The 72,089-nt window shown below is 32.4% G+C and overlaps 2 protein-coding genes across 5 annotated transcripts in view; one reads left to right on the top strand and one right to left on the bottom strand.

The window, feature by feature from the left end:
• Positions 1–5,325, top strand: part of LOC143248976 (uncharacterized) — an 11,121-nt gene extending 5,796 nt beyond the window's left edge. For all 4 annotated transcript variants that reach the window (XM_076498055.1, XM_076498053.1, XM_076498056.1 and 1 more), the window contains exons 4-5: positions 2,613–2,764; positions 3,404–5,325. In XM_076498055.1, coding sequence (XP_076354170.1) covers positions 2,613–2,764; positions 3,404–3,730 — 479 coding nt within the window. In that variant the 3' untranslated portion in view covers positions 3,731–5,325. The remainder of the gene's footprint in view (positions 1–2,612; positions 2,765–3,403) is intronic.
• Positions 5,326–21,648: 16,323 nt separating this feature from the next.
• Positions 21,649–52,979, bottom strand: LOC143248110 (uncharacterized). Its single transcript, XM_076496543.1, has 12 exons — positions 52,884–52,979; positions 52,436–52,604; positions 43,771–43,942; positions 34,164–34,321; positions 34,075–34,115; positions 33,855–33,916; positions 28,640–28,947; positions 26,269–26,342; positions 25,641–25,674; positions 24,968–25,086; positions 22,048–22,187; positions 21,649–21,857 (listed from the first exon to the last, which is right to left on the bottom strand). The coding sequence occupies exons 1-12, from the start codon at positions 52,910–52,912 to the stop codon at positions 21,649–21,651; spliced, it is 1,515 nt and encodes a 504-aa protein (XP_076352658.1). The 5' UTR covers positions 52,913–52,979.
• Between the last annotated feature and the right edge of the window lie 19,110 nt (positions 52,980–72,089).

The following is a 72,089-nucleotide window of genomic DNA, read 5'->3' as shown; positions in this document are numbered from 1 at the left end:
CATTAATGGTTAGAACACTCATCTCGTAACCTGCAGGTCGTGGGTTTGCATCCAGTCACTAAACATGTTCCTCTGTTTAACCTTTAAAATGTGATGGTCAATTTAACTGTTCATTAGTAAAGAGCAGACAAACAGTTGTAGTTAGTAGTGTTGACTAGTTGCCTTCTCTATAGCCTGTCATTTCAAAAGTAGGAACAGCTAACTTAGATGACACTTAAAAACATGTTATTGAAGTTCAACACAGTTTTTAAGACAGTCATCAATGTTCATTTTAACCCTTTCTTTTACACTGTTTTCTGTTTCATTGTTTGAAAGTATGCATGCAGAAAATTGAAACATTCATTAAACTTCAAAAAAATCAGAAATGATCCTAATAGCACTAATCCTCATTTCAGACTTTTCTGAAAGTCAGTATCCTTTCTTAGATAAGTTTTTTATTCCAGGTGAGGCCTAGCTAATGATAAATACATTTTTTGACTTGCAATCAGTACTTCTGTAAATACACCCTAAAATTCTAGTAATTTTAGTAACAATAAAAGTACTGCTTTGTTGGTTTGAACAGCTAATTCAGCACTTTCAACTAACCTAATATTTGACACAAATATTAGCCATGTACTTGGCCATTTATACTCTTGATTCATGTTATTCTGTAATATGTTGATACAGCTGTATATACCTGAGGAAACTTTGGTAATTACATCCCTATCAATATCATAAATTTCAATAAGAAAAACAAAGAACTAAGCACTGACTCATGTTTGACTGTACTTCAGCAGTAACAATTCTGTTTTATCCCATTCAGTTGCTACTAACTTATTTTTCTCCAGCCCCCCCACTGATGCAGTTTTTGTAGCTCATTTATTGTAGTACTTTATCAATAGCTTTTTATCCAGATATCTTCAAATAAGATAATGGATGAATAAGGTATGACTTCTCTTTCATGAGCCAACTTCAGGTGACTGACTGCAAATTCGATCTTGATGCTTCAGTTTTCCTGGCAAGTCTTAATTTTACACATTTTAGTTTTTGTTTTTCTTTTGAACTGAACCCAGGACTGGACAGGCCAACTTCAGGTGACTGACAGCAAGGGTGTACTTCTTGCTTCAGTCTTCTTGGCAGGTCCTAATTTTACATATTTTACTTTTTACCTTAATTGCCCTATACCTATACTGTACCACATCTTGTCTGGCACAGATAGCTTTGTGCCAATAAACATTGAATACCTACCTACCTTCCTCTTTCATGAATCCATGTTAGCTTTCTTATTATGCTATATTTTACGAAATTATTTTCTAAAACTACTTTTTAAGTTTTATCAGAGTAGAGTTTTTCCTAGCACAGAAGTAAGACAAAGTAACCTATAGTAGCCAGGGCAGCATTTATGTGTACCTTAGGAAGTAGAAGTAACAAACTCCTCAATCATTAAGCATGCTTCTACTGTCTACTAACTTAACAGAATCAAAGACAGAGACTCGCGTACCTTATATTTTGTTTTTTATGCACACAACAAAAGGCTTAACAAACCATTTTTTGTGTGGTGTGTTTTTCAATCCTCTTTACTGTATCTTTTATGTTTTTTGTGTGGTATGTTTAAGCATTACATTTTGTGATATTTGTTTGAAACTCTTGTGCTACATGGAAATTTGTTTTCATCAGTAACACACTTTTTTCTTCCAATTAATGCTGAAGAGGAAGAGATGATTTGAGCAAAATGTTTTTAGTCTCTTCATTAAATATTCTCAATCTTGGAAAAATGACACAGAACATTCTTCAGTATTCTCACTCCCAGAGAAATATAACACATCATTCTTTAGTCTGCATAAAATTTTGTCTCTTACTTAAGGTAGATTAGTAAGAAGCGAACACCATTTAGTAATGTGTATGAGCAGGAATGTCAGTTTTAAGAAGAAAAGGTATTTACAGATGTCTTTTTGTTCTTTGCTGATGATGTAATAAGTGTGAATCTAATGTTAGCTTTTATTAAAAGTATTTTTTCATTCTCACTACCATTTCTTGTCATTATTTGTAACGTACTTGTACCTGTCATTGCGAAGGACCCACTAAATCTAAAGAAATGTACATTTCACTGTTGTGTGGTTCAGCTGTTGCATAATGTAAACTATGAATATTGGTAAATTAAGTAGACATATAGAGTTCAGAAGGTGTTTGTATGTTGATCAAGAAGACACTGATAGCTCCACACATGCAAGTCAAATCAGAATTTTGTTTATCATGTTTTCTGAGAACTGTGTTTTGGTAACAATTTCTTCTGAATAGAGGATAAAAAATGGTTTGTCTATTTGTATTACAGTGTGTGACTTGAAGATGAGGTATAAAAGCTGGAGAAGAAATTAAACCAGTAGGACAAACATTAATGATACAACTCATGTTAAAATGGAAATTGTCTTTTTTAGGTTAAGATGAATGTGGGAATAATTATCTTTATTCAAATGTAATTTTATCAGAAATAATGGATCTGTTGATATGTTCTACTTTCTTGTACTGTTAAAATGAATTAATTTTTTTTCATTAATCAAATAAGACAAAAGTACGATCTTTAAGTCTGGCTGGAGTATTAAATGATCATTGAAAGACTTTTTTTTTTAAATCAGGGTCTGAAAAATGCACATCAAAGAATCGACCAGTAACTGTAAGAACTAGAAAAGACCGTCCAAAGTCACCTTTTGCTCCTTATGGGTGGGCTGATAACTGCTCCGAAATGAGTGGTAAAAGAACATTCAATGTAAAAGCATCAACCAGAAATGTAGGTAGTATTTCAGTTTCAAAGGGTTTGCACTGTTAAATAACATTATTCTGTTTTAATTTTACTACAGATTAGATTGTAAGTTGTAAAGTAACATGATTACATTTTATTGGAACTGCTACAGTGAGCCATAATAATTGTACAAATACTTTGTACTGTTAAGTAAAGTGGATACGTTTTGTTGTAATTTCAAGGTCATGTGCTGTGATCAAATAATTTTTTAATAGTAAAACTTATCAGTTGGTTTAACTAGAAGTGGATGTATTAAAGAGTATTTAGATGGATCTTTTCTGCTAATCAGACATTTATGTAGTGTTCATGTAAAAATACTGATATTATTCAGGTAGTTAGGACTTAAATGTAATCTTTTACTGTCTTTTAATCTTACTTTTGTGTTAACACATGTACAGATTTAGTCACTGTCTGCAAAATCATATTTGTCAGGTTGAGATTTTAAAATAAAGCTACTGAAAAACCTGACCGTGTTTGTAAAACCATTTTACAGCTAATTTTATATGTTATGTTTGTTAAATTAAATGTAAAATTCTACCTTAACTTCGAAGAACATTGTTTCACACTTCATAGTTTATCTTATGGTTAATTTATATTATAGCTTATAATTATCTTACTAACTCTCAGATTCACCCATCAGCAGTAAGAGCAAAGAGACAAGTTGAATCTCTTAATTCTACCTCCATTCAGCCTCAAATCATTACCTTTTCTTCTAAAGTGGTAGAAGATACTTCAGAGCTACCAGAGAAAATCCCTGCTACATTTAAGGATCCACCTGAAAATTTTCCACAGAAATTTCATGATGTTCCCCTTGAAAAACTCTCCACTTCAAACTTTGGTTCTGCTCAATTTGTCAGAGATAAATTCCATCCAGTTGCAAGTAATTCAAGTGCTGTTTTTATAAAATTGGATTATGACCAGAAATGGTTGACTGAGTATAAAAAAAAGTTTTAATTGTGTCAAATATTGATATTTACTTTCTCATTATTTTCAGTTAATAATTCTTGAAAATATGTGAATGTAATTTTCATTAAATTATTGTGTTTTATTTTTGAATGAGTATGGTATAAAGTAAAATATATATTTTTTAGGAAGTCAAATTTACACTCTTATGTTTGGAGATTTTAGGGTGCTGAACCAATTGTGATTTTATATCAAAATAATTTAAAATTCCAAATAATTATCAATACCAAAATCAGGATAAAAAAATTTGATTTCTACTACTGTTTTACATAATGTCACATCTTCTTCATATAAGTAGTTTTCTCTATCGTAGACACACTGGAAATTTTATATTTAAATAGTAGTAGACATTGTATCTTTAAATTGGAAGAAGTAGCTAATGTTGTGCTAGTTTATTCACCATTTTTCATATATACATAAATCCTAAGATTCCAGTAAAGTGGAAATTCAACTTTTATTTCTTATCTTTACTTTAATTTGGATATTTAAGTTGAATATGATGCTAGTTGGTAGCAATTAAATACAGAGTGGAACTTTTGAAGTTGCTTTATTATATTACATAGTAATTTGTTCCTGTGGTGGGACCACTGTATCATAAGTTTTGTTTGTTGCTAAACTAGCTTAGTTCAACTGAGAATTCCTTTATTATTTTATGAACAAGAAACTTTTGGAATTCATTAAATTCGGGTAGCATTTCCATGCCATCATTCAACTTTATCGCATTATCATCATCACTGACCAAAGGTTTTGATCTGTTACACAGAAGGAAAAATGAGGTGAAAAATTGTTGAACATTAGCTAAATCATGTTTTATGTTTATGCTTCAAAAAACTTGGAATTATGAAATTATGGCCTCAAAGATTAACTAAAAATATCCATTTTTAAAATTAAAAGAATGTTTTTAATTTAAAACAAAAAGAAATCAAAATTTAGGATTGGAGCACTTTAGAAAATGTTCATTTAACAAACTTAATATGTTTTTTAAACTTCATTCCAGGTTTTGTATCATATCATTAGTGAATGTTTTGAGAGATAATTTTCATTAATATTTAAATTGAATGAATACATATTTATTAGTTATTTTTCTTGATAATGTCAAACATGTTCAGTCTAAAATTGTGCATGTAGAGTTTATAGACTGGAATAAAATAAAATTTGAATAAATCACTACACAATTTTACGAAACTTTAACAAATCTTTCAGTGTGTTACAACCTGAAGGAAGAAAGCAGTGAAACTAAAAAAGTGGCCTAGGTAATAAGTGTGGGTTTTTATGTAAAATGGTAAACATTTTTAGATTGTGATAACATTAACTAGATTGTTTAGATAAAACAAAAGTTGAAAATGGAAGACTTATATAAGTAGCTTCCTCATAAGCTTATACTGAAAAAGGTCTTCAAAAACTGTCATGTTAGCCTTCTTTACCAAAACATTTTCAGTAGTTCTATTCTCTGTTATAAGAAAATTGGTGCCAATGTATACCTTTGTTTCATCTTGAATACATTTCCCAAGACATTCATTAAAGATTGTTCACTTGTCCAGCTTTTATATGTACAAGTATAACACAAAATAAATTATTTTATAGCAGAGCTTAGATTTTCTGTTAATTATTATAATTTAAATTCTTAAAGCTGCAAGATCCATCAGGTTAGCCCAAATAAAATCTAAGAAATTGGAATTGTCAGATTGAATGGCCCATTATGTAAACATATGTTGATGCAGACCCCAATGATTGTAGCATAGCCACTCAAAGTTTGCACTACTGAAGGTGGTCATTCAACAGCAGCACCCACCATAAGGATTATGTCCAGCTTTAAACTGAATAACAGGATTAATTCACTCATAACATTCCACATATAAAAGCATAGGGTATGTTCAGATGTATAGTTGTATTGACTTTCTGTCTGTAGCCTTGCAATCTAAGCACTAGGCTATATTCAGTCTGATATTTGGTACTTAAAACAGATATACCAAGTTAAAGTATTATTAGAAATAATTGTAATTTGTTGTTATTCTTTTACATTTCACTAATAACAATAGTGACCCATGCAAGTTAACAATAAATTAGCATTAAAGCCTTCTCCCCTTTGCTTCTGTGATGCATTGATATTACTTCTGTAATTACTCGTGTCAGTCACTAGTAATAGAAATTGTATGTTCAGAAGTTACTGTTTACAGAAATACACTTCTGTAGTAGAAACTTTTAAATATCATCCATCTAAATCTGCTGTATGACAACTCTTACTTACTAATGGTAATGAAAAAAGTTAAAAAGAAAAATGCAGGTTTTTATTACATAAAAGTTGGAACATAAACCACAGAGGTCCAGTTACTTTATGGCTAAGTGATAACAAGACTTATCCAGAAATAGTAAAATAAACTGCAACAAGCTCTTGTTTATGGAATTCTGAGATAAATGAGAATTTCATACATATTATTTCCTCTTGCCCCTTTATGTGGATTTCTATACATGAGGAGACATTCTAAATAGAAGGCTCTATCACAGGAATTTTTAAAACTTCAAACTACTCAGCAGTTTTCATAGGGAGACCTTCTGTACTGATTAGCTGTAGGTTTAGTTTTTATTTATTTATTTTTTCTCTATTAATTTGAGGGGCTGTAGTATGAAGGGTCCATCAGTGTGTTGCCTCTATTGTGCCAACATTAAATATGCCACTGAGTGTTGTTGTCTATGTGAGATAAAATTTTTATTTTGTTATGGTTTTGTTAACTATACATCTATTATTACTTCTCTCCTTTAGTTCATCTTTGAATTTTTAGTTATATTAAAGTGCCAATTCATTTCATAGTTAGAGAACATTGAATTTGAATATTGTGAAACTGACAAAAGCTTCTCCTGGCAGAGAAGTAGAAATATTAATGTTGTGAAAGATTATGTAAAGTAGCTATTAACAGTGTTTTGGGAATAGTTGGTGTGTATTCACCAGTGCTAATGAATTTTTTTGTGTAATAAAGAATATTATCATTCAATGCATAGTATTTAGATTTATTCAAAGACTGTAACTGTGAAAGAATTGTCTAGCAGTAGTCCATTTTTAAATGGCAAAACATTTATGCAGTAGCTTACCAACATCCAAGGTTGGAGTTTCTTCTGTAGAACCAGTAGGAGGTCTAGATAAGTAACTGATTCTCATTTCCTTTTCCGTAAAGTATTTTGTGTTAAATTCTGCAACATTATCGGACAAGTTCTAAGTTGTCTAACTATTTCAATGCACCACATTCAGTGATAATTGTGAACTATTCTCCAATTCTGTATATTTTTAACTGTTCTACAGCCCAGACTATGGTTTGACATTTTAATTCTGTAGTACTATAGTTTCTTTTGAGGACTGCTGTGTTCTACTAGCATATGTTATGGCACCATTTTGACACAGAACTTTTTAAAAAAATAACAGCAATTAACAGTAATTTGTTCCAACTGTATCTTGTGAATTAACTCATTTAAAGTTAAGGACAGGTTTTTATTTAGTGGTTAGACCATGAGGTTACATCTCAGGTGACTAACTAATTTACATAATCTTTCACAACATGAATATCTGTATGTCACTGACAAGGGAAACCTGTACCAGTTTCTTAATGCAAACCTATTCAGGTTTAATGTGCGCTAGCTAGAAGGTAAATTAGAAATTTAATAAAACTAAAAGTTCATAGTTGAACTAAACAATAGAAAGAATAACAAATGAATAATCTGCCTATGTGGTTGCCATATATGACAGTCTGTTAAGGGAAGGAGAGGATCTTAGTAGTTTAGTGGTGTCAAGGACACTGCAGTACATTACCTTGGCTTTAAATTCTTGTATACAAGTGGCTTTAGGGTACATCCCCACTTCCAGTATCATTTGGCTGGTTCTCTAGGGCTAAGATCAGTCAATTGCTGGTGTCAAACATCCCTAAGTAGGTGCTGTGAAAGTTATGTCTGATAGTGGTGTCAGAGTATAATGTCCACAAAATTTTGGCATAGCTCTACTGTCCTATTTTGACAGTGTACCACATCTGCTTGTAGGATTCCCTAGTGGATAGTCAGCAGGTACTGATTTTGTTATTTTTTTGGTATTGGGTAATTAAAGAAATGAAGAAAAAAACAACAAAATACACACAAAAAAAAAGGTAACTAGAAAACAACCACATTTGTAAGACTGTTTCACAATAACTGTATCCAAGTTTTCCAGTACTTTGGTTTCTAATTCTTCATTTGTTGTGTGACAGATTTTTTTTAGGGTAGACTCTTCCTTATTTCATCTAGGATTGAAGGAGTTTGCTGGTTCTCCCATGTTAACCAAAAAATTACACTTGAAGATATGTTTCTTGAAACACCACAATCAATACATAGTAAACTCCTTTTGAAATCAGAGTCTATCGGGAATATTATGTGTGTGTGTATGTTACTCCCCATGCTACTCAAGTGGTATGGTATATGAGAAAACTCAACATCTCAGAGTGAGTAATTTGAGCTGGATTTTTTAGCCAAGAAGTTTGTTAATTAGTTCTCCATTTGCAAAACTGTAAAAGTGCAGTCTTCCTTTGTCAAGTCAGCTTATCTGATCTATAAGATATACCTCTATATTCCTAACTCACTTGGATGTTTTAAATACCAATGGCTTAGAAACTAAGACATATTGTCAATGTGTTCATTGTATTGGCAAAGGCTAGAATAACTATTATTATAAATTGAACCTACATTGTGTTAACTGTAATGGTTCACACCCTCCTTACTTTCATTCATGTCCTAAATGGGTGGAGAAGGTACAACATATAAGGACTGTCAACAACATTTATCCTGAGGCACAGAAGTTATCCCATTTTCCAACTCGGACATTTGCTGCTTTACTCTATTCCACTTGAATAGTAGTGATACAGATATTTGTATTCTTCCTTCAGTCTTTCTTTAACCAAATGAAAATTCTTGTGCCCTCCATGGGTAAACAAATAGGCAAGGTAACCTCTGCTTCTGTTTCTGCTCCTGCTGAGAATCCAGTAAATGCTTGGTCCACTCTCCATCAGTCAAAAGGTGTAGAACTGTTATTCATTCATGTACTTGCTTGCCGAATTTTAATTCATCTGTCAAGTGCCATCCCCAATAATTTGAGGTTGGATCAGTGGAGGCCAGTAGACATTTTCTAATAAATAAAAACTCTAGATAATCACACAGCTTTTCAGCAGGCCTGTACCCATGCCCAGCAGGTAAGATATCAAAGCCAGAAGAAATCTTAGGTTAAGTTCAAGTATTTCTTCAACCACCAGTTTCAAGGTCATTGGGAAGTTGCTGATTAACAACTTGAGAAATGCTTTTCTTGCCATTTTATTTCTTGCCTTTTTAACCATCAAATTATGGGCTTGTAGTTTCTATGACTAACAGACCATTTATTTTGGTGGAGCTTAAGTTTTCCCTACATCAGTGCATTAGTTGTATCTGATGATATTCATTACAGGATGCTGCATCATCTTTCTTCTGCCTTTCTTCCACTTTTTCTGGTTGTTTTTAATCATGTTTGATTGGAAAATAATTTTTTAGGTGCATGACATAAGGCTATTGTTATTCCTTTTCTTAGGCTTAGGTAGAATCCTAAAATTCCTTCTAATTATTCTACTTCTCTGACTAGTTGTCTTTATAAGTTTTTGGAGAGGATACTGTTCATATTTTGTTCCCTGAATTAAGCAGTCTCCTCTCACCAATTCTGTGAGGTTTCTCTAGGCAACGATCCATCTGATTTTACTTGAAACTTTCCTCGAGAGGAAGAATTATGTTTTGGTTTTCAGATGGCTTACAACACTACATGGAGGTTTGATATTGCTAGGGGTTACATGATCATTTACCCATTTTATTTTTTTACTTCTCACTTGACAGGTAATTTTAAGACTGTACAAATTCAAAATTGTCCCGGTCCTTCATACAGAAACTTAGTTCCTCAAAGACTGTCTTGAGTGTCACACTTTTCAGTATTAACCCTAGAATGTTAATATGAGGTTACTATGAACAGATACAACCTGGTGTTGATGACTAAAAATTTAACACTGGCATTTTAAGATTAAAATTAGTGCTATTACTGAACAACTTGCCACTGCAGTTGCACACTGCCTCTGTTAAAAACTTTCAGATTTCCTTTTAGCCATTGAATATGAGGTTTCTTAAGCAGCAGTTGCAGACTGCCCTCACTCACTTGTTGGGGTGGACAACAGTAAAGAGTTCACTTCCTTGTGATCTAAAACCATTTGTGTGCACTTTTTCTGGCAGAAGGTATTGCACCTGAGCTCTGTGTAGGTTGTGTTGTGATTCCTTTAATGGTTGAGATAAAGTTCTTAAGACTTCTGTAAGCTGACAGTTATTCCACACATTAAGTAGCTTCACATCAAATGTACAAGAGTACTGAATATTTTCTGCACTATCTTAGGGAGCAAATGGATGTTCTATGCTGAATATCTATTGCATTCTCACTTAATCAAAGCTGCACCATGGATCTATGATCTTCAGTTTGGCTAAGGACTCATTCTTGAAGATATCAAATCCTGTAGAATATTATGGGCTCAAGCTTTACATGGGGGCTTTTTGCACTTTCCAGTCTAAAGTACATTGAGTCTTCACTTCACCTCAGACATCTGTAACTTTTTTTGCAATGTTTCAGAGCTTCAATTCTTATCACAGTATCCAACCTGGCATTGTGTCTACATGCTTTCATCACCTGAGCTTCTTGGAAATAGATGGTCTAGTACTCCCATAACACTGCACAACAATTTTTTTTTGAAAAAGTTTTGCTTCCTGAAAAGCTTTTGCTGAATGTGACAGGTACCTGGTGAGTATGCACAAATATAGTTTTAGTTTTCCTTCATCACGTAGGAACTTTGAGAAATAGACAGTTAACTGTTTACTGGCAATAATGTATTTAATTGCATTTATGTTTCTATTAAGTTCAACATAATTAAAAGTGTTTTGCTCCTGACTTTCGTTTGTATTCAATGTCCGGTGCATCACGTTGCAGTGTCCAACAGTAGTCAGCAAGCATTGACGGATTCCAGTTGCCGATATTGTTTTTCCATTGCAGCAATGTCCTGGTGAAACCTTTCACCGTGTTTGTCACTGACAGCACCGAGATTTGTGGGGAAGAAGTCCAAGTGTGAATGGAGGAAATGAATCTTGAGTGACATGTTGCACTTCATTGTTTTGTATGCTTTGAGAAGTTTGTCTACCAGCTGAATGTAATGTGTGGCTCTGTAATTGCCAAGAAAATTGTTAACAAAGTCTTTGAAGGCTTTCCAGGCAATCTTTTCCAGCCCAACTAACAGATCTTCGAACCTCTTGTCACTCATAACATGTCTGATCTGAGGGCCAACAAAAATGCTCTCTTTGATCTTGGCCTCGGTTATTCTGGGAACATCTGTCTTAAATAACGAAAACCTTTGCCTTCTTTGTTCATAGCTTTCATGAAATTCTTCACAAGTCCCAATTTTATGTGAAGAGGATGCAAAAATATCTTTACCAGGTCAACAAGTGGTTCATGTGCCACATTTTTCTGTCCTGGAACTAACTTTTTATGGAGTGGCCAGCTCTGTCTAGAATAATGTGACTCTTTGGCACAACTGTCCCATTCACAGATGAAGCAACAGTACTTTGTATAGCCGAGCTGCAGTCCCAGTAACAGAGCAAAGACTTTCAGATCTCCACAGATATTCCAGTTGTACTTGCTGTACTGTATGTGCTTCAGCAACATTTCCATGTTCTCGTAGGTTTCTTTCATGTGTGCTGCACAGCCAACAGGTATTGAAGGGTGAATGTCATCACTGTGTAGCTTTGAGGCTAAACATTGATGAATCAATAAAGAGACGCCACTCTTGCGGGTCATGGTCACAACCCAAAGCAGAGAACAATCCTTCGATGTCAACACAGAAACATAGACTGTCAACTTGTGCAAAGAATTTGGTTTTATCATCTTGGCTGCTTCTTTCGTATCTGGTGACAGCAAACACCATTTCTGCAGTCTCGAACACAGCGATTCGGCTTTTGCTTATGACTTACATAAGTCATAAATATTGTCAATCATTTGTGTATGTTTAAACTGATATTATATTACCTTTGAAGGCATTGTGCAATTTGTGGAGTCCACAACTACCAACAATTAGAAGTTGCTTTGTACAAAACCGTTTTTTCTCTTCATCCAGTATCATTTCCATTTGGCATTAGAACTATTCTTGGAGATATGTATTAGCTACTTAATGATTAGTAGTGCAGTACATTCTTTAAAAATTGAAAATGAGTTATTGCCAGTTTTGGTGCAAATGCTATATTAACATGAGTTAAGGCATATCTAAAAAATTAAGTTGCCATTATTAAATTGAAGAGGTCTAGATCTAATAAACTAAAATTTCTACTAGGCCTATTAGACAGTAATATCTATAGATCTCATTCTATATTAAAGGCAGGTTAAACACATTGATAATGTCAATGTGTCAACTGATTCCTCACATAAACATTTTTAAGTCTATATAAAAACTATCTTGCTCTGTGTCTAGCATACAAGAAAAGCTGCTAAAATAATTCAATTTTAGTGTGAGTTATGATGAATATTCATTCCATAAGTAGGTCTGCATACAAAATTCCAATAGAAAAAAATAGTAAAATCCAATATATGATATACATTTCCAAGACAACTACAGTTTCTAGAGTGAGACCAGAATCTCAAGGTATACATTCAGATCTACATACCTACAAATGAGTGACCATGTTCACCACTATCATATGATGGGGGAATGCATTACCATAGTAATGTGACTATATGCGAGCAGAAAATTAATTAGATTTACTAGGAAAAGAAAGGTTATATCAGAAATGATTGTGAGCATCCATTTGTTTTGATATGCTTTCTTATTGAAGCTCTTGTTAAACATCAGCACAAAGTTTGAGTACCTTACTTAGTAAGCATGAGTTGTTGTTTGAAGTAGGTTGCTAATTCAAAACAAGTATATGTTTAGGCTGTAGAGCTGTCAGAAAAACATTGCCTGAAACAATTTCCTTACATTGTGAGTTATATAGTCATTTGCAGAATTTTTAAAATTTCTATCAGATTTTTTTCTGTGATGTCTGAAGTAGTTTAGGCCTTATATTAGGCTTACCCATTAAGGTCAGTTGCAAATGTGATGATAGCATGTCTGTATAAGATACTGATGTGCTACGTTTTACACAGTTTTTTTATGCGTTTGTCCAATCATGAAGTATTGTTTTCCACATTTCTAAAGTTGCATCTCTTTTCACATATTTGGCACCAAAATGAATATTTATTGTGCACACAAACCACTGGTGAGCCATTATTGGTTGAGTGTGCTTTTGCACATTATGTTCACCTTTGCTACTTAAAATTCAACAAACATAATAGCCATTTGTATCGAATGAATTGCACATACACTCTACCATTTTCACACAAGTGTAACAAAACTGCATTTACTGAACGACATAAACAATCCAGGAAGGAAATAATCATGCATGAAGTTTGCCACAGACTTGCACAAAACAAATCCAGGACTAGGCCATGCAAATATATAGATTTAGGTCTATGGGCCTTTTTGATTTAAATGAATCCTCTTCTAAAATAGACTTTTTAAAGGAATATATCATTTCTACTGATGTTTAAGGGCCTTAGGAATAGCAATTTTAAACTTAATAAATCTTAATGATACATGAGAATCCTGCATTGTATTTCTATCTACCACCATCAGCACTATTTTTGACATTTTCTCTCATGGTTTATCTTTTATGTTGTGTCCTTAGTTTGTGAGCTATAATCCTTTTTAAGTCTATTTGATTTTTAACTTCATTAACAAATATTGTGTAGCTTTGGTTTTTGCTTTTATTATCATTTTCTTTCCTAATTATCACTAGTTTATCTCAGACTCATTGCTGTTTGCCAAAAAGCTATAAATTTAAGGCAAGGAGATGAAAGAAAACACCAATTTGGTAATTGGACAGTTTATGGAATAAAGAAGGAATAAACAATTTTTTTTTGTTATTCAAAATTTAGATTGTACTTTGTTTCACAACTTGATTCAAAGTACTTTAATGTCTATATTTATGATTATTGATGCTAATTGTTATGAGTTACTGTTAGAAAAGTTTAAGGTTATTGTACCATTTTCCTTTTTTGGAATAGGATTGTTCGTGAATGTTTATAATCTAAGGAAAACTGAGTGTCGTAGGCTATTTTATAATTTTTTAACATAGCTGTTTGCATTTCTTAATCAATGGAATTTTAATGTGAGTAGAGGAGTATATGTTTAGAATTTTCTTGTAAGTTTGTAAAATAATTTGAGTGATAAAGAAATACCAGTTAGCTTAGTTAATTCTGTTTTATAAATCTTGGGTTTATTTTCCAGTGAAGTATCTATGAAAGGAGTTGGTTACTAGAATTATTTGTGAAATTAGTCCTATAACTCAACTTGTGACAGAAGTAAATCCATTTCCTTTTCATGAATGGACCAAAATTATTCTTACCAAACAACCCCATAGAATCTGCTCAGTAACAAGAACTGTTAAAATACTACAAGTTTTTAAAAGGAGTGGTAACAAAACAGTATGTGGAACATTAGACTGGAATGAAATGTGATAAGTTTAAAACTGATGCTAACAGCAGTTTAACAGGTGTTTAAAACTATCATTCACAAGCAACAGAAGAATGGGAAGAAACATGATAATTACAAGTTTAAAACTGTGTTCCCAGACTCTTATGTGAAACACCTTTTCTACTAACATTTTTCTGGAACATTAGCTCATTCATATGCAGCATAATGACCAAAATATATCCTTTTGTGTTGCTGAATGGCCATTTTGAACCATCATAAATGTACTTGAAGTCTATGATAACAGAACTGCAAGTTGTTTCCTTCTTTTTTCATGTTCTTACCCTCTTTTGAATAATTTATACCAGCTGAACTCAATAGGAACCTTCATCTGGTATTGTTTTTCTATTATTTGTAGGATAGCCACATTTTTTAATAATTCTCATCTAAATATATTTTTGTTACATATTTCAGTAAAGATTCTGTTTACATAAAATTACATGTTTGTCAAGAATTTAAAAGATGAAGATGTGAATTATTAAAATGGGTAATACAAGCCATCCACATAACACAGAAAATTTCATAAAACTTGCACAATATATATCCTACAATACAGCAGCCTGAATAGAGTTCAAGATTAATACAAATTACATACAATAATGTGTAATTCATAGATGAGATGTGGCATCTACAGCAAAATTGAGAAACAAGCTTAACATTTTATAGTTAAGTAGGAAATTAAACACTTTTAAACTAGTAAGAACCAAGTAAATAAATAATCACATTTACTTCAAAATATTATGAGTTGAAACTTTCAGCAAAGAGCAAGACATTATATGGAACAAAAAGATGACCTGTATTGTAGAAACACCAACCCCACACACACACATTTTTTTTCCATTCTTAATGATACTTGTGGGCTAGTCACCTTTTCTGCTCAATTTAGCACCTAGTTTTTTTTTTCTGGGATCTTAGTGCAACAAACTTTAAACTAAAGCCTGCTGAGAACTGGATTCAGTAGCTGAACTGAGCAATCGACAGCAACTGCTAGATCAGGGTTCCTTCAGTTCAGACCCAAGAAAAAGAATTTAACTTTAACAGCCTCTGTTTTGTTGGGATGAAAGAATAGATGGCTGGTAACTGCATTGGAAGTCTATAAACATGTCACAGTCTCTGATGATAATAGTTGACACTATTGGTCTAGGTGCAAGTTTTATAACCTGCATTTCCATATTACAAATCCAATTATAAAATATGATGTCCTTTATCATTAAAGCTAAAAAAATCCAATTTTATTGATATTTGCACATGAAATGTATTCTTATGTAATGAAATTAACAGGAGTATCCTCTAAGCTGAATTAAATGGTTTAATAGGGCTAGAAAAGGAATTCCAAACATTTTATCAATCAGACACTGACAAACATTCCAAGATTTTAAAAAAAAAAGTAATTTATTATCTGTCATCAAAAGAAAAAGTAATTTTCTTAAAAAGAACTAGCTATTTTTACATTCACAGTTCAGAATATAATGCATACTTTGGGTATATAGATACACCACTAAGTTGACAAAATACTGATTGTTATATTACAGCAAAAACTTGGATAGTTAAATGTAAATAAAAGTTCTGGTTGAAAATAGGTAGTTAATGCACATTTTAAAATACAAATACTGCACAAAATATGTTCAGTAATATTATGTCATCACTAGACTATATGTCATTATCTATGCATCATAATATTAAGTTACTGTATAGACTACATCAAAATAACACTGATCTCTAAGGAACATATAAGATGAAGGCATTCCTTACTTCTCTACTGGTCCCACATCTAAACTTGCAACTACTTTGAATACTAAAGTGCAAAAACACATTGAGCAGATGATGGTGAGACAACACTTTCAAATATACAGTAAAAAAATTGAGGATCACCACACTATAGTCACAAAAGTGGCAACCAGATGCTCATGGTGATAAAAGGGGCATATTGTAACATCAAATCTGGTGTAACATGCCATTAGATTTTCACCACGGCCAAAATTTGTATTGGCAACTATTATCACCCTTTCAGTAACCATAATATTTACAAAATACCACACAAGTTATGGTAGAGGCCTAGATTCATAACTTAAGTATACTGTCTGAGCCATTGGTTATTAAAAAAAAAAACACCCTTTGAGAAGTGTGACACCACCACCAAAAATGACTTCCCTTTAAAATAGCAACAAATATACTAAACCTACCAAGACTAGTTCCGTAACTTCATCCAGAACACACACTACTTTCCTGGAGGGGTCATTTTTGTTTATAATTCCTTTTTGTTCAGGTGTTTTAAGCATGACCTAAACTCAATAAATGGGTTTGTTTCAATTAAAAGATATGTCGAATACAACAGATGCAAGTGAAAGTAAAAACTGAAAATAAACTTGTGTATATCACAAACATGACTTTATGATTCCAGTCAGTACTATTTTTAAAACAATCTTTTCTTACAAACCTAAAAAAAATTATTCTGTAATGCTACTGTAAGTGCAGTTTCATTATTATGGATATAAAGTTTGTTATGGACATAAACTGTTTTAATTCAAAATGAAAATCAAATACCATGGTGTGCTAAAAAATTTCATGTGAGCTACATAAATGATAAATCACTTTAAATCCTTAGTGTCTGAATTTTAGAAACTACTTATGTAACTATTTTTTCTTCTGCAAGCCAACAATATTACCTTTTGGTCCACTAACACAGATTTGATCAAAGCATGATGGTATTTATATTTATTATATGATTTTATCAAGTTAACATGATCCAAGTATTTTTATCATTTCTATATTGAATGGAGAAAAATTTTTTACACATCTTTGAATTTCATGCTACAAAAACTTAATAGTGACTATACCTCAAATCTATTATGAAAACATTAAATCAAACAGCAAGTTTGTTCAGGCATGAAATGATTGGATAAAAGTATATCAATGTCCTTACTTCTACAGAACCATACAATACAGTACAACAACACAACTCACACTGTGAAAGGAAACAAAAACTTGGTCAGATGTTAATATATCATATACAAAAATCTAAACGTATACATAAAACATGAATGCTAGTTGAATTTCACTTGACAAATCACAGACAAATGTTAATATCTTTCAGAAAAAGCTAGATGTACAAAAGCAAAACTTCCAATTTCATTTAAAAACTCCCTTTCACAGACAACACTGTATTGAAAACTTAAAGTCAAACTGTTAAAAACAAAAATCAAAATCAACATGAAGATCTAGGAAAATTATTTCTTCTACCAAATTAGGTATGTTTAGATCTAATATACATAAAAAAAAGTGTAATGAGAATCAGTGTTCAAATCTCCTAACATAAAGGATAATTTAGTAAGGTTCAGCATTCTACAAATTATATCCTGACCTAACACACAGGATAATCTAATACAAATCAATATTTTATATAATTCAATTGTTTGTGTTTTGTAATATTCAATAAATATAATAATATGACAAGACTATAACATGCTATTCAAAGCATTATAAACTTAAAACATACATTTTAATATCTTCAGACAATAAACCATATTTGTAACACAGTTTTAGTCACGTATAGTATTTAATACTTTTTCCTTATTCCAGATGTTTTTTTTCATGACCCACCAAAAGGGTTTTAAAATTTTAATATTTTAGTTTTATTCATAGTTCTTGCCGTGTGGTAATGAATATAAAACTAAATCATGGCATCATTTTTGAAACCAAATAATATACTTTTTAATTTCTAATAAATGGAATATTTTATTAAAAATTAATAAAATTACTATTATAACCAAATTCTTTAAAATAAACAAGGCACTTAACTTTTACCAAAGTATTTACTGAGAATCAATTTGAAAATAGTTTTAACTTTAGTAATTCTTCAAAAAAAGCTAATAGTAGTGTTTAAGACTGAATTAAAATACCATTATTTTTTCCTTTCCTTGGCAAGAAAAAAAAATCTGGGCTTTGATCCTACTCAAGGGGTTTCTGGACTGCTGTCAAACATCCCTGTTATCATACTTAATGAATATTTTTTCAGTACTTTAATTCTTGAATAGAGAAATACTTATACTGTGCATTTTTCTTTTTTCTTCACAAAATTAAACAATATTCTCCACAATTCTATTCAAAAAAGTTTGCCAAAAGTAACTGTATAAATGGCAAAACTTTAGCTTTGAGAATACATAACCTTACAATTAATCTGGTGTATTATCCACTCCTGGCATACAAGGTGAAAATAAAAATCAGAAGCAAGCCTTCTCACACACCTTACATAGTTTTTGAATGAAAAGACAAAAAACTTATGTTTAATACATTCTCAAATTACTAAATTAGAAAGAAAAAGATAATATTTAGAAATCAGACCTAGTTTTCAATCCAGAGTACATCAGGCTGAACAAAAAAAAAGCATGTTGGTTGAGACTAATTCAGAGTTTATCATCAATGAACAAATCATAAACAACAAATGAAATATTGTCGATAATAACAAAACATTATCTTAACTGAGTATTCTTCCTTTTCAAAATAACAGTAATAAAATTTTTACACATACATATATATTGTGATGCTTGATTTTATAGCAAATCATCTCTTGTACAACAGGTCATAAAAATTATTCAAAGTTGCCTTTCAAATGGAAGCCTCCTTAATAAATTGTTAACTAGGCTATGTTTTATTCACTTGTTATAAATTACTCTGGTAAATTAAAGAGTAATTTTATCATGTGAATTAGAGTGTAATTCCTCACGAGTTAAGAGTACCTTCCTCACTTCATATAAATTGAAGTTTCTTTTTAACAAGCTTTTTAAAAACAAGATCACAGAAGCACTGTTGTTCAAATATATTCACTTCATAGAAAAACACAATTTGGCATAAAACCTACTTTTTGAAATGGAGTATTAAACAGAAATAGCTAATGTACAAAAACAAAGAAATTTATAAAGAAATGTGAATGCTAGCTAATTAAAACAGACCAAGAACAATGGTTGAACAAAGTAGTAACACGGATTAGGGCAAAATATGCAGCAGTGTACCATTTACAATCAACATAAAATGTTTATCACGTTTAGTCTCATCTTAGACCAGTCAAAACAACATTATCTAAAGATTAATTAGATCATTTGTTCAATGTAAATAAATTATAATCTAGATTTTCTAACAAACTTTCAAAAATTAAAAAAAAATAAAACTACAAACAAAATGCTTTAAATGTACTTCTTTGCTTTGATAAAAAAAAAGGAACCGAGATGAAAAAAAAATATTTATGAGTGTATTTTTCCTACTGCACATCAGACCATACTACAACAGGACAGTTCCTACTCTTAACAACAGACATGTTTTATTAGTTATCAAAAACACATGCTAAGCTCAGGAAGCAATAGGATGATGTTTCTATAAGAAGTTTGGTTCAGTTATTTCTTGAAAGGGTCAGATCTATCTTTTGCTGAACTCTTGTCTGATAACTGGAACACAGAAACATAAGTTCAATAACAAAAATTATACAAAACAAAGGAGACATTATAAGCAGCAAATATAACTGATCTTTACGGCAAACAAAACAGATATAACGTTAAACACTGAAGATGTAACCCCAATGACAACTGTTGTGTAACACATACAGATCTTAGAAGTAATTACAATACACAAAGGTAATGTGATCATGTATATAGCACCTAATACCTACAAGTACTGTATAACAAATACAAAGTTAACACCTTCAATAAGCTACTGTGTGCACACTGTTAACTTTCCTCAATCTTCTCTCCAGGGTCATCCTGTACTGAGTACATCACAAGGTTTTCAGTGAGTTATGTTCAAAATTTAATTAAACTAATTTTTGTTCATGCTTAAGCCCATGAAACTTCTTCAGTAAATGACAAAGTTTTTTCAGTAAAACTTTATCTGTTATTTTTTTAACCCTGATTCTACAAACTTGTTTGATTTAACCAACTTTGAAACCACTATAAATAATTATGAAATAAATCTAAGTTAACCTTTTGTAGTTCTAGAATGATTAATTGTAACAGTATATATCTGTTTAGTTTTAATTTGTTTTATTTACTTTAAAAGAGTGTTTAAGTAATAATCCAGCCACAAAAGTTGTTAATCAATCAGCAAACCCTGCAGCTCACATTATGATACTGAATGATGAATGTGAGCCTTACATAACCTAATGTCATTTAACTTAAGTTTCTAATTTTTATATTTTAGTTACTTTTATAAAATAAATAAAGAATATAAATGAAAAACAAGAAATAAAATACTTACTTTTGACCTCTAGTTTTTTCGTTAGTAGTTACAAATGTTTAAGCTGCCTTTGTTTATACTGATGGTACTATTAAATTTGTATTAACTTAAATAACCCACTTAAGAACACAAAATGTTTACGTCTTTATAAGCAAAGAGGACTTTAAATTAAAATTAATTTAAAGACTTTTAATTAATTTAAATTAAGACTTTGTTTTAGTAATCTCTATATTATAGAGCATAATTCATGTCCAACTCCATACTTCATAAAGGGGATGACAAATAAATTGGAGAATAAGCAAGAACTAGAGAATAAGTGTCACAATTCTTATACAAGAATAAACCAAAAATTTACTTAAATATTTCCTTTTTAGATTATGAAATTAAAACTTATACATTGTCAAAATGTGATTTATTAATATCTATGATTGGATGCAAAGTTCATTTGTGTACATTGATAATAAAGGAGTTTGATTAAATTCTGATTGTAATTCTGGTTGCAGCATGCACACTTTAACCTACACATAGCAACAGGGTAAACTGGTAATCAGTTGCTATCACAAAATACAGTAGTGGTTAGTATTCTGGGACCAGCTTGGAGCAGAATAGCCACAACATTAAATCTATTACTCTACAATATTTACAAGTAACTGCTATACTTGAGTTATAGCCATATTTTGAACACCTAACTGCCATTATCAAGTGTTTAACTGCTTGTACAGCAGTAACCTTAGTCTATTTTTTTATAAAACTATTTGTATATTTTTGGGGGAATAACAGAAACAAAAGCAACTACTTATCAGCGAGTTAATTTTATAAATAAATATATATTTTCATGTTTCATACACGAATTTCATTTCTAGTTGCTTAATGGCAGCTCAAACATGATATCTGCCAAAACAATTTCAGCAAAAATAGAGAAAGAAAGAATAATCTAAATTAATTTCTAAGGTATCAGAGAATCAAGTATTTGTGCAATTGACAATCCTATATGCATGTTACTGATATCTAAATCTAAAAACACCAGTTTCTTAATTATCAAAACAAAACATTATATAGTGGTCTACTTCAAATTTTCAGTTGGGCCTGGGATCTGTATGGTGACTTTCCTATTAACTGATGTGACCTAACATATGGAGGAGTCAACTGTATAAATATGTAATGAGTTGGGGTGAAGTTGGAAGGAGCAGATCCTCTAAATATCCCCTTAAATACTATTCCAAGTCTATGGAGTACTTCTATCATCTGGGGATAGAAATAGCACCATTCCAGCTTCACTGGTCCCCAGTGTAATCCAAAAGTAAAGAAATAGATACAATATTAACAATATACGTTATTTTTGAATTACAAAAATAAAACAAATATTGACTTACAAAGCTACTTCAATAACAATGTTAAAAAATGTTTATTACTTGTAAAATAAGCATTTATTACTTTAACTAACTGTTACACAACAAAAATTCATACCTTCTATTATGTCTTGCTTCATTTTATTAATCTCCTTTTTAATTTCTGTCAACAGTTCTTGTTTCAGTCTGTCTGTGTCTACTGGGTCAATGCCATTTGCTCTACACAAGTCTCCATCCACAAATGACTCAAACAGACTCCTATTAAACAAAATCGAAGAATATTAAACCTCTAACTTAAAGCAAAGCAAGATTTTAAGAATATCTTCAAAGTTTCATATAAATGGTTCACAAAATCTAATTTTTTTATATCATAAATAGACAACTTGGTATATTAGGATAATTTTAACTGCAGAAACTAACTTGCAACTGCATGTACAGTATGATACAGATACTCTCCGAGATTCTGATGTTTGGAAACAGTACTGTAACACCATACACACCTTAGCCAGATTCTAAAGATGGCTTGATCATCACATCAGCTATCATCCACAAAATACCACTGTTACAGTACTCATGTTGAACTGTGAAATATGCAAGTCAAGTTAATATCATATTATAATACTGAACATTTGTGATATTCTTAAGTGCTGCATATTTAAACGAGTATATTTAACTCACCTTAAATATTTAATACCTCGTTTTTTGATTACTAAACAATTGTCGTCTTTGAAGTAAATATAGAACTTGCTATAATAATACTGTCTCCAGTTTGTGTGTTTCACAGTGTTGTCCCTAACTCTGTGATAACACTTAAAATCTAATTAGGTGTGAATAAGGTAACTCTTAACTGGAGAAACTAAATTGTCCCTGCGTATACATTAAGACAATGGTACTCTGACCTGTGACTGTATTCTAAAAATGGCTGGTATGGTTTTCTTTTTCTTTGTTAACCTGAAGGTGACTTAAGGTCAAAACAATGTTCTGCACTTTACTTTAATTAAAATTTTAATACCCATACTAACCATTTTTCTTCAAGTACATTTTTCATCATCATGAATGGCTGTTACTGCATATACATTAAGAAGAGGGTACTCTGACATGTAGCAATGTATATATCAGTAAGAAGGGTATTCTGACTTCTCAATGTGCATACATTAGGAAGAGAGTATTCTGATCTGTGACCTTGCAAATGCCAACCCTCTCAATACGAGCTTGGTTGATTTAACCAACCACATGATCTCTTTATACTCGGCTAAGGTCTCTTTAGATTTAAAATTTTTAACTTTCAATATATTGTGTATTATCTTCACAAAATTTGGCAGTCTTTCAGTTAATATTATGAGTCTTTCTTAAACAAAAAAACATACCTTTCGTGAAATATTTTTAAGAAAATAAATTGAATATTTTTCCATGAATATATTGAGTATTTGTTTTGAATAGTCCACATGCAAGGAAATTTTCATGTTAAAATCAAAAATACTTTTCTTTACATTAAAAATCTCAAATTTCCTTTGTGTAATCCCTCAAACCTCCTAAATGCATTGCAAACATTTTTTTCAGTAAAACTTTATAAATTTATCTGTTTTTTTTACCCTATCTCAAAATATAAACATTTGGTAAAAATAAACCTAAATCACATTTTCTTTCTAAAACAACTTCAAAATTGTAACACGAAACTATAATCATTTATCCTAAGTAGGTCTAAGTTGGTGGCAGCATACATCTATTTATAATTAACTTTTATGTTTTATTGCTCTTTGAACAATGTCCAACTAATATATACACCATTATAAGTTGTAAATCACTTTGGAAATATGCAGATAATAGTATGCTAATGAATTACATTACCCATGACTTCTATGAGCCACTTGTATGTGTTTTATGAAACATTTTTTATTATATTATTTTTACATTTTAGTTACTTTCATAATTATACATAAAGAGTAAACATGAAAAACAATAAATAAAATACTTATCCAACTTTCTTCTTGCTGTTGATTGTTGTTAATTTTCTATACTAATGATAATAATGCACTTAATTTTTATTTCATTAAATAATGCACCAAACAATATAGACTAATAAAATGCAACAAGTAGACACATTCCCTTACCCCTCAAACTTTTCTTGACTTTATAGCTATATGACAAGTCATTACAAATTCATCCAACCTCGTTATTAATTTTCTCACAGGAACAACGTTGGTATAATGAATGAAATTGGCATTTAACTGTTCAGAACATAAAGTCACACAATGTCTTTTAATAGATAAAAATCTTAACTTTCTATTGGCTACAGACAATATATATTTAAACATAAGAGAAAAATATTAATGAATTATGAAAGAGAGGATTGACAGGTAGGTGTGACAGGAAGGATCTAATTTTCTATTTGATAACAAAATTGAAGACTATAAAAACATGGTTTGTGTATTGATGATTTTATAGAGTAATTCTTGTCTAACTTTGTACTTTAGTGGATAAAATATGGAAGATTACATGCTAAAAAATGTGTCATATGGGTAACAATCAGAGGAAATTCAGGATTTTTTTTTTTATAATATCACCTTGCAGAATTAAGAACTTAAAACTTGTACACCGTTAAGATATAGATTATTAGTTAATATTTTATGCTATTTTAATTGGTATAACAAACTAAAAGTAGTTTAATTAGTTCAATAAAATATTGAATTTATGACACTAAAATCTTATGTCATGCACAGTAAAGGATACTCATGGCAAGAAGGTTAGGATGAGGATACTCTAGTCTGTGACAATGCATACATTAGTAAGAGGGTACTGTGATCTGTGACAGCATATACATTAGTAAGAGGGTACTCTTCTTCCTCATATGTACAAAGGTCAGAGTACTTTGACCAATGACTGTGCATACTTTAGGAAAAAAAGGTACTGTGATCTATGACTGTGCATACATTAGGGAAGAGGTACTGTCACTGACAGTGAAAATATTAGGAAGAAGGTATTCTGTCCTGTGAAAATAAATACATTAAGATGACAATATTCTTAACTAAAGAGCTCACCTGCAAATTTGCTTTGGAGATTCAGAACTGCTACCTTTTCCTGGACTGAAACCATTCACAGAACTTTGCCGTTCCCAGGATCGTTTTCCCTCTGATGCTGGTGTTGTAGGTTCTCCATCCTTGTTTGAGAAGAGGTATAAAAAATGCATCATCGTAAAAGTCTGGTTAAAATCCTTTTTATTCCAGAAATTTCACAAAATACAAGTTTCAATGAAAGCCTTAGAAAACAGGCTGCTATCACTATGTTCAGGTGTTTTTTTTTGCAATAAATATTTTGTAAGACGTTTATTAGGTATGCTATATGTGTCATTAGTTACTAGCACAACTAGTAATGTGTAATTTCCTTTATGATATTTTGCTGTTCTAGAAAGAAAAAAAGAAAGCTAACCTGGACTTATTTATATTTTTCAGCCTTTTATTTAACCCTACAATAAAGTTAATGAAGAACAGGTAATAATGAATATTAATATGATGTATTTTCTAATAATATAATTGCATGTTTTGCTGTAAATGTGTTAAATTATACAATGTACATAAATAAATAGGAATCCTCCAAAAAATGGATTACACAACATTTCTGTAAAACTTACTTTCCACTGATGTAAATTAACAATTACATACGAGTAAAATAATAATCAAACCAGCTTAGGATCATGAAAATTCTTGCACTCACTTGACTGTTTCGATTATTTTCTGCCTGAGCTCTCCTGTCAAAAAAACAAAAAAGGGAAAGAGTTAATCTAGCATGAAAGTAACAATTTTGTAATAATTCAAAATTCATAAAACCAAGCAGTGAAATATACCTTGAAACTAATATCTTTATATTTTTGTATTCTGCCGAGTAAAAATTGTAACATAAGATTATTGAACTCAATAGAATTGCTAACAATTCTTACTTTGAGTTAACCATAGCCATCAACATTATTTTTACTGGGTCTATGTCTGACATTGCCAAAAAACTTGTATAGCTCAGTGTTCTTTCTGTTTTGTTTTAAAAAGTTTACTTTTACTTTATAATAAGGAAGTATTTCAAAAAAGTAATAATAAATTACACACTATGATTTAGCTCTTCTACAACTCAAGTTTAACCCCAATATTAAGTGAAAAGAAAACCATTATATTATCATCTTGTCTGAATCTATACTCTCAAACTATTACCGAAAACCATTATCATAATTCATTATATTCAAGAAAGCCTCACGCTCGTGATATATAAAAGAATTTAATAGATGTGTTATATACACACACACTTAAAAGGTTTTTGTTTTGTTATTGTCATTAGAAATGCACAGACAGCTTACCTCCTAGCTAATGTTTTTGTCATTTCATCCATCAACCCAACAGGAGCAGGCCGTGGTGGTTCATTATCTGACACCTGTAAAAACAAAAGTTCAGAAGGAATTAAATATCTCCATTATTATCTGACTCGTGTATTCCAAAGATTTATAAGTGAAGTTAAGATTACACAAATCTGAAGTAAAGAAAACTGAACATGTTTGTTATATGTTATATTCAACTTTGAATACTCCAAATATCATTTTTAATCTCTTCTAATACAGTGCTAGAGTCTGAAAACCAATAATTATTGTCATTTTAGGGGTTTCCATCCTTCTTTAACAAGTTTTGATACTTAAAACAATTGCATATCCACATAAATTTCAACTTCATTAAATGCTTAACACTCCTACGAAAAGTGGGGCCTAATAGGCCCCAGAGCAACTTGAAAGGTTATTAATATTAGGCTAATAAATTTGTATTTAAATGAAATTGCCATTTCATTTGATTTCATTTCATTAAATATCATTTAAATTTCATTTAAATACAAAATTATTAGCCTAATATTAATAACTTTTCAAGTTGCTCTGGGGCCTATTAGGCCCCACTTTTCGTAGGAGTGTTAAATCCTCTAATTTTTAATTTAAAAAAATTCTTTATGACATAGCAGGTAGGTGTAGTTCTCACAGAGATACCGGCAGTACCACCACAAATAATAAGCTTAGTAAATATACACATTTTAATACAATATCATATTTTAATCATGGATTCACTTGATTTTATTTTTATAGTTTGTTTCAAATTCACTGCAACACAATCTTCACTATTTCAAGTGATGCACTATAAGAAACACGATGAATAAGAAGGATAAAAATATATCTCTACAAAACAAAGTTTAAATGTAATGCTAACAAAAGATGAGAAGATATCATTAACAGAAACAGTAACAACCTTGTAACTCCAGAAAACACAAGTTTGTACTACTATTGTTTCAACTGAGAGCTTCTTCAAATGTTCACACAGGCTCAAAACACATCATATAAAAATTGAAGTAATTAGCTTTGGATAAGTATGTGTGAAATTCTAGGTACACAGCATTCAACACTGATATTGTAAAAGTACACGCAAGTGTTGATGTGTTATATACACATTCCTTACCCACAGTTATCATGTTCATTATATACTACAATATACACATGATATATGCAGTTTTATATATCTATATGTACACTGATAAAATGAGAGATACAACAAGGTATTATAAAAACAATCTCAACAATATTTAAAATATATTTCATACTTCCATCATCAAGAGTTTCACTCATATTGCAGATACTTTAACATGCTATTTACATAACAACTGAGAAATTTCTCTTCTGAAACAATGTTTAAACAAATAACAGTGTAAACACACCTAGCAAACCTGTTATCATTATCTGTTGAAAATTCTTACAAAACATTACAGACAGAAAACACAAAGTCTCCTCTTGCTAGAGATTACGAACCAAAATCTCCAGAGACAAAAGTTGGCATTTGAAGGCAATCCTTTGAAACACAAAATACTAATAGTGCAAAATAAACAATGATTTTGATGTCACATTAAAAAAGGTTACATACATGCATTTACTACATTTTCTATGTCTATTTTTGCATGATTTATCTGTATAGCATAAGTATGTCAACATGTTGTAACATGATAGCCAAGACTGTTTTCATCAATTCATGTTTTATCTATTACTTTTTCAGCATCTATACAAATGTCAATCATGCACATCTTATGTTTATAAACTGATATAAATGTGCGTATACAGATATATAAATATCTTACTGTATAATTACTATAAGAGCAGCTGGAAAAATATACATAAAGAGATGCAAGTATTTCTACTATTGCTTAATTATTTTCTTTGTTGAATGCAGTAATGCTGATCAGAAGCAGATGTTACAATATCATTATAATGTAGAATGCTAAGTGCCTAGCATTTCTCACATAACTAGAATGTTCCATATTCCATAATCAAGGAGCTATAAGCTATGTATTATCTGTTGTGTTTGAGATTGTAAGAATTTTGAAGATGCCTTAAAGCAAAATAGATGGTAATAAAAGAAAGGTGTTTTAAAGTTATCCTACTGTAATAGTTTATTTCAAGAAGATTTAAATTTCAGAGTAAATTTTTATACACATAAAGCAAATGAGTTTAAAACTGTATTACTACACTAATTACACTCGTAAATGAATTATCATGCCCATCATTGCAAGATGAATGAATTTAATAAAGTTATGCAAAAGAAAAGTCAATCTCTAACACATTGCTGTAGTTCTTATTATGTTACATTAGTTCTTACATAATTACATGAAGATAATTACAAAAAAATTTGAATGTTTATTAATTCTACCTTTGGCTGTGTTGTCCTTAACCTTGCTGTCTGAAGTGCAGCAGCCAGTGAAACTGGGGTAGTATTAGTGGATCCTTGTCGAGGAAGTGTCTGGGAGCCACCTATAGGAGGAGGAGGTGGTGCTAGAGGAGCTCCATGACTTGGAGGAAGAGGAGGAGGTGGTGGAGGAGCAGCTGGTTGAGCTGGCATGGGAGGTGGAGCTGGAGGTGGTGTTGATAAAGGAGCTGAGGGGGAGCGATGATGACCTGATCCACTAGGGGATGCACTAGTTGGAGGTGCTGGGTGGCTTGTACTGGAATAGCTTCCAACTGATTTATGATTGAAAAAATATTATCCAGCATTAAAAAGGAATACAGATGTGCATTGGATTATGATTGGAAAATAATTTATATATATGTATATATTATATAAATTATTTTATATGTGTATTTATATAATACATATTTTTGATTAAAAAAACATTATGCTACTTAGGGGAACATGTGGAGGATATAACTGACAAAACAGAAGATATACTACAGAGAGCTGGGACAGATGCAGTTTCTGTGGTGCATGTAGGAGTTAATGATGTAGAGAAAGGAAGGTCAGAAAAGATGATTAATAAATAACTACAAGGGGTTGAAAGAGGCATTTCAAGAAAAAGGCTGTAACTTAATTTTGCCAAGGATACTGCCCAAAATTTACTGTGGGGAGGAAGTTATAGGTTAGTCACTAGGGCTAAATGCTAGGCTTAGGTTAGTATGTGAGGATGAGCAGATTGAAATGAATGGTTTACATTTAAGTACGAAAGGGTCCGGCATGTTTGCAAGGTCTATTAGCTCAGTTATAAAGGAAATATTAAACTAGGACCAGATAGCAGTGAGGGCAAGGATAGACTAAATGCAACAAAATTAAGATGTAGAGAAAAGTTTAGCATAGGAAGTCAATATAAAAGTAGTTATAAGAACAGACTTAATTGCTACAAATGTAATGCTATAAGTACAAGAAATAAAATAGTTACCCTCAGAACAATGGAAAATTTTTATGTAATAGGAATAACTGAAACATGGTTAAACATACAATTTTGATGACAGAAGTTTCTTTGAAATACAGGGTTACAGGCTATGTAATAGGGGTAGAGTATTAAAGAGGAGCAGAAGAGTGGCTTCATGTGTAAAATGTGAGTTACATCCTGTTGAAGTCAAGGGTATTAAAGTTAACTAAGAAGACTGAATCTATTTGGGTTTCTGTTGGTAGATATAGAGGAAAAATATTTTAAACACATGTAGTGGGAATTTATTAGAGACTGCTAAATGATACTGATGAAATTAGTAAGAAACTTTACAGTGAGTTTAATATTTAAGATGATAATGAAGTCAAAATTGTGTGATTTTAATTTTAGGTATTTAGAAATCCTAGTCAAACCACAAGGAATAAACAGATTTGAACACTGTTCAGGATGATTTTCTTCACCAATTAATCACGGAACCTACTAAAAACAATGCTATTTTAGATTTATTATTAACTTCAAATATAGAAGTGACTGAGATGGAAGTTTGGAAAAAATCTGGATGCAAGTGATCATTGCTCTATTATGTTCAACCTTTTGCTGCATGTGTTGATAAGGAATAATGATATTTTTGTTATAAATTTCAAAATAAATTTTTAAGGGATGCAACAGGAATTATTTGTTATGAATTAGACAGCTGAGTTCTTTGGAAATACTAAACAAATGTGGAAAATGTTTAAAGAAATATTTTTAACATTCAAAACAACTATACTCCTTTCAGAAAGAAAATGGTAGCTACAGGTAAAAAAACAACAAAAACAAACAGGTTGGTTTACAAAGAGTTTAAGAGATAAAATTAAAGAAAAGCATCATAAATTTAAGTTAACTTGTATGACAGGAGACATAGAAGATTATAGAATATCAAGAAAGTCTGTGAAACAGCAAATTAGAACATCAAATATGATGTATGTATGAAAAGGTTGGCTGAAAATGTAAAAATTAACAGTAAGGATTTTTTAGAGTACATAAGTGATAAACAAAATGTTAGAATGAAGGTAGGACCCTTGAAGTATGATAAAGAAGGAGTAGTGCCTGATGATTATAAGATAACTGGGTTCTTTACCTTTGTTTTTCTTTGTTTTTTAATAACAATAACTGAAGCAATTTTACACATTTTGAACAACTGGTAAATGAAAACATGATCAGACAAGATATCTACATTAATTCTGATCTGTTTAAGAAAAAATTGGGAAATTTAAGAAATAAAAAGGGTTCTGGGCTAGATAATATTTCCCCAACAGTTTTGAAGGAGATGGAAGATTGGATGTGCAAAACAACTATTTTTTTGTTAGTCCTTGAAATGTGGACATGTACTAGAAGATTGGAAGTTAGCTCCTATAACTCCTCTTTTCAAGAGAGATGACAAAACTTGTCCCAGTAATTAGAGATCCATTAATTTTACATCAGTTCTGGAAAATGTTGGGGAAAGTCTGTTAAAAAATACTTTTCACAGTCACTTAACACTTTTAGTGTGGTTGGTGACTGCAGTCGACTTGAAAACTCAGCGTGGCAGGCGATCTTCGTCAACAAGATGTAAACAACATACCCTCATGGCTAATTATCATAATCACACAGGCCTATCGACCCACATGAGGCTAGAATGTGTATTCATTATTTACTTGGGATTCCCAGCAGGTATTTAAACCGAAGGTCACGTGATTTCTTTGTTTTCTAGCCTGCATAGATCATACTGTTCAATGTTTTAGAAGACACCTTCCTTGCATATTCTGTTGATACTTGCGACGGTGTTACAATGCTGAAAGGAAAAGCTTATACCACTAAAGTAATCAATATTATTTTTAACGATGAAGAGAGTGACAAAGAGTTTGAGCCAGATGATAATGAAAGCTTACTTGTAACGGACAAGAGTGACAATGAAGACATTTGTGGCCTGGAATTTGCCCCCGCTTTAGGTAAGCACATGGTGTAGTTAGGGTCATATAACTTATTGCTAAAACTGACTGACCAAGGCCAGTTCTTGTTAACAGATATATAATATATTGTGCAGACTGCAAGAGCAATGGTGAAAACCCGGTATTTCCAAGACTATTTAGATAGAAGATTACTCAAAATTTGCTGGAGGGATATGTCAGCAAAGCCAAGTACTGATAAAGGTCAGTGCTTGGTGGAAAGACATAGTATTGGACAATACGAGGACAAAAAACACAAACCTGATTGTACTGTTTGCAGCGATAGATACACAGCTGGATGGAAAAGAAAGCAGACTAATTATTTCTGCAAACAGTGCAATCTCCCCATGTGCTTTTTACCATGCCATGAGATATATCATAACCACAAATACTGTCGACAGGCTGCTGCACAAATTGTATACAATTTATAATAAATTATTGTGCTTTACATGGCATTTCTTCGTTGTGTATCAGGCTGTCTTCCTTTATTCCTGTTATTCTTACATATTGAATTTAACATATATAGTATTGGGTACAATCACTGAAAATTTCAGGGACTTTTGTTGAGTTATTGCTGAGATATCATGCTTTTAGTACCAATACCGTAATTAGTTGAAGTATCAAAAATATATATTCAGCACCATGCCAAACATTAAAATTTATTATTCAGCATCGAAAAGGTTAACAGACTTTAGATTGTATTGGATACTCAATGTTGTTTTATTAATAGAAAATTCTTGTCTTAAAAAGCTTCCGACATTCTTCTCACTGCTTATATAGATGAGAGTGAGGTTGTAGACTTGGTGTATCTGGAGTTTCAGAAAGCATTTGACAAGGTGACACATAAAAAGGCTTGTAAAAAATTATCTATATGTGTGGGTGATAAGTTAGCAAATTGGAAAGAAGAATGGATGGATGGAAGAATGCAAAGGGTTGGTTACAAATAGAATTCAATGAAACTCAATTAACATCACAAGTGAGATACTACAGTTTTAGAACGTTTTTGATTTACATCAATGACATAGATAAAAGAATAGTCAATAAATTACTAAATCAGATGATATTAAGCTCTTAGGTGTTGTTAGCTGTGAAGAGGATGCTGCTGATTTACAAAAAGATTTAGATCATTTAGTGAGTTGGATAAATAAATGGCAGATGGACTTTAATTATAATAAATGCAAGATAATGCATATGGGTTATCATAATTTGAATCATAAGTTGGAAGTAAATAACCTTAACAGTGTTATGAAGGAAAGGGATCTTGGTGTAATATTCGATCAATTTCTAAAGCCATCCAAGTATTGCTAGTAGTAGAGCAAATAAGATTTCAGATTGTATCTAAAGGAATAGAATTTCACTATACAGGTCACTATATAGGCTATATTTGAAATATTGTGTTCAGTCTTGGGGGGTCCTTACATTAAGAAATACATTGAATTGTTGGAAAGAATTCAGAAAAGGGTTACTAGAATGGTGCCTGAGATGGAGGGATTGCCATGTGATAAAAAGGTTGAAAATCTCTCAAATTGTTTTCTCTTTAAAAACAAAGAGTTGGGGGGGGGGAGATACGATTGAGGTGTTTAAGATTCTAAAGGGAATAGATAATGTTGATGCATCATCTATTTTCATATTTAACAGATAGAATAGTAAGACTAGAGTACACGTATAAATTTTGCCAGGGTAGGAGTCATTTTCAGCTAATACAGTTATTTTTGTAACATGGTGGTTGGCATTTGAAATGAGTTGTGTTCATATGTTGTAGAGGCAGTAAATTTAAATGAATTTAAGAAAAGCTTAATAAGTATATGAATGATAAGATCTGGCTTTAAGAATTTTTGTTTTTTTAAGTTAAATTAGTTTAGAGTGTGGAACAGCTGAGATGGACCAACTGGTACCACAATACCCAAAACTCAGTTGTTATACAATCCCACCATTACAAAGGACTACAGCCTTCTACTGATTTATGGTTTAAAAAATTACAGCATTCATTACTTGGTTTTCCAATTATATTATTCTTTAATATTTGTATGCCACTGTTTCTTTCTTTTACCAATACTATTTCATTAAACATGAATAATTTTACTTAATATTTGTCATGTTTGAATTTTTTATTCTAAAATGACTTTTTTTTTTCTTTATGAAATGTCTAAAATTAGCAACTCAAAACTTTTATACACCAGATTAGAATTAAATTATTCTTTCCATTACAAAATAAACACTCTACACATAAAAGAAATGGAAATAAATGAATACATGCCTGTACTTGTAGCATATTGGATAGCAGATTGTCTTCTCTCTCCTCCAGAGTCTTCTCTTGTTCTGAAAATGACAAAAATAGGATATATTCCTTGTTTCAAACAAACATTTCATACAAGTTGCATGTTTATCCATTTTTTTTAAAATTAACTATTCATACAGATCAGTCCCGAGTATTTCCAGAGTTTACTCTTTAGATATATAACAATTTGTTTTCATACAAATTACAAGAAGCAAGCTTTTCACTCATGCACCACTTTTTCTAGCATTATAAAAGGACACATACCGGCCACGTGTTTCTACAGAGTCATTGTGCATTGGTTGGCCTATCTGTTGGTAGACTGGCTGTTGCTGCTGCTGCTGAACTTGATAAACAGGTTTTTTGTTGTTGCTGTTGATAAATTGGCTGTTGTTGCTGATAATGTTGAGGCACTACTGGTGGTTGAGAAGGCCTTGGAAGTGTGGAATCTGAACACAAAGGATACATCAACATTTGATAACTACAGGTTTATGGAATCTTGGTTCTATAATGTTTAAATTAGGCATTTCTTTAAATCTTTCTTCAAACTAATAATGGCTGAAACTACTACACTGTTAAAACAATCAACACTATTTTGAATTATACACTATGTAAAACATTTAGGGGATACTGAATTTGCAATTTTACAGCTACTTACTGAATACTTGAAACTATTGGTAATTGGTGAAATTCCATAATTATATAATTGAGAAAAACAAAGACATATGTATGTCTTATTTATTATGACCATAGTTTCACAAGTACAAGCATCATCAAGACACCTAAAGATGCCTTTATGAGCAATCATGGTCTTAATAAATGAAATATAGATACTGTTAAAACAAGAAGTCCATTGTCCCCCTCATTTGGTAATGTAAATTATGCATCTAATCAGAATTTCTGCAATGAAAATGCATGGTCATTCAACCTATAATGTATACAGTGGTTTCATTGGTCATTCAACCTGTACAATATTTAACGGTCTCACTGATGATTTAGCATTGGCATATAATGTATATGGAGGGGAGGTCAATGGCCATTTAGCAAATACTATATACAGTGGTCTCACTGATCATTAAGGATATTTTTCCCAACAAATTCCACTCTAGTGACAATCAACCTATGCTGATTTTCTAATAAAACCAGTACAAAAGAGTCTAGCTAAAATAATATTGTTATTCTTAACAAAGATGACTATTGTTGAAGTTAACCAGCAACTTGAAGACACTAGTTTTAACAAGAAACTTACAGAAGATGCTAAAACCATCAGTGATAAACTTAAAAAACTTCTCCAACATAAGAAAGTTAAGAAAGCTTTCTAGCATCTGAAAATATACAAACCTAATAATTCCAGCCAACATGTAAATTCTAACACATGTGGTTATTAAAAAGCTGTTTGCTTCTCTTGAATCTATTGCATAAAAAAAAGTATTCTTTGTACTCTCACTTTTTACCTAAAGGACACAACTCACTTTCTTAAGAACACAGAGGAAATCAATACCAATGGGCATTTCTTCCCTTTGCATTAATATTCTACAACATGAAGGACTTAATTCTGAAAACTTTCTATTTCTAACCTATCAGAATCTTAAACAGCACCTAATTAACTTTGAATTCACTAATGAACATTATCTTCATGTTAACAGTACTGGAATGGATAAAAAACTTGCTCCTTATTGCACTAACATACTTATAGGTCATACTGAAAGCCAGCTTTAAAAATAAAACCTGTAGAACTTCATACATGGAAATGTTACACAAGTGACATCTTTCATTTGGATAGCTGGCCCTGAACAACTTAATTTTTTTTTTTATTCATGTCAATACATTTTACAGAATAATCAAGTTTACCCTCAATTATTCCCCTACTCAAATCAACATTCTTTCTATCACTGTCTTTTTGAAAGACAGATTATCAGACAATGACTTCTAGAGAAAACCTAATAATAGACAATTGTATCTTCACTACAAAAATGCCACCTCACTCATTCTAAATGGAATATTAGGCATGTGTATATGTTTTCTCATAGCAAAGCTACATCAGTCTACCTGCTGTGTCCACTGACAGGAATGGAACCCCTGATTTTATCATTGTAAATCTGAAGACTAACCACTGTTTCATCAGTGTACAAATGGAATATTACCTATAATCAAGCTCTACAAAAAGAAAATTTGATCAGATGAAACAAATTACAAAACACACTCCAAGGTTCTGAAACAAATCATATTAGAAAGAGCATATAAAGATACAGAAATTAACAGACATATTTACCTTTTCACAATGGGCTCAGGACAACATACACAAGTTCATCTACACATTTGCACAGATTAAGCATTGGCACTATAACTCAGCCACAGCATGTGCATCTTCACAAAATCTGGTAGACTTTTAATAAAGATTACAAATAGTTTGTCTGTTTGTTTTGAATTTTGCACAAAGCTACTCAAGGGCGATCTGCACTAGTTGTCCCTAATTTAGCAGTGTAAGACTAGAAGCAAGGCCACCACTGCCAACTCTTGGGCCACTCTTTTACCAACGAATAGTGAGATTGACCATCACATTATAATGCCCTCATGGATGAAAGAATGAGTATGTTTAGTGTGATAGGGATTCAAACCCGTGACTGTAGGATTACGAGTTGAATGCTTTACTACCTGGCCATGCTGGGCCTCAAGTAGTTTGTATACATGAAATCAAATTTTTTAATGAAATATTTTTACTAAAGATTTGTTTGTGAAAACAATCTATTTTGTTACTATTCTGAGTGCAAAGTGATTTCATGTTATGATTGAAAAAACTATTCTTCATCCCTAATATCTCAAATATTATTTGTGTAATCTCTAAAACTTCCTAAAAACATTTCAAATGTTCCTTTTCAGCAAGACTATATTTTATTTACTATACTCTAACTGTGTGGGATCTGCCACTTAACCAACCTCATAACAAACATAAAAGATTAGGAAATAAATAAAAATTACACTTTTTTGTGCTACAGTAACTATCTACAGGGTGTTCAGAAAGTCAATGTGCAGTTTTGTAATCATATGTTATAACAGCATTCATTCAGTCTATTTTAAGCCAGCAACTGATAGATGTGTTTAGAAACAAAATAAGAAGGATCCAGGCCTGTATTGATGCCAACGGGGGTCACTTTCAACATTGTTTATAATTGTCATTCATATTTACTTCCTGTATTCTATATTGAAACATGTCTGTTAATAAATATATAAGTGCATAGTGACTTTCCGAACACCCAGTATTATAACATGAAAATACAAATGTAGTCTAAGTAGCTTAAATCTCATAACACTATGACTTTTAGTCTTCCCTGTGTTTTAGTGAACTAGTATTTTGTAAAGTAGTCATATTTCGATTAGTGTGTGTGTGTGTGTGTACAGATTATTACTATTTAGGAATAAATTATTAAACTCATTTTTCTTAAAATATAGCAACAAACAATTAATTTTTCTCACTACGTTATTTGTTGCTAAGCCTTTTAAAACTTTGCAGATGAAGGATATTGAACAAAATTTTTTTTAGGTTTTATACATATAATTGCAAAACAAAAAAATCATAACTACACTGATATCATAGAATTCCACTATAATGTACTAAGCTTAGTAACTAAAATTTATTTAGTTTAAAAACATGAAATTTTGAGCAGACTAAAGACTGTATCCTTGAAAACTTGGATTGAAATAGTGTGGTAACTTTTCAAAGATTAAAATGGCTGAGAAAACTACTATAGGGACATTGTAAGCTGTTGACTGGTCATTTACATCACATACTGTAGTAAGGGCATAAGGAATCATTTCAAAAAAGGGAAAGAGTTGAGCGAGGCCACTATGTTTAATTCAATACATAAGCCATATTTCAGCAAAATAAAAATATACGAGGTTCTTATTTTATGTTCTAGCTTGTCAATATTAGTAATTTGAGTTCCTACTTTGTATAAAATTATAGACTTAGTATTTTGACATCACAAAATCTAATTTTAAACAGCGCTGTATTCAACATAATACGGCTCACTAAAATATTTATATTTAATTGTATTATTTAAATATTTATTTTTAAATTAAGAAATTAACTCATATATAGTATAAAAGTTTGAATTACAATCTACAATTTTATTACAAACTTATTGATGTAAATTCATAAAATAGCAGTTCAATAAAATTTTGAATGCAAGTCAAAGAATACGATGACATGGCCTTTGAAATCCTGACCTGTTGCAAAAGGGTTAAAAAAAAACATCACTAAACAGTGTAACAGTGGAGTTTCAAACTTGGGAATATTTCTTTCATTCTGAAACACTATATACTACTACTACTACTAAATAATCACCTTAACAAATATTTCCTAAAATTTCCACCGTCTCCTTCCTGAATAGTAGAATTCTTAAAGATATCTTTATCCATGCAAGAGAGAATTACATCACAACAAAGAAAGTTTGTCATCCATGTAATAATCCACTGTCTAATCTGCAAGTTTATAAAAACCACCAGCTCTTTTTCTGACAAATATGATGATATATGCTATAAAATATCTAAGGAAATGACCTGAACAGCATAAAATACCATTAATCTCAAATAGTGCAAAAAATGCAATCACCAGTAAGTAGGACAGGTCCAAATGACTCTTAGAAAGAATTTCAATAGCCTCAAATCTTCTAATAATACTGGAAAAAGACATCCCTATAAATAACCAAACACTTTAACCAACCTGGTCATCCTATTACTGATGTAAATCTTAACAATACTGAATTGAATTTCAAACCTAAAGCCAATACAGAAATAAGAAAAGCTCACTAGGTTACAACTTTTAATACTTTTCAACCTTTGGAATCAATCTACATTCTGGAGTATGTGATTTATGATTCATTAGTTTGTTCTTCATCACATTTTTTTTTTTATATATGTAGTATAAACACACTATTTTTACTCCTAATATTTCTAGTAGTGATTATTTATTTATGATGATTCTCCATATTTTTTTAATTATACCTGTTTTTACACTTTTTTTAACCAGTCTTCACATCTCATTTTTATTTCACCTTGTCAGTACTTGGTGTAATTTATTTTGATCATATTTCCTTTTTAAAATAACACATCTCTAACTATGTATTGCACCAGAAATAAGAAACATTTAAAACAATACACTGATGGCTACTCAAAACACTTCTGAATTTCCATGGTGGCCCACATGACATTACTCAAACTTCACTTTATCTCACACTTTGCTTTAAACAATCATTCCCAGGTTGCCCCTGAAGAAGAAAGATACACCTTTCTAAAGTGTTCCAGTTATAGGGTATCATATTTTTTGTGTTAAATTTAGTTCTTTAATCTACATGTTCTTCTGTCATCATGACTGTGTACAGTTGGCTTACTGGTCATTCAGCATACACTGTATACTGTGGTCTCACTGGTTATTCAGCCTGTACTGTATAAAGTGGCCTCAATGATCACTCAGATCTTTACTGTACTCAGTATTTTCTCATAATTTTGTTTCACTTGTGACTTTAAAGTGAACTACAGTGCTCCAACTTGTTCAATGAAATACAATGCATTTACAGCAATACTATCAACCAACATTCAGTGAATCCCTACGAGTTATACTTCACCCTGAAAGTTAAAAATAAATATATGCTTATTTTGAATGAAAATAAAACTAGGTCCAACCCAATTTAAATAAGGAAATTTGATACATATATAGCAACAGTAAAATAATAAAGTGGGTAGGAATATGATAGGTATACTGACGTTATATCCTATGCCAATAATGACATTCAATATAGAAACATGTCACAAAACCAACTCTTCTGCCACATACTGATGAAATTAGAGCTGATTCCAGCCTGACGGATAACAATACCTTTTTCTGTGATCAGTGATGATGAGAAAACCCACTTGTAGAGAAAAATATATATGTAAAAACGGCTGGTTTGGGTTGAAAAAAATTTTTTTACGTAGAGGAGCAAACAATGTTTCAACCTTCTTCAGTCATCATTTTCTCAACTCAAACCAGCCATTTTTACACATAATATCTTCTCCCACCATCATATATGGTTGACATATCTTGAAAGAAAAGGGAGATTAACAAATGTACATGTATGCATTATCATTAGACTTTAATATGAAGAATTATGTATAGGATGCTTTCAAATAACTCTTTAAAAGAGTAATCAACATTAAATCAAGCCTCTGTCAAAATTCTGATCTTAACTTTATCAAATTAGGCTCAGTACTTTTGACATTCCTCGTAACTACAATATAATCATGAAACTGTACATACTATAGCTTTAAATACACTAACAAATTCTTCAAAAATGTAATATATATATATATATATTTGGTAAATATTACAAGTCTGTTGTACAAAAACAATTTTTGAATAAAGTATTTTTACTAAAGATCTACCCGTAAATTTGCAAAGCCTTTACTGAATATCAATTTTTTTCTAGTAAAACATTACACTATACTTTCTCTACCCCAGCATTAACTCTCAGTACTGGGTCAGTCCACAAAACCAACCTCATAACCATTTTGTGCTTGTTATAATTTTCATTCTATTACTTTTAAGTTAGTAAGCATATGTTCATGAAATTTGGCAAATTATCAGTAAACATTACAAGGCTTTCATATGCATTTTTTTTATGTCTTAAGGTTTAGCAAACAATATTTTTATTATATCTTTTTTTTATTTTTGCATGTTGTCTATCCGACATGAAACATAATTTTGATTTTAAGATTAAAAATACTTTTGTGCATCAGAAAATTTTCAAATTTCACATGTGAAATCCTAATAATGTCCAGACAGTTTTATCAAACATTTCTTAAGAAAAAAAACTTTGTATTTCATGTTATTTTCACTAACAATTCTCTGTATGGATTCAGTTGATTTGACTAATCTTGTAACTCCCACATACATTTACGAACTTAATACAAGGTATGCCTTTCTTATTCAAAATGACTACAGATTATAAAATGAAAACAAATGCTTAGGTTCATTAGCTTAAATCTAATAACATTATACATTTTTATATATTTGTTAATTTTGTTATAATGACTTTTCAGCCATACCTGGCTAACAACACACAGAAGTTACAATGATGTGGTGCACATGCACTCATGTTACTGTACCCTATATAAAACTGACCTTTAGTTTTTACAAAGTGACTTATCTTGGCTGTTATTTAATAGACTAATATTTGGTAAAATACAGTCACATTTCAATTATTATATAAACTGTATATGTAAATAGATTATTGCTAATTACAAACAGGTTCTTCAACTAATTTTTCTTAAGACATGGAACACTAAATAAAGAGATAAAGCACATAATTATCTACAAATACACACTTGGTTTTTTCAACCACATTAACTCTATACATCCCAACATTAAATATATCTGTGAACAGGAAAAAGCTAACCAAATAGCATTTCTCAACGCCAAGATCACAAGAACTGATACACAATTCAAAACAGAAATCTACAGAAAAATCACTTATACATTCATTCCCCAGGACTTAGCACATGTAACAAAACAAAAACTCAACATATTAAAAAACCAAATAAACACAACCACAAAACTATGCTCACCCAATACAATTAATGATAAAATCAGTAAAATAAAACAACACTTCATCAACATCAACAAAGTTTCTTCAAAAACCATTGAAAAAATTATATGCATACATACATACATACATATATATACACACACACACACACACACACACACACCTGGATCAACAACAAACTACAAAACTTTACACTGCTGCATACCATATTCTCCCAATATCAGCAAAAAAGTAACCAACATTTGGAAAAACATATAACAAAACAACATTCCAGTAAACACCAAATTTATTCAAAAACCAGCTACAAAAATAAAGTTCATACTATGTAAAAACTACACTGACAAACACAACACTAACATTATTTATAAAATACAATGCAACAACTGCCACAACTTCTATACTGGAAAAACAAACAAAAAAATGGAAATCAGATTCAAAGAACAACTACAAAAAAAACCAAAAAACACCTTCACATGTTTTTGAACACTGCAAGTCAAATAAACACAATGAGTATAAACAAATTCAAAATCAAAGAAGCCCTACTTATACAACAACTCAAGCCAAAAATAAATCAATATAAAGGAACACCTTTATACTTATACTAATTAATAACCTAACATCTAAGTGCAATGCCCCCTACAATTCCGTACCCATTTATACTCTTGTCCCTAAGACGTGCCCAGCAATGGTCAGTTGCAAACTCTCTCTTTGTTAACCTGAAGATGACCTAGGAAGGTCGAAAAACTGTTCTCTGTTTTATTAGTAAAAGTGTTAATAACCATACCTGCCATTCTGAGATACATTTTTCCTACAAGTGGATTTCTTGTCATCAAGAATTATCTCCTCTAGTTATGACCTTTGTATTCATTGCTGCTTGTCTTAGCTTGCTAAGCCTTATGAAATTTTGCACATTGAGGAAGAGAAATGAAATTTCAAAAAAAGATTTTTACATATACGTATAAATAACCAAAAAAACATAAATTACTTCATTGATACCATATAATCTTATTATGATTTATCAAATTTAATAACTAATCTGTATTTGAATCTTAGAAAATATGAAATCACAAAGAATCTAAAAGGCTTAACAGCTCGAATACATGTTTTGAAAGAAAGAGAGGATGCTGCTATATTTAAAAACGGCTGAGAAAAATCACTAAGAGGACATTCTGAGCTTTTGATTGGTTATTCACGTTATATATAACAGACCATTTACAAAAATAGGAAGAGGTGAACAGTGGGACCACTGTGTTTAATTCATTAAATATAGTGATAGATCAGCAAACAGAAAAAATAAAAGGTATTTAACTTTACATTCCAGCCTGTCAATATTTGTAATTCAAGTTTCTAACTTGTACAAAAGTACAGGTATTATAAATTTGACATAACAAACATTTAATTTGCACCAGTGATGCATTCAACATACCACATGACACACAAAAAGAGTTGTTTAGGAATGTTTTATATTTATTTTTAACTTAATAAATTGAATAATGTATAATATGGAAATTTAAATTATAACCTACAGTTTGATGCCAAACTTAAGGAGATAAATTCATAAAACAGTAGTTCAATAAAATTTTGAATACAAGTCAACAAATGTGATGATGTGGCCTTTGACCCATAAAGTGTCAGGGATTAACTGTAAAGAAATCAGCATTGTGGGGTAAAATAAAAAAAACTGAAAAATATAAGTCCAGATAACCTTCTTTTATTCTTTCCAGAACAGCTGCATGCCATACAGGAAATAACATTATTTGCTATTATAGCCAAAGCTAAGAGACTTTTCACATTGGAGTTCACTTTTATTGCTATACAGCTGTACTAAAACAAATCATTTAATTTCTTTAAAGACCTAGAACTTTACAACACTTAACTTCCTTAAAAACTAGTACTTCACAATAATTTGACTTCTTTATTTAACAAAATTTAACAAAACACAACCTTGTATTGTCTCACATGATCAGATTATCCTCTATAAAACCTTAAGTTAGATAGAAACTTTTTTGTATAAACTTACCCTGGTTGGATCTTATCTTTACCAGTTTCTGGTTTTAAAAAAGTGCTCTTTTATATATATATATATTTAGTTACTCAAATCTTCCTTTCTTTTGGTGAAAACTACCTTTGAAAATAAATTAATGAACCTCCAGAAAATGAAACAAAGTCCTCCAGAAATTTATATATAGAAGCCTCAACAATGATATACTAGTAAGTGTTAATCTAATAAGTTCAAAATTAAGAACAAGAACAAATATGAACTGCATGAAAAGATTTATCAAAATTGTTTTCAATTCAACTGTTGTGAAACTTACTATTCTGGTCCAAAACTTCAAGAGCCTTGAGCATGGCTACTGCAAATGCATGAGCATCATCCTTGCTGCTGAAGTTGAGGCCATACACTTGACGGTTATCTCTCCACTGATGAAAAGTTGGAGTTGCCTGGTTATATTTTAAGCCTTTTAGAATAGCACAATTGATTACAACCTGAAAAATAAATTAGCAGAAAATTTTAACAAAAGATGTTAACAGACTATATATTTATTAAATAAAAATTAATTATACTAAAGAGGTTACTGGCATAGTCTGAAATTTCAAATACATCTAGACATAGGCACAAATACAAATAAGTTCTTTCTATTACTAATTTATTTTAGTAAGCAATTATTACAAGTATTTATTCATGTTTCTAATTTTGATTTTTTTTAGAATGTTTCCTCCATTTTCAATAAACTGTTTTTTCTGAGTGTCTAAACATTAATAACCCTACTGAGGAACACTTACTTTAAAACTTATTTGACTTGTATTAATAACAAAGGTCATAGAGTTGTTATTGTACTTACTTATCACCAACCAGGAGAATTTATTTAACTAACAGTTCCAAGTAAATATTTGTTTAATAAACAACAAACTCAGTAAAGTATGACCAAATTCTAATCAAGTTGAGTGTTGCTTACCTTTGTCTAGTTCAGGTCTTGCTCTGTATATGGGTATCTTCTTAAGTTTGACACAAAATCAGAAACAAGTATCTGTAGAAATATAACAGTACTGTTTCTCTCTCACTGTATGTCCATATAACCACTTCACCAAAATTGGCAGAGCAGTTCATTAATTCCATACGGGGAGTACATACAATTTTTCAGTTTTGCATTTTGTTGTTTTTATAACCATTTTTGCTAAATGGGTCTTCATCAGACTTTGTTATGGAGGTTCACTGGGTCCATGGGGAGATGCAAAGAAATTTCCACTTTTTCATAGCATTTTGATGCATATTTTTGCATTTCTTACAATTACATATGAGGGTAGCAGCTCTTAATGTCTTAATATAAAATTCATTACTCATGAACTTATATATCTTCCATCCAGATAGTTTATTTCTCTTTCTTCCATAGAACTCATACAAGAATTATTTTAAATGCTTACTAAACTGTTCACTCAGAAGTTTATATGAAAGGTCCCATACAGTCAGACATCTCTGAACAATGGCAGAATATTAAAAATCACAAATTAAAACTGGTCATTGAAGAGAAAGTTTTAATTTGGGATTTTTAGTACATAATATTTTTTTTTAATCTATATATTTCATTTAGTTTGACTTTCATTTCACCTGTACCAGTATACTAATTGGGTGGAATGAAATAATTGTTAAAGCATTTAACCCTATTACAAAGGGTATAGATCAAAGGCCATGTCATCAAGTTTGTTGACTTGTATTCACAATTTTATTGAAGTTGGTTAGTTGATTGATTTGGTGTTTTATGACACAAAGCAGCTAGGCTATCTGTGCCAAGCATCTGGTAAAAAGTTAAAATTAAAGGAAATTTAGTAAAATTCATAAAAGAAAATTAAGGTAAAACAAAATAAAGTTTAATAAAAACATAAATTCATAAAACCAATGTTTACAGCTAGTCCACAACATTAAGAGAAAAACTACAGTAATAAAGTTGTAAAGGACTTTCTGCAGCATACCTGTAATTATCATAACTTGCCAGAAAGACTAACAGGCAAGTAAAAAAACCAGTATCAGTCACCTGAAGTTGGCCTTTCCAGTCTGGTTCCAAGTTACTTGATGTTATGGCCATTTTCAAAAAGTAAAGTAACAAAAGTTTTAAAAGACTTGTAGCAAAATTTTAATAATAACTCTCCAGGATGACTAACGGGTAGTTCAAACAGCAGCGTTAGTCACCTGAAGTTGGCCTTTCCAGTCCTGGTTAAGAGTATTTTGATGTTATGGCCATTTTCTAATTTCAAATTGAACTAGATGGACTGTGATTCTAATTAAAATGGTGCCGTCATTGAGAGTCATAACAACGGCAAAAAAGTAAAATGTGGCTTATTATGATCTGAGTGTTACACACACTACACACTGGTGCATCAGTTCCAGATAAAAGAAAACAATGAGTTAAAAAACTGTGACCAATGCGTAGTCTAGTCAGAACAATTTCCTCCTTCTGATCCTTGCGGAAGCAAGACGGCCAAAGTCCAGTATAGAGTTTTATTTGGAAAAGCTTGTTTTCACGTTGCTCACTCCAAGTCGACTGCCAGCTGGCACAGAGCCGAGGATTGAATACAGAAACATAGTCCATGTATGGCACAGGCATAGTGGTGACAGTGCCAGAACAGACGGGCTTAGCTGCCGTGTCGGTGATCTCATTCCCGCAAATACCAATGTGGCGCGGTATCCAGAAAAACTGGATAGAAGTATATGTTAAACAGAAATGGGCCAGTCAGTTTTGAATATTGGTGAGAACAAGGTGTGAACTAACTTAAAGAGATTCCAGGGCCAGTAGAGAACTAAGCAAGTCAGTATAAATAGTGCAGTTTGAGTACTGCTTAGCTTCTATGTGATCTAGGGCAAGAGAAATAGCATACAGTTCAGAAGTGAACACAGAAGCTGTAGAGGGGATTCTGCACACAATCACCAAACCACAAAAAACTATGGCAGAGCCAACACAGTCACCCGATTTCTCACCATCTGTATAAATAGGAATGGAAGGATGGTTCGAAAGATATTCAGCAAATAACAGACAGTGCTTCCAATTGTAGAGTGTCTGCTTTTCTCAGATGACTTAAAGACAGGTCAAATTTGAGGATGGTAAGAAGCCATAGTGGGATGGGCTGACCAGTGGATACAGCAATGTTATCCAAGGACAGACCCAATTTATCCAACTGTGCCTGTATACAAAGGCCAAAAGGAGCAATGGCAGATCATCTGTTCTGAAAAAGTATGGCCCACCAAGGAAGGAAAACACAACCTCAAGTGGGACACTTTGGTAAGAAACGAAGTTTCAAAGCATACAGTAAAGACAGTTGCAAAAAGGTGGAGGTGCAAAGAAGGTTCAAAAAACTATGTATAAGCTCTGAACTGGGGAAGTGTGGAAAGCCCCAGTGCAGAGCCAAAGTTCTTGATGATGAATGGGGTCCAGCATCTTTAAAGCTGAGGTTTTGGCAGAACCATAAACCAGTGGTCCATAGTTGAGTTTCGATCGAATAAGAGCATGACATATCTTTAGCATAGAACAGGGGTTCCCAACCTTTTGGCACTCGCGACTTGAAAATGTAATTGATGAAGTAAAATTAATGTTATCCCAAGCTACTTCTAACAAGGCTACGCGACTCCCCTGCCAAGGCTTCGCGACCCCCTGGGGTCTCACAACCTACCAGTTGGGAACCCCTGGCATAGAACATCGATCCTCTCCCCATGTGGTGGAGGAGAGGACACAGAGGATGTTCAGTGCTCTTCTACATTTGACCCATAGCTGCTTGATGCATGGCATAAAGGTCAGCTTACAGTAAAGAATACGGCCCAAGAACTTTGTCTCAGGGACCACAGGAAGCATAACTTCACCAATATGGCATTCAGGATCAGGATAAATACCCCATTGGCGGCAAAAGTGCATGCAAATGGTTTTAGAGAGAGAGAGAAGGTAAAGCCGTTTGCTGTTAGCCACTCCAGTAAACAACTGAGGGCAGTCTGTAGCTTCCACTTAATACACCTCATGTTCGACAACTGAGATGAGATGTGAAAGTTGTTGACATTAGAGACCATAAGAGGGAGTTGTTCAGTGATGGCATTTATCTTTATACTGAAAAGTGTGACACTCAAAACACAACCCTGAGGGACTCCAAGTTTCTGTAGAAAAGAATGCAAAAGTGTCAAACCCACATGAACTTGGAATCTCCTGTCTATTAAAACATTTTTAATAAAAATGGGCAAATGGCCACATAACCCATATATATATGGCTGTCTCACAAAATGCCATATTTATGTTGTATCCTAAGCCTTCTCAATGTCAAAGAATACTGATACAAGATGTTGTCATTTGAGAAAGGCTTCTCTGATTAACGTTTCAAGTTGAATCAGGTGGTTCACAGTGGAGCATTGTCATCGGAACCCACACTGGTGGGCAATAGGAGGTTCCATTGTATCAAGGTGGCCATTTTTATTTATGTGTTGGCAAATTGGGTGGAGAACCCATCTGTTTACAACCACGTCTTTTTTCTTTACTGTTTTTATTCAAGAGAGGTTTATCGACCTCCATGGATTCTACCCTGGGTGGATTGAGGAGGTCTTTGCTGTTTCCAAAGAGAATTCCAATGACTTAGGACGTGAACAAATGATCATTTTGCATCTTAAAGTAGGAGAAGAAGATGTATCCGAGGTAGTGCCTGTACCCAGAACCAAAGGAAGTGGATCTTGGGAATTGCTGGGATGTATGTAAGGGACAGAGATGGGTGTTGAAGTTGATTGATTAACTTTTTTAACCATAGAGGTCAAAAGACTTTTCATTTGGTTTGAGAACAATTCTTTTGGAGGCACATAGAGATCCACCTACACTCCCACTGTAGTAGTGGAACAAAGTGCAGCAGCATACATCCGAAATAAAATGGCAGACAGCAGCTTTTGAGCCTAAGGATAAGTAATGTTATGAATCGTTTTCAAATCCTGCACCTCTTTTTCTTCCAACCATTTAGGGTAAGAACAAAAGTAGGACAGATGAGAGCCATTGCAGCTGATGCAATGAGGGTCCGTTTCATAGGCATCATGGTCCTTGCCACTGAAACGAGCACACGTCAAGGAACCATAACAAGATGTTTTTGAGTAACCTAACTGCTGACACTGAAAACATCTGAGAGGGTTTGGAATGCATGGCTGTACCCTGCAATTAAGATAACCTGCCTTGATGGTGGCAGGTGGATGTGGTGATGTAAATGTTTGAATGAGGACACTGGTGGCATCGTAATTCCATCTTTACGAGTAGAGATACGCTTCACTGCACAAATTCCCTGGGTGGAGAAATCAACAAGAATCTCTGGCTCAGTGATGTTCTTCAAATTGTTCTCAACAATAACTCCTTGTGATGAATTCAAAGTAGCATGAGGTGTAACCTCAATAGGTATATCCCCAATTGCCTTTGAATGCAAGAGGAGTTCACTGTGTTGAGATGTGGATGTTTTCACCAATATGTCACCAGAGCAAATTCTTTCCTGAATTTGGAGAGCCAGCAAGTCCCTCTATTCCCTTCTGAATGAAAAAGGGAGACATCTGCCTTAAAGGTTTGTCTGAAAGAGAATGCAGTATAAGAAAATGAGGTACAACAGGTGTTATAGATGTTGAAGATTGCTGCTCAGAATCTTCAAGATGTGGTCATTTAACTATGGACTGTTTCTTCACTATTAAAGTTTTTATGTGGAGCATCCATAATATAAAAGGAATATTTCAGTGCCCAGTGACCCCACCCACCATAGAGCCCTATGAGGAGATGCACTACAATGCCAAACAAGGACACTGCAGCAATGCCAGGGTTTTGTGAGCACTATACCCAAATACCAGCATCAGATACAATGTCGACAATACCTGTTGAGAACATGCAACACTGGTACTTGGTTGACCCTAGCCCAAGTGTACCAGCCAACTGACCCAAGGGGGCCACCCTAAGGTTGCCTGTCTGCAGGAATCCAAGGCCAAAGTGGTGTGACAGGATTGAACCCCTCAACCACCAGGATCCTCTCTTTCCCTTCATGGATCACCATGCATGGCAAACACATGGGTGGATGTTTAGATTCCAGAGAAGGTAAACTGAAAGAACAGAACCTTCCCTGGGAGATCCCCTCACCACATACAGGAATCCACACTAAGGGGTTTTATTGAAGTACTACTTTATGAATTTATGTCAAAACGTTTGGTATCAAGTTGTAGATAATAAATGAAGTTTTAATATTACACATTATTTAATCTTGCGATTTAAGAACACATCTAGTTTTGTGAGTCAACTGGTATATTGAATGTAGCACCAGTTAAAATTAGACGTTTGTGATGTCAAAATACTAAATCTGTAGTTTTGTATAAATTAAGAACTCAACTTACTAATATTGACAAGCTAGAATATAAAATAAGAACCTAACATATTTTCATTTTATGATACATGGTTTATGTACTGAATCAAACACAGTGGCACCACTCACCCCTTTCCATTCTTGAAAACTCTCCCTTATATAAACTTACTTCAAATTACGACATGCAACTAACTAATCAACATCTTAGAATGTTCCTCTACCGGTTTTCTCAGCCATTTTAATCTACTAGAAAGCCATTACGTTCTTTCAAACCAATATATTAAAGCGTTAAGTTCTGTCTTTAGTCTGCTCGAAATTTCAAATTTTTTTAAAAACCTAAATGCAGCTTAGTTACTAAGCTTGATAAATTATAGTGGAATTTTATGGCATCAGTATAATAATTTGATTTCTTGGTTATTTCAAATGTATATATAAAATCTGAAAAAAATATTTTCTTTTACATCCTCCACATGCAAAATGTTAAGACTTAGCAACCTAAGTAAAGCAGCAACTGAGTACAAAGATCATTCCTAGAGGAGATAACAGTTTGCTTCACTTCTTTCCTTTACTTACTGTTCTACATTTTATGCAAAACAAGTTTAATAACTTATTTTCAAATAGTAATAATCTATATACATATATAATAGTTGAAATGTGACTGTATATTACAAAATATTAGTTTACTAAAATACAGCCAACACAGGGTCACTTTGTAAAGATTAAAGCTCAGTCTTGTATTATTATATATTGTATGTAACATTAGTGCACATGCAACTCAACAATGCAAGTTCTGTATTGTTAGCCAAGCATGACTGGGAGGTCAATATACTAGAAATAATAAATATAATTTTATGTATTCATACATATTTGAAACTTAAGCTATTTATACTAAACACTTGACTTTCGTGTTATAATACGTAGTCACTGTAGAATGAAAAAAGCACAATTTATATTTACTTCCTAATTAGCTTTATGATGGTTATGAGGTTGGTCAAATTGACAGACCCCACATAGTTAAGGAAGAGAAAATAACAGACAAAATACAAATTCTTACTGAAAACATACATCCTATATCTTTCGTCCAACAACTCAAAAAGTATTGTTGACAATATGCTGATAAATATGTGTACAAAAAAATTACAAGCTTTACTAGAAGTCTACCAAATTTTGTGAAAATACAAATACTACATCAAAAGTTATTGTATGAATATTTAATGTGTGTAAAAACTTATATTATGCTGTGCTTGTCACAAAAAGGTTGATATCACCAACAATCAGAATAAATCGAGGAAGTAAATATAAACAAACTCCTATTATCTGACCAACTGTGAACTACTAAAACAAGTTTTGATTAATATTTTTTCCCTACAACTGAGATTAAGGGTAGGGTTTGAAAAGGTGGAAAAATAATCAGCAAACTTTAAGTATCTTTTCCTGATGCTTATACTGGTGAGACTAAGAGGGTGGCAAATGAATTAATTAGTTCTGGTAACTATGTCTTTCTGGGACAGATTTGAAAGTGGGATTTGAGGAACTGGTAAATTAATCAACTACATTTAAGTACTTATATTGATACTGATAATGGGAACTGAGGAAAGGAACTATATTACTATGGCAAAACAACCCTATGTGCATAGACATGGGTCAAAGTCTACATACCCCAACATTTTAAACAGTATTATTCAACTTCACAGTACAAATTGGATGTCAACATTATCAACTGTTCATGTTACCTTACATTGCTGATCCTGCAAAAGATGGTATTAGGGTAGATAAAATACCAAATGTAGTACACAGCATGCTTTAAAAAAATTGTACAAAGAAAAGTATTTTTTCTTCAAATAAACATCATCTTGCACTCAAGTCTAAGACTGACATTTCACAAAAAGTATCTTTAGAGGAAAAATTTTGTGACCACATCTGATTTTCTGTGTTCAACAGACCTATACTGTATACTAAAAGCTTGCCATATTTCATGAAGACAGAATATGTAAATTCAAAATCACAGTTAACATTACTTATCCAATAGAGGGTTGGATCCACTGGTTCAGCCCAACTAGTGAACACTGAAATAATAAATGAGGTTTTTATAACTATATCTTCTCAAGACTGTGACAAAGGGTGAAAATTTGAATAGGTGGAAAACTAAGTAATCAGATTCTGACAACTGCACTTTCCTACAACTGAGATTGAAAGTGAGGTTTCAGGAGGTAACAAAATAATTAACAACATTGTGGTAAATATTTCTTCTTAAAATGGGGACTGAGGTCTAAGGAAGTGGCAAATTAATCAACAACAGTTTGGTAAGTATCTTTTTTGTAAGGCTGAGACTGAGAAGGTACAGTTTGAATTTGACAGCCGGTGAGTTCAGTGTCAGACGTTTTGGTTTTGTTGAACAGTTTGGAAGAGTCAAAATTACTTTTTTTAAATTTATTTTCTAAATGGGGATAACTTGCCACTTCAAACCATAATTTTTTTTTCACCTGGCAGAGTGCAAAAACACCAAAGCTGGTTCCCTTCTAACAGCACATTGACCCAAGTTGAGTAGAGACTCTCCATACTCCCTCTGTCGTGCTTTTTTATATCTGTCTATTCTGAAAATAAATTATATCTCTGGTTCAATCAATACACAAGAACACTTACTTCACGATCCTGTATCTTTCGTCCAACAACTCGAAAAGTATTGTTGACAATATGCTGATAAATATGGACTTTAGAAAGTCCGCTGGATGACCCACTTGGAAGCCACCGTCGATTAAGATCATCATAAACCATTACAGAAGCTCTTGCTGAAGCTATTGACTGCTCCGTGCTATATGAAACAATAAGGAAAAAACTAAGAAAGAAGATTTTTTCACTTTTTTTCCATAAACTCATACAATAATTATTTTAAATGTTTACTAAACTGTTTCCTCAGAAGTTTATATGACTGATCCAGTCTTCTTTAAAATATAAATGAATTATTATAATTCAACATGTTTGTGCTGAAAGCAAATATTTCTTCTAAAGAAATACACACCTAAAACTGCATCTACAAGAACAGGACAATAAATTAGTAGCATTTAATATTTTTTTAATTAAAAAAACTTACACGGTTGCAGGAATAAATACACTATTCATGTTATAGCAGGAATCATCCAGCTGGGATTGTTAGGCCATGACACGCCTAATGCTCCCTAAAACGAACGTTATAGCACCTGACTCATACCTTGTCACGTGACCAGCGGATGCACGTGCCTGGAACTTCGTTTCGAATATTAACTATTTATTGAGCTTTTGGTTAATTTTTAGTTACTGTTTCTCTACACCCATTTTGGTAACAATTTTTCTCAGTAAAATTTCCATTTATGGTAATATCTATACCTTAAGTTTCTTAACGCTAAATAAAAGTACACGATAAAAAAAATAATTTATACCAAAAGCTCACAAAATGTTACATATTATTCTTACCAATATGTCAGAATATGTACGTGAGGTTGCTTAGAAATTTCGCACAGACGTCCCTAAATTTTACTTAAGATTAAAAGGAAAGCATACAGTCAATAACACCCACCATCAACTGTTGGGCTACTCTTCTCTGACTGAATATTGAAACTTAACCTCCACTATTACAAGTAACCACGATCATAAAACGCAAAGGGAATTTTGCAGCAACGGAATGCGAATAGAAAACCATCAGATTCACAGTATGGGTGCTCTAACAGCTAGGCTAAGGTAGGTCCTGGATCCAAGAGATTTTTTTAAGTAAATGGAAAATGTCAAAACAAAACGGAGTTTTGAAGAAAAAAAATAGACGAGAAGTATACAATTAACTAAACAGCCTCCGTTTGTGTTTTGTTTTGAATTTCGCGTAAAATTACACGAGAGCTATCTGCGCTAGCCGTCCCTAATTTTGCAGCGTAAGACTAGAGGGAAGGTAACTAGTCATCACCACCCGACGCCAACTATTGAGCTACTCTTTTACCAACGAATAGTGGATTGACCGTCACATTATAACGCCATCATGGCTGAAAGGTCGAGCATGTTTGGTGTCACGGGGATTTTAACCCGCGACCCTCGGATTACGACTCGAGTGTCTTAACCACCTGGCCTACAGGGCCCTGGAAGATAGGCCTCACTCTTTCTGGTATGATTTAAATTTGCCTAGAAAGGTAGTCTAACTCAAGTTGATTCAACAGTAATTTATGCACAAACAAGAATATGTTGTGTTGATATTCGTAACTGCGCGGTTCAGCTGTCTCTCCTATGTCTACGTTAAAATCCGTCCACACACTTATAATGAGCAAAATATTAAATTTCAAGTTTATCTACTAAAAATTACACACACATACTTATATCAATGGGAACATTTCATTCTCTATTAGATGATACGTGACTGTGTACATAAAAGTTTCGCTGTTTTTGTTTTATTTTTTTCAGATGATCAATTTCCTGCGCATGGAGCAGCAATCGACACCTCTAACACGTGAAACTTCCGTTAACACTAAACGTATGGCGTTTGTAGCACAGGCAGCAAATAACATACGGAACTTGCAGTTCCAAAATGTGACAAACTAGAAAGAGGCGTCCATTTTTATAGTGAACTATGTTATCTCCACGCAACAGAAAATCAGGAAGGATTATACACTATTAAATTAGTCAGGCTATGTCAGTCAGGAACTCTGTTAAGTTCAAAGTTGCACAATTAGTTATTTGTGTTGTGGAATCGAACCTTTTAACTTCCACATTACGACACCTGGGGTTCACCTGTGAACTGCAAGAGGGGCTCGTCAGTTAGAAAGTAATCACATGGGTGTTTGTGAAACAATGTTTCAGGGATGCAAAGTCGTTTAAACTCTACGACAACCATCTGGGTCCATTAGACTCAAAGTTCAGCGACGTGAAGCTGTTATGAAAACATTACATCCTGTAGAGGCTGGAAATTGTGACTAGTGAAGCGTTACGTACCTTAAGTGTACTTGAATTTCAATATATATATATATATATATATATATATAAAAGTAGCACCTGTTACCATATGGATTCCAAAAAACACCAAAGCTTATAGAAATAAAGTAGACTTTATAATAAATTTTCAACTACATATTTGTGTTCTATATCGATCTGCACTGTTTATAAGTTACATATTTATGTTACCTACACATGTAATATACAGAGTATTCGAAAAGTCAATGTATTTATTAACAGACAAAACTGCACAGTGACTTTCCGAACACCCTGTATTTATACATGTTGTAACGCAACATTATGACTTCTTATGTCATCTTTTCGGAGGAAAAAAAAATGGAATCATCACCACCCACCGCCAACTTTTGGACTATTCTTTTTACCAACGAATAGTGAGATTTACCGTCACGTTGTAAAACTCCCACGGCTAAAAGGGCGAGCATGTTTGGTGTGTTGTGGATTCGAACCCGCGACCCTCTTATTATGAGTCAAGCGCCCTAATCAGAAAGGAAGAACACCAGCATCAATTATTTTTGGATTCAAAACTAACTCAACGATTTCACTATATCGTCCTAAAAAGGTAGTATTGTAACTCTTCTTGATACAATACACTCTGAACCAGCAATGGACAACAAGACAGAAAAAATAAACAGAAGCCATTTCGTTTTATAGCACCACCAAAGGGAGGTATGGGCAAACTTGACAAATAGCGCTATACTACATTTCGAAAAGAATGACCCGAAGATGGCCCACGGTTATCTTCTTCAGCAGGGGTGGGCAACTTATTTTTCATAGTGGCCACACTATTAAAAAAAAAGATGTTAGTTTAATCAAAATAATTGCATTTCAATTAACCTTCAATGTGAAAATTGATGGGGATTTTCATCAACAAGTTTCGCGAAATTTGACTTAATATCTATGCTCAATGAGCATCTTAGATCTGTCACTAAGTTTAAATAAGCCGAGATCTGTATCTAGACTTGAGAAAATCTAGCATAGAAAATGTTGACTCACACACCCATGTGGATCCAAAAATGGAAAATAATTTTGAAATTCCCATCTTTACGTTTGGAAGACTCATATATCAGAATAGTGAGCCACATCTCTCTGATAGAACATTTTTGATTACCTTTTGTGTTCTACACTTTACATCTCGTTTTCAAATCCACACTTATCCAAAGACAAAATAGATGTAATTTTCTTAATGAAATTTCCTCAGTCAAATTGAAATGGATAATGCAAAGATTCAAATATCGATTTCAAATTTTTAAATTCGGAGAAACGTGATTCAAATTTTTTAGATAGATTGTTGATCCAGTTTACATGGAGATCATCTTTAGCATCAGAGAAATCATAGTCATTATTTTCTGGAAAACTATTCACCTTTGCAAAATGGGTCAAATCATTCTTTTGTAATTGTTCCGTAAGGAGGGTTAACTTTAACAGAAATTCGTGAATACACTCTGATTGTTCGCTTATTATTTTACCTCTTCCCTGAAGCTTCGTATTCAAATTATTCAAGCCAGGCATCATGTCGCACAGAAAGTGTAAATCACACTGCCATGACAAAATTTCAATTTCAGGGAAATTTTCAATCTTACTTTTTTTCAACAAGATACTTTTCATTTGAGGAAATAAGGAAATAAATCGTTCCAAGACACCTTCTCTACTTAACCATATTATATTTGCAAAAAGGTACAGTCACTGCTTTTCTGTCGATGGATGAGAGAGCTTCCACTTCTAATATAATTCAAAATTTTTATAACAATTTGCATCAAAATTTTCATCACTTTTAGACATCTGAGCACATAAATTTTCCTGATGCAAAATGCTATAGAAATATGGCAGCGTAGACTTCACATTATTTTCAATTAAATGCTGCTTCAAAAGCGACACAAATCCTAATTTCACTTCAGTCATGGCGAGAGCACCGTCTGTTGTGACAAAAAGTTTTGTTTTTTTAAATCCAGGTTAAATTTTTCAAAGATCCTTTTCCACATGTTCGATCTCGTAATCCTCAAAGGCCAAGCATTTCTTCCCTCACTTGAAGATTTGAATTTGCATGTCGAACCCAAAATATCAACTGTGCAGTGTCATTAACATCTGTTGACTCATCTAGTGCTAAAGAAAAATATAAAGTCTTTTAGTTGTTCAAGCAACTGATTTTCTATGTCTTTCGCTAACTCCAGCATCCTGCGGACATTTGTTCTTCGACTTACTTGCAAGTTTTTAATTTTTGAAGAATATCATCTTTTTTTTTATCATAATTTTTCAAATGAGTTTCAATGACCACAATCAATACTTCTTTCACTAGTTCAGCATCAGAAAATGATTTCATTTTTTAAGCTAGGATGCAAGCTACTTTATAGCTAGCTAACGTAACTAGTTCTATCGATGATAAAAATCTTTTTAGGCCTCCCTTCTGTTCATGAAGTTGTGCTTTCAGACGACTAATTTCATTCATACGATTTTTGCTATCAACTGGAAATTTTACATCAAATTCGTTGTGAAAATTGTTAAAGTGTTACTTAAGGTTGTATACTTTATTAATCCTAAAAAAAACAAAAACAACTTTGTTACACAAAAGACACACTGGCTTAGTATTTGCTTCAATCACTGCAAATTTCAACTCCCAACTTTCATTAAATTCTCGTTTTTCCAGTTTTGCGTCATTCTCTTTGACAGTAATGCCAGAATCAATTAGATTGTCTTTATTTTCTGAGTGTTCACCATCACCTGGATTCTTTCGTTTTCGAATTATCCATATTATGGGATTAAAAACAAAATATATTTAAACACTTGAAAGTTGCATAATAAAAAAATGTTTGCAAGCGCATGCAACACAATGTACACTCGATAACAAACATCTAAACCACACTGACGTTACAAAATGGGCGGAGTCTGTGGCAGTGATGAAGCGCGCGATACTAGCGATGACGTGAAGCAGTGCAGTTGCTGATTGCCAAATTTGTGATAAAAAAAATAAATGACGGAAAAAGTTGATTCCTAAACTCGAGCTGGCCACAATTGTGATATCCACCCCCACAGTATAACTAATGTTTGCGCAGTAAATGCATTTATAATATGGCGAAAGTTGAACCCTCAATATCTTCAGGAAAAATACGCAAATACTAACATTTTTTCATTCAACTACAATCCAGATAAACCCATCTTACTTGCAGAAGCTGAAGAAGAAATAGCCAGGAAAGAAAATCGATGCACAATTTGTGGATACACAAAATATTGCATAATACGAACAGTATACACAAGGTGTGTGACCAATGTTAATAATGAACATTTACGAGTAGTACGCAGACAATGCAAATGTACTTCATAAAAATTACTATACACTGTTTTCACATATTGCGCTTTTTAAAAAAAAATAAAATCTGTCTTTTTTCTTTGTGTATATGGTGCTCTTGGGACTAATATATTTGCTTTTACCCTGTAAGAACAGTAGCACTGAATAGATTCACTTTGTGACGTCAGCCTTCAAAGATTCATTTTTAAACAAGTTTGATCGTTCGTAAATTAAGGCCCTTCTATTTCGACATACGGAGCGTCATGTGTAAAGTTATCCACGAATATCAGAATTCAAAACCGAACCATTCTGGTCAACAACCGTAAAACATGACCAAGTATTGTAAATTTCATTATGTACGTGTGTTAAGGAGCATATGAATGAAAAGTTTTGTTTCCTTCTTAACTCCTTGTAAGACAAGAAAAGTTCATAATTTTCACTTGAAAGTTTCTTGAAGAACCAATCTCACGACGTAACACTATAGACCTATATAAACAAAACCTTAACATTTTGAATATTCTTTTTTAAATAAGTAATACAAAGGATACCCATGAAAGAAGCAAAAACTGTATATAAAGCAATGTTAGGTAAAGCTCCCCTCCCTTCTGTCTTTTATTATTAAATCTGTAATGACTTTCAAAACATATCCTGCTTTGTGAAAAGTATCATTGACTCGTTTAACTAATTAAATACTTCTACCTATAAATTCGAGGTCAAAATTCTATAAAAGTGAAATGTGCTCAGTTTCAGGGCGTTTATTATTCCCTTCCCGGACAAAAAGTTTAAATCAAAATAGTCTATGTACATTTTCCACTTATCATACCAAAAAGTATGGTCCTCGAATCAGCATATTCTGGAGAATGGATGTTAACACACACACATACATAACGAATCGTCTACATAGTAAGGTAGGTAAAGTGAAAATGTTGATTTTAAAAAGGTGTTGCCGGTCCATTAAGTGAAAAGTTGGGTTTTATAAAGATGTTGCCAATCCATGGAATGAAAAGGCTAGAAAGGATTGGTTTATTATACATCATTCTCTCCTGACAATATATTACATATGCTGTTGACAAAACTCGCTTATAAAAAATAAAAGTAAATAAACCCTACCATTACTGGTACATAAAACAAACGTGGTTCCCAAAGAAGCACAATAACGCCACATTAAAATATTGCTGTGTGTGGTCATTAAATGAAATAACTAAGACAAAATAAAAAATATACTTTGGTCACGTAGCAACTCTTTTGGCATTAACAAAAAAACACTCATGATGGTTTTGCAACTTAATTATTTCAATATTGAAATATACACTCCAAAATTCTAGAATTAAATGCTGCAAACTGTTTCTCTGGGAGTGGCCTAGAAGTTATCGTGTTTGTACTGCGAATCCGAGGGTTCGTAATTCTTAGCTCCCTCACGCTCTGCATTTTGGAATTGCAGCTACTCTGTAAAACTGATGGTCTCATCCCAATATTATATGAAATAGAAGTAGCGCAAAAGCTGGTTAGTTGCTTTCCCTCTAATCTGTCAGTTCATATGTAAAATCATAAATAATCAAATTCCAGAACCAGTTAAACAGCAAATTCTCTCAAAGTCGCCATTTTTTAACCCTACTTGTGATACACTATGATCGTGAACAAGTTTTGCATATTTGAAACTACAATTTTTTTCGCACAATAGTTTGTTTGTTCGTTTGCTGTTAAGCGCACAATTTACTGTGCTGTGCCCATCATGGTAACGAAACATCGTTCACAAGCCTTTATATATCTCGTTGGGTCACTGGGCGGCTCACAGAAAACAGAATTTGTTCTCTTGTTCAGGCGCAAAATCACATTCGGTTATCTGCTGTGTCTATCGTACAGAAATGAACCACGGACTTTTGCGTTGTAAGTCTGTAAACATTAGTAACCCACTGTGGGACCGGCTGTTGAGAATGGTCATCACTACGCTGTAGATGATTAAAAGTACTCTTCAGGATACTAAATAATTCAATACTTTATAAAATAGTCATCGCTACACAATTTCTTAAATTGAAATAATGAAACATTTTGCAGTTAAAGCTTAGACTTATGTATTATATTCATTCGAAATAGTCTATTTTCGGACATTCGCGCAAAACTAATCAAGAACTATCTGAACTAGCCACCTACAATTTCAACCTGACAAAGAATGGAAAGCAGTTAAACGACAGCACACACGGCCAACTCTTGTCAGAGTGAATTGTGGGATTTGTCCGTCATCCTTATAACGCATCAACACAAGTGCACGGCGTTTTCATTTATTTCTTTGCGGTAACGGGAAGGGAATTATGGAATCCAGATCCATTAGTAAGGCTCGTTACAACTGAATTTTGAACAGCTCTATTCGTAATAGAAAATACGTGTTGCTTACAGTAAAAACGTCTACGTTCAAATTATTCAAATTTTAGAAAAACAATAGAAAATAATACAGGACGAAACTGGAATGTTTATATATAAAATTTACTATTTTAGTTGAAATTAATAAGGTAATCTGCTGCACATCGAACAGCTTACCCGTACTGGTTAATGTTATACATGTTATTATGTATAATAACTAACCAACCAGGTTGTGTTTCAACGAGAATCTGTGAGGTGGGGGATTTACACTATCCGCCTTACCCACATAGTTCTTCTTCTTAACTAAGAGATTAAGAGAAAGGTTTTTCTGGTTGTCATTTTGTGGGGTTAATCATCACATGTTTTGTAAGACTCTTGCCAGAGATAAAAATAATTAGTTCGTTTGTAGTTAAGTGTAAAACTAACCAAAGGCTATGTGTGACCTGCACAGAACGGGTATTGAAATCTGGTTTTTTTGCGTTGCAAGTCCGCAGACACACTGCTGTGTCACTGTGGAACGATAAAAATAATAAATATTCCTACTTTGGACTATTTTCTGAGAGTCGCCCTTTTAGCCATGGGGCGTTATGTGATGGTCAATCCTACTATTCGTTGGTAAAAGAGTAATCCAAGAGGTGGCAGTGGTGGTGATGAATAGCTGCCTTCCCTCTAGCCTTATGCTGTTAAATGAAGGACAACTAGCGTAGATAGTTCGTGTAGTTTTGCACGAAATTCCTGATAGCTTAAACAGTTACCACTTTGGACTTTCTCCTTATAGTTTAAACAGTATTTCTACTTTGAACTTTTCCCTTATAGTTTAAATACTGTAACTTTACTTAAAAGTCGTTTGTGGAAGCACATCGAGTTCACTATGATATGGATTTAGTAAAATGAAAACGAAAACCAATATAACCGGATTTGTTTGTTTTTTTCAGATGTTTAAATTATGTCATACTAATTAAGATCCAAACTAACCAAAATTTTCAGGCATCTTATTCAAACGACATCTGTAGATATCTAAATAAGTGTTTTTTGTGTGTGTTTCTCTTATAGCAAAGACACATCGGGCTATCTGCTGAGCCCACCGAGGGGAATCGAACCCCTGATTTTAGCGTTGTAAATCCGTAGACTTACCGCTGTACTGGCGGGGGGGGGCTATCTAAATAAATCCAATTTAATCAATCTTTTCAGGCGTCTAAGTATGAATACAGAAATATTTACCATACAAAAATATAAAGATATATTGTCTTTTTCTCAATTAAATATATGACAAATATAAGGAGTTTAAGTCACAGAATAATGAATGCCTAGTGAAAAAACAACACAAATATAAACTATTACCGCTCTCTTAATGTAAGGATATACGACATACGACGTGATTGAAAACGACATTGAAAGGCAAATAATTCAGAATTGAAGATATATAAAAAAAAAAATATTTGTTAATGATATGAACGGACCTACCCCGCAGAGGATAAAATAGTTTAGTGAATTTGATTATCATTTTTTACATCCATCATTTTAAACACATTATGAGAACTAAATCCAACATTAAATGTCTCAACTCTTTGTAAAGACAACTAATGAAAAAGAGGTAAATGGTATGTTTTTTTCTAATAACACTTTTAATCAGTTTGAAAGCCTAGCATTTAATTGTATCATAGATGACAGTTTATGTACAAAAATAGTTTCTGGTATACAAAATAAAACTTGAAAACTGCAAGGCATACCAAACACCTTAGCCGTCACAAAATAACACAACAATTTATTAACCAGAGAGAAAAAGAAATGAGTTGAAGATATTGCAACTTTACATGGTTGATACAAATCATTTTTCAAATTAGTTTATTTCTCTCTCTTTCTTTTTTTTTGTGAGAACTCATCACTTTCACAACTTGGTCTCCTTTGCTTTTTGAAGAAAATGTCTAGTGACTTTTCAGCAGTAATTATCCCCTCTCAACACGGGCATCCTTTACTGCGTATGTCATGAGGTTTTTTAAGAGTTAAATTCAAACTTCAATTAAACTACATTTCATTTGTTCATGTTATAACAGTTACTATACCACAAAATCGTAGCTAATAATCCATATATCAATATTATACAAGTTTTAAATTCTTTATTTTATAAAGCAATATTAAAAAAAAAGAAATCCCTCATTTCCACTAGTGTAAGAATTGCGAGAATTTTAATCAGGGCAGTGTCTCATAGAATGGCTCCGAATTTATCAAGTACAAACTTCTAGCTCCATCATCTATTGATAGATTTGAGATCTAATTGCATTTTTAGACTCAGGAGGTCAAACGCTTTTGGGTGACCACGTCAAAAGTCTCGTAAATTAATTTACTCATTCTGCCTAAACGTTTTTTTCCATTTTGAGGGTAGGCTGGTAGAGAACCAGATGACTAATAAAACCGAATCGGGTATATATGCGCACCATGTTTGGTATTGTGGTGCACAACAATATAACTAAAAGACAAAGTCTCAGATTAATTTACTCTAATCCTGCCTAAAGAGAATTTCAAACGCCGTGGCTGTTGAGGATTCCTTTTTTCCCCTCTAGGCATCCCCTCTTTCTATAATTTATTTATCGACCCTCCAATAGGCACGAAAATTAACGTAAGCTGCTTATCATAATATTGTTATCGCTCAGGTAAAATAATTTTCACAGTCTTCAATTTCATTTGGTTACAGAGCCATCAAGCAGAAAATCAGGCCCCTCTTGCCACACTCACCTGTCACATCCTTTCTTTCAGGATTTGACAATAGTTCTCTTATGTTTAATACCATAATATTTTTAACTAGTCGAAAATCAAGATTTTATTTCATCTACCAAATAATGTATTATTTTACGTTGTTTTCTGTACATAAAAATATTAATTTTGCTTTCAGTACAAGCTTCTTTCCCACGGGAAACATACAGACTAGTTTGGATTTACAATTCTAAAATCAGAAGTTAGATTCCTCTCAGTAAACAGCAGATAGATCGATGTGACTTTGCTATAAAAACACACAACTTCATGTGTATTTTTCATTTATTATTATAAAAGTAAGTAAAACGTAAAAAGGAAACTATGTTAGTTAAGGTTAGATTAGGCGAAATAATAAAATTTTCACGAGTTACACGCGCGAGCAGGTCGGAATAGCTCGTGAATAACAATGTGGTAGAGAAACGTGAGTCGCACATTCCCAAGGTGATTTCCAACTAATAATGGCACTAGTAGCTAAACAAGATTCAAAGGGCAATAAAACAATAAAATTTACTTATTAATAGATGCATACTGTTACGAATTTAAAAATACTTAGAATAAACAAATGTGGTTTCATATGACAATTTCAAGTCATTTTAGAAAGAAAAGGTATACTTTAGATTTATTCCGTTTTTGTGTGGTTACGAGGTCGGTCAAATTGAACAACCTTGTACAGAGTTAGCGTATAAAGTATTACTGAAAAACGTTTAAAATGCATTTAAGTTTTAGAGATTATGCAAATACGAACCTAAATATTTTATCCCCTAACCCTGTGACAACATCTGTGACTTCACTCTAGGTAAATTCATTACTGTGTTTCATACAACCAAAATGTCAGTGGAAAAGACGCTGACATTAATAAATTAAACGTTTTAAACTAAAACTTATGAAAATCGCACTTCAAGAATAACGAAGGTATAAATGCTTTCTTTCCGCACATATGAAGTGATGCTAAAGAAGACTGAAATCCGAAAACAATAAAGGACATTAGACGAACTTAAGTTTCAGGTGCTAGATCTGAATTTTCAATAAGTCAATGCACCTTTATATAGTCTAAAATGTTACAAGCATTAAAATAAAAATCCCTTCTGAAAGTAACCCACAAGCGTTGTACCACAGCTGCTTCCCAATCACCTAAGTACTATCACATTATTCACTTGAAAAACAGTTCAAAATTCCTACTGTGTGAAGTGTCACAAAAACGCCGACCTGCTGTCAGATAGTATTGGAAATTTCATCAGGCCCAGGATGACACCAGAAGAAAGCCATCCCTCACATTAACTGATAGGAATGTGTGTAAGCGATTACTACTACAAACTCATTTTGAAAAGTCACCGTGAAAGCAGACTAAAACAGAAATGAGTATTAAAAATGAAGCTGCTATATTTGTATTTTTCAAATGAATAGCACTTTTGAACACAACTTCCAATTGTTTCCAACATTTCGGAATACTGTTAGGATGTTCATCTAATATATAATTAAACTTATAAAATGTTAAAAAAATGGAAACCAAATTCAAAGAACACAAAAAACACCTTCACACGTTTTTGAACACTGCAAATCAAATAAACACAGAAAACCACCCAGACACTAAGTAGGGAAACAAACATAAACAAACGCAAAATAAAAAAAGCCCTACTTATACAACTCAAACCAATACAAAGGAACACCTTTATACCTATACTAATTAATAACCTAACATATACTGCTACATCCCCTACAATCCCTTATTCGTTTACACACTCGTCCCTAAGACATGTAACCGGCAATGGTCAGTTGCAAACTCTCTTTGTTAACCTGAAGATGACCAAAGAAGGTCGAAACGTTGTTCTCTATTTTATTTTAATAAAAGTTTTAATACCCACACATTAAAACAATGAATTATAATAGAGTAACAATTCATCTTCGAAGATCTGTAGCCATCAACTACTGTTAAACAACCTTGTAAGCTTTACACGGTATCATAGAAACGGTTATGTCTAACTTTCTCACAAAATAAAAGTTAAGGCAAGACTTGAGAAGGCATTCCATTTCCCGTTTTGTTAATAATTATAGTTTCCTCTTCCCCTTACTCCTACCCACTTTAAGCTAACTTGATAATTCATGTCATTGGATGAAACAGAATCGTTACAAAACGTTCGCGCGTGGGAGAATAGGTTGGATTGTTTGGAGGGTCATGAAAATAACTTTCAAAGCTTCTTTGTAACAAAGGGATTAATTGTCAGTCCTGCTATCAAACTGGTAATACAACCTGAAGCATAAACGTTCAGAAACTTACAAAAATAAAACCATTGACTTCCGAATGCAAAAACAACCTTAAAGAACCAACTGATCTATTGTTTTACGTAGGTTATAAACTCCTAGAAAAGCGTAAATATAGCTGATTATAAACTTAAACAACGTTCCAAATTAACATCTACCCTTAGAATAAAATCAAATTTCTTTATAAACTTTCTTGAAAACATGGTAGTAATCCACAAAATATGAATAAAAGTCTTAAGTTATGCTGTTATGTATCACGTTCATTCTCGCAAGTGGGCGCGTATATACACACACTAAGTACATAATTAATACCAAGAATATGTTTCCTAAAAGAACTATATTATTCGAATCGGTTTGTTGTTTATCCACCCATAACCACAAAACACGCAACGATGATGAAAGAAAATTGATAGATAAATCACCATAAAATTTAGTTTTATTTCCTTGGCGGCGACGTTTCAAAAAAGGGCTCTATGAAAAAAGAGGGGGCTTCCTCGAAATGTCGTGGACGAGAAAATTTGTTTTTGAGAAAGCCCGCATTGGGCTATCTACTGTGTCTATTGATAGGAATCTAATACCGGATTTTAGCCTTGTAAGTTCGTAAACTTCCTTCCCACCAAATGACGTCAATGTAATATAAATAAAAGTGAAAGTTTTTCGAATGTGATTTTTATCTCCAACAATCTAATTTAGTCATAAATTATATAATGAGTTCTTTCGACATTTCACTGGTGAGAAAGTACTGTAACAATAATTAAACCCTTGTGTGTGTATGTGTAAGAAAATAAATCAAGCTACATTGCTTATTTTAGATGTTTTGTAGCTTAAGTCTTTATAAATCTTTAATCACTGACTAAACTGAGGTCGCTGTGAGAGAGAACTTCTTATCAAGGGTAAAGTCAGACAATATAAAGTTAAGAAAACACGTAGTTTCACGTCAAGATTCTGGATGGTGTAGCACTACCCTAGTTACATTCCAAATTGGTCCACGTGATCTGTGGCACTGCAGCCTACATATGGTAAATTGTACCTTATAAAGATATTCACTCCTCTAAGTCTGTTTAGCACCACAAGAACTATATAAAACTGGAACAACTAATAATTAGGTCAAAATGTTCACTGTATATGTAACAGTAACGCGTGTACACAAATATTACAAACATAGTTCTATGTATATAAACAAAAACTGTCTCCCCCCGTAAAAGCTGACAGAGCATTTCGGCACAACAGCAGCGCTGCAGAACAGAAATATACAGCACGATAATATCACAAGTTAAAGGTAGCAGTTAACAGATCGTTTCCATACAGTGTATATTACAGTATTACATCTAATAAACAAAACAGAATAAAATGAGAATCAAAGTTAGCAGTTAAAGTATAACGTATGGATAACAGTATGAAATAATAAGAATTTAGGATAACAGTTACATGAAGTCACAGATCTATAGAACAAAAGCACTTTGACTGAGATTCCATGAAGATGATAATAAAATTACCGTTTTAGTTTTGATAATTTTCCGGTAAAATTAGTGATAACAATGTGTTAAAGTGACCTTGTGTTACAATGGACATGGTGATACAAAAGTTGGCTAATGTTCAAATCAAAATCAGTTACTTCAAAACCTGTTTTAATCAAACCAAGGACTATACATACTGATCAATTGGATTTCTGAAGTAGGAACCAATCAAGGATAATTTCAAACAACAGCAAGTGTATCTTAAACTGCTGCTTTAAGGAAGTTCTTTAAACAAACAAGAAAAGACAAAACAAAAACACTGTAACAACTACAATAAAACTGATGATATCACACATTTTTGTTACATTATCTTACTTTGGAATAGTATTTCCTTGTAGTATTATTATTTAGGTGAATCAAAATTACCCCACTATATGGTTTCATCCCTAAGTCATAGAACATATGTGACCAAAAAAGTGACAGTTTGCTCGTTCAATCCTGTCCTTACACACCCAACTCTGAGTAGAGAAAAACTTAAATTAACCACTGATTTTTTTAGAATATCACTGATTTCACTCTTAACAAGCTAACTGGAGCTCAAACTGTTTTTTGCAAATTTTAAACCTTATACTCTCATTGTATTGGCTTCAGAATGTAGCATACGAAATCATAGATCTTTGTCCTATCAATCCACAAATAATTTTGTAACTTCAATAACATCATCCAAAGCTTGAAACCATCAACAAACGTTACTAATTATGACCTAATCACTATCAAACACCACAAAAATGTAGATGTTCTAGCACTAACCCAAGACAGTCCACTAGTAGAAAGAGCCCAGATCAGATAGACTTCATTAATAACAAATTTGTTATTAAGCCTCCCACCAATCCATTAAACTTTCCCCAACCCACAACTAAGTCTATTCTCTCTCACTTCGACATTAGTAACTTAACTGGCCTGTTTTTTTTTTCTCACTTCAATATTAGTAACTTAACTGGCCTGTTTTTTTTTTCTCACTTCAATATTAGTAACTTAACTGGCCTGTTTTTTTTTTCTCACTTCAATATTAGTAACTTAACTGGCCTGTTTTTTTTTTTTTTTCTCACTTCAATATTAGTAACTTAACTGGCCTGTTTTTTTTTTCCTCACTTCAATATTAGTAACTTAACTGGCCTGTTTTGTTTTTTCTCACTTCAATATTAGTAACTTAACTGGCCTGTTCTTTCTCAATTCAATCTTAGTAATCATGATAATGCAGGCTCACAATTTCCAAAACACAAAATCCAAACCTATTGGGAATTTGAAAGACCATGAAAGTGTGGCAGCACTGGTGACAACGTGATTTACAGTAATCAAGTAAACATGCTTGCAAGATAAATAATACTTTACTGGAACATAAAAGTATGTGCATAGCAGGTCTACAGAATCACAAAAATCTTCAGAGCAAAGGCCCTTCAATTAATCTTTCAACTTTATTTGCTGCAAATTATTGAGGTTGGAAGAATCATCTTGCTTTATGTTAAATAAAACAAGTTTCATCTATGGGGTTTGGAGTATGTTTATCATATAGTTAGCTTCAATTAAGTTAAAAATGTGAATAATATTATGACATTTCATTGAATCCAATATTATACAGTGGACCAACTGTTTAATGACTATATACAAGTTAAAGATTTCTTTTCAGTTTTACTAGGAATCAACAATTGACGAATGCAGTAGGTCTCTACATCATATATAGTCTTTTGATTTTACTTCTGGTGAAAAATAAGAGAAAATTTCAAAATATATATTCAAGTTGAAATTTTGTAAAACAAATCTGTTGTGTTTGAAGTAATTTATTTTCTAGTACTACTACCAACAAATATGGTGCCATCATACTATAAACATTTTACTCTCTTTTTTTTTTTTATGGTAAATTAATATAAAATACACTAAGTTTCCACCTGATCTTGAAAAAAGGGAATACAGTAAAATAAAGTTTAAATATTATTTTCAACAAGGAACAATAGTGTATTTACAATTATGATCATCCCAATTTATAATAGGTAATACTAAGTAGAAATGACTATAATTTAAATTCATAATTTAGGTATTTGTTAAACAATGTTTTCATTTTGAGAAATTTTTTTTTATCTATTGGCTGCATTTCTCAGTCTATAAAGTTTATGCAATCCTAACTCTGTTTTAAGGTCATGGGTTTACAATAGGTAAAATGAAGAAAATATTTATATCATAGAAAAACTCCCAAAGTTTAACCTTCATAAATAACACTACAATAGAGAGGGAAAAGAAGGTCTTCCAAAACTCCCATTTGTAAATACTACTGTAGAGGTGGGGGAATAGTGGAGGGAAGCCTTCTCCAGTATCACATTCATAAATATCATTGTTGTAACGAGGGGAAAATGTAAAATGGGTGTGTCTAGACTCCTCACTATCTGCTAGAAAACAATATGCATACATAAACTGTTAGTGTATAGATAATTAGTCATTTCATTACACATAATTAATCAACAAAAGACAGAGTAGTGTTGAAATGGAAGTGCTGTCTTGACCTTGTCACTTATAGGTGTTGAGAAGAAACTGATACATATATTTGGAAGCTCTTTTGAACAACAATTTTGAATACCATATGCATTTACACATGTAATATAATAGTATGTGCACTACTGAATTAGGTCAAAGTATACTACAATATTTATATATATTTTTCAAAATTTAATATCACAGATTATAAGATGGTTGATAAATGTGACAAATAAACAGTATGTTGTTTTTAACACATAATATCACATAGTAAGCTTTTAACACGTACTGCATTATCTTGAATACCTGTTTTATTGTAATGGTTGATTATTTGCCAAGAGATGCCTTAATCTGAAACAAATGATGCTAGTATGTTTCCTCATAACTTACAAGAACACAAGTCATTTTATATTGAAGATGACAATTGAAACAAATATTTTTTTCTATTTAATAATGCTCATATATTGAAAAGTAATAATACTTCCATGTGTGCATTTCTCTTATTCTGAAATACTAGGCCAGTGAGTCTTGGTAACTAAGCCACAACACTGAAAACTAACCAATGCTACTGTAAGAACAACATGAATACTGTGAAAGAAAAAAAAATAAGAGTAAAATTATGTATTGATAAAATCTAAAGCTTTTGATAAGCATTCAGTTATGGTGAAAATACTGAGTCCTGGGATATGTCTACAGAAATTTGAAACTTACCAGTAAGAAAACAATTGTATTTGGAATCTGTAAATTTCTTTCAAACTCTGGTGAAATTTCACTTAGGATAAGTACAAAGTACAGTTTTGATTCCCTTACTACAGAACTGAGTTTCAAATGCAGAAAAATGAAATTGAAGATTACTAGAACACCTATAGTAGTAACATCAGGCATCATATGTAATCCTCTTCCTAAAAAGTAGCCACTTAACTATTAATTATACATACTTCCTCTGAATCTATATGTAATTTAAATATATATGGCTTTCATTGTTGTAGACGATCATATTTTAATTTAAAAAACAAACAAAGAGAACGATATACTAGAATACAGTAGCAAAATGAATCATTAAATTAACATTCTCACCAAATTACGTGTTGCTCTAGAACTTCACAAATGTTTTGGAAAAAAATAAATATATCATGCACTTTTGTAACTTAGCAGCTAATATAAGTTAAGAAATCAGCATCATCATTACAATTTGCATAAGTATTACCTAAAGTAGGTTACCTAAATTCTTACCTCATCTTGACTCTTCCTGCAAATAAAACTGTTGTGACGTCAGTGAAAATCCAGGATCGCCCAAGTTGAACTAACAAAGACTCTGGTTTAATATAGAACTTAAAATGACTGTCTTAACAAAACGACAGATTTTTAAGGTATAAATGCGACTCAAAATATTTAAAGAGTAAGGTTACAAACATAAGCTGCAGTGTACTGTTGTAGGATCAAATATAAATGTCCTCAGCTATCCGCTCAAACTTCAACTTTCAAGTTCCACAACTTCTGAATTCTGGTCGTGTTCCACATTCAGCAGTTTTAGTTTTACGCTACCAAGTATTAGTACTAGTGGTACCAATACCACTAGTGTCACTAAAACCGTCGACACTTTTAAAGTTAGACGCATGTCCAACACATTCTATAATTCTAAACACTAAAAAAATCACATAAATGATTTAATTAGTAAGCTTTATTCTATTAGTATGATCAGAATTAACAATTAATCGTTCAATGAACCACTTCACACTAACAAAAGCAATGACACTAAACCTACTTATCCTAACCAAAACGACGCCATTGAAATACACGCCCATGGAATCTTGGGAGTATAGGCCTAAATATATGTATTTTTTATGTTCCGTTGATGATATACATATTTCATTTTCACAAATTCATTTCCAAATATTGTAACAAAAATCTATTTCAAGAACCTGATAACAAATACTGCAGGAAAACAGTTGTTATAGAAACTGGTGTAAAATGACACAATAAACATTTATACAAAATGATAGGTATTATTTCCGAAATAGGTGGCGTTATTATTCCATTAGATATCTAAATATTGGTTTGTATCGAAATCAGATATATTAACAGATAAGTGTGTTTGTGTTTGCTTTGATTTCGCGCAAAGCTACACCAGGACTATCTGCGCTAGCCGTCCCTAATTTAGCAGTGTAAACTAGTCATTACCACCCATCGCCAACTCTTGGGCTGCTCTTTTACAGTAACATTATAACGTCTCCACGGCTAAAAGGGCGAGCATATTTGGTGTGACGGGAATTCGAACCCGCGACCCTCAAATTGACCCAAAGGACACCCACACATTTTGATTTCTCCTCATTTTCATGTCTTCAGATACTGTTGTCCTTCAGGTGCTGTCATAGAATCCAGTTAGGTCTGTATACACTCCATCTCTACTGAATAAGTGTCTTGCAAAATTCACCTGTTGATAAAATAATTCACACTTCTTGTGATTCACCTAAAGTTTCTCTTTCCTCAATTTATTCAGTAATTTTCTTAGCCAACTACAAGGTTATCAAAGATATTTCTCAAATTTGGTTATTTCATCAGAGTGTATAAGCATGAAATTCAAGAACAGTCTGACAGCAATGGTATTGCATAATCTAAATAATAACACAATAAACTGCCACAACTCATTTCCTGCAGTAAAATGTGTCTTTTCTTTACCTGCTCTGTCAAGTTACAC

Source organism: Tachypleus tridentatus, chromosome 4 (genome assembly GCF_004210375.1).
Source record: "Tachypleus tridentatus isolate NWPU-2018 chromosome 4, ASM421037v1, whole genome shotgun sequence".
In the NCBI taxonomy this organism is placed as follows: domain Eukaryota; kingdom Metazoa; phylum Arthropoda; class Merostomata; order Xiphosura; family Limulidae; genus Tachypleus; species Tachypleus tridentatus.
The sequence above is the reverse complement of the archived record's forward strand: the minus strand, read 5'-3'. Positions and strand labels throughout refer to the sequence as shown.

Excerpts from the sequence above, each read along its gene's own strand:
- LOC143248110 (XM_076496543.1), bottom strand. The coding sequence starts at position 52,912 with ATGAATAGTGTATTTATTCCTGCAACCGT. Across the intron at positions 33,917-34,074 it reads AAGCTTGCTTCTTGTAATTT|AACAAGAGAAGACTCTGGAG; the intron begins GTATGAAAACAA and ends TGTCATTTTCAG. Across the intron at positions 28,948-33,854 it reads CCAATATGCTACAAGTACAG|TTGGAAGCTATTCCAGTACA; the intron begins GCATGTATTCAT and ends ATCATAAATCAG.